This window comes from Thamnophis elegans, chromosome 1, assembly GCF_009769535.1.
Source record: "Thamnophis elegans isolate rThaEle1 chromosome 1, rThaEle1.pri, whole genome shotgun sequence".
Taxonomy (NCBI): domain Eukaryota; kingdom Metazoa; phylum Chordata; class Lepidosauria; order Squamata; family Colubridae; genus Thamnophis; species Thamnophis elegans.
In genome coordinates this window covers 73218023-73290111 of record NC_045541.1, presented here as the reverse complement: position 1 = coordinate 73290111, position 72089 = coordinate 73218023, and the positions used below count along the sequence as shown (strand labels likewise).

The 72089-nt window shown below is 40.8% G+C and overlaps 1 protein-coding gene and 1 long non-coding RNA gene across 2 annotated transcripts in view; both read left to right on the top strand.

Annotated features, from left to right (window-relative positions):
- The window catches only part of LOC116505393 (NACHT, LRR and PYD domains-containing protein 12-like), a 19709-nt gene extending 16844 nt beyond the window's left edge, over nucleotides 1-2865 (top strand). Inside the window, 2 exon segments of the mRNA XM_032212610.1 lie at nucleotides 1212-1232; nucleotides 1235-2865. Coding sequence (XP_032068501.1) covers nucleotides 1212-1232; nucleotides 1235-2865 — 1652 coding nt within the window.
- Nucleotides 2866-42213: 39348 nt separating this feature from the next.
- Nucleotides 42214-59020, top strand: LOC116520293. Its single transcript, XR_004256746.1, has 3 exons — nucleotides 42214-42293; nucleotides 56686-56746; nucleotides 58724-59020. It is a non-coding gene; the product is annotated as an uncharacterized LOC116520293 (long non-coding RNA).
- Nucleotides 59021-72089: the final 13069 nt, after the last annotated feature.

Genomic DNA, 72089 nt, shown 5'->3' with positions numbered 1-72089 from the left:
CACTGTACCTGGCTGGAAAGGGGGGTTGCCTTGCAGCTGCTCGCGATCATGGCCACCTCATGGCTGCTGTGTTGCTGCTGCGACAGTGCAACATAGCCATTCAACCTTGAGGCTCTGCCCGGCTCTTTGGGATCCTGCTCGCAAGAGAGCAGCTGCCCCACAACCCCCCCTCTTCAGCTTGGCACAGCGCCGCTGACCGACCTAGCAGTACCCTGAAAGCACCAAGAAACAGGAGTCCCTTTGCCCCCCCACCTTGTTCCCGCAGCTGGGCCTTTGGGAAACCACTAGGTTGGCGAGGAGTGCTCTGCCTCGCTGGAGGAGGGGATTGTCCAGGGGGCTTATTTTCAGGGGTGGGCTTATATTTTTGCCCACGCAAAAAATGTGGCAAGGCTTTAGTTTCAGGACAGGTCATATTTTCAGGGAAACATGGTATGTATGTATGTATGTATGTATGTATGTATGTATGTATGTATGTATGTATGTCACACAAACATACACACATCCACGAGAGAGAGAGAGGACTTAGGAGAAAGAATTTATGCTGAATGTAATTGTTGCAAATTTGGTATCATCAGTATGCATAGTTGTATAATTCAGAATTTGGGAAATCGAAACCTCATATTTTAATAACAACTGCATCTTCTTAAAGATATGTTGAAAAGGATATGTAGAAATAGACAGTTTGAATTGAAGAACACCATAGAAATTTATTGAAGAACATATTTCATTGTGGAAAATTAATCATCTCGCACATGTGTGTGTGTGTGTGTGTGTGTGTGTGTGTGTGTGTTTTCCCTTTGTGAATAAAAACCAATCCACCCTAAATATGAAGTATGCTGGGAATTACACGCATTCTGAGAATATTTACTATATCCAAGGGGGATAATATTTAAAAATATCCATCTATCAAAATCCAAAGAAAGAACTTTATATAACCTGTTATTATTTGATGCAATCATTTGCAAAATGTTGTGTGGAATAAAGAGTTTAAAAATGATAAATATTTAATGTACTAATTAACAAGTATTTGCCTATTCACATCAATTCTGACAAGCCAACTAGCAAAGTATCTTACAACTTCCTTCAACACATTAATCCAGAGGGTGGATGGGGGTGGCTTCAAGGAGAAAATACACAGACAAAACACTTGATTAAGTGTCATGTGCAAGCCTTATTTTTCACAATTCTAATTTTATTCATTCTTTCTTTAGATTACAGAGACTACATTAAAAAAAATTTGAAACAATGAAAGATCCTAATTCTGTTCCAAATGAATATGTGCTCTTGAATGAGAGATACTCAAAGCTAATGATCCTAGATTATCACCCATCTAAGGAGGAGAGAGAACATGAAATTCTTGCTATGGGATGGAAACATCGTGAAATCATCAGCAAAAGAGTCGAGTCTTCCACCAGCATTGAAGCGTTATTTAACCCTGATAAATATGGATTAATTCCACAAGTTATTGTGTTACAGGGAGCTGCAGGAATTGGAAAAACCATAATGGCCAAAAAAATCATGTTTGATTGGGCTTCTCAACAACTTTACCAGGACAAATTTAATTATGTTTTCTATATTTGCTGTAGAAAGATGAATCTCCATGCAGAGGCAGAGGAGAGTAGCATTGCAGATATAATTTCAGAAGGATGGCTCAAGGGTCACTCATTGAAAAATGTCATTCAAAACATACTGAAGAATGAAGAAAAGCTTCTGTTCATAATTGATGGGTTTGATGAATTAAGGCATTCCTTTGATCAGTCCAAAGATTCCTTTTGCTTTGATCCCTGGGAGAAGAAGCCGGTGAGAATTCTTTTGAGCAGTTTATTTCAAAAAAAGCTTTTTCCTAAATCCTCTCTCATAATCACAACAAGACCAACTGCTTTGGAGAAACTCCATCAATGTTTAGAGCACCCGGGTTATTTTGAGATACTGGGATTTTCTACAGAGGAAAGAGAAGAATATTTCTGCAATTTTTTTGAAAATAAAGACCAAGCAACTCAAGTTCTCAGATTTGTTAAACAAAATGATACGCTTTTCACCATGTGTGTCATTCCCCTTGTGAGCTGGATCATCTGCACAGTGATGAAACAAGAGATGGAGAGAAGCAAAGATCTTCAGAAGACACCATACACCCTCACTGAAATCTATATGCTGTATCTCTCCAGTTTGTTAAAGTATCACCATAAAGAATCCAAACAGGATGTCCAAACCAATGTGAAAGGCTTATGCTCTTTGGCTGCAGAAGGAATCTGCAAACGGCAAATACTATTTATTGAGAAAGAAATCAAAAAGCACATTTTAGATCAGGGAAACTCCCTCCCCCTTTTTCTGAATGAGAGCCTCTTCAAAAGGGACATTGATTGTATTCAAACTTACAGCTTTATTCATTTAAGCTTCCAGGAGTTTTTTGCTGCTCTGTTTTATGTCCTAGAAGAAGAAGATAAGCAGCATTCTAAAATTCGGAATAAAAATTTGCAGACATTATTAGAAACACATACATCTTTTAGGACTGATTTTGCAGTAGGATTTCGCTTCCTCTTTGGTTTTTTAAATGAAGGGGAAAAAATGAGAGAGTTGAAAAAAAAATTTGGATGGACATTTTTTCCTAACAATAAAAAATCCATGTTAGACTGGGTGAAAAATAATCTAGGAAAAGGGGGATATAAATGTGAAGAAGAAATGTTTAGTTATTTATATGAGACACAAGATGATAATTTTATAAAAAGTGCAGTATGTGATATCACTGAAATATTTGTTCGCTGCAAGTCTGAAATGGAATTGATGAACCTCAGCTATTGTATACAACACTGTCAGAATTTAAAGGATCTCAATGTTTACCGTATTAATTTTCCAAAAAATGAGTAAGTATTTTGAAAGTCTGTTGAACATTTCATTCAGTTTATGATCCTGTCACCACTATGCTATAACTTACTGTCTCAAATATAATAATAGACCAGAAAAATGTCACTTGGGAAGAAACAATGGATGGAAACTAATCAAGGAGAGAAGCAACCTGCAATTAAGGAGAAACTTCCTAACAGTGAGAACAATTAGTGGAAAATTTTGCCTTCAGAAATTGTGAGTGCTTCAGCACTGGAGGTTTTTAAGAAGAGACTGAACAAACACTTGTCTGAAATAGTATAGGTCCTCCTGATTGAACAGGGGGCTGGACTAGAAGACCTCCAAGGTCCCTTCTAGCTCTATTCTAATTGAATGAAGAGATAGCTTTGGCTAGGTGAGATGGGAGGATGATTTAAAATGAGCAGTTGTCCTTTTGTGAGGCCAATACCAATCAATCCTGCTCAAACCTAAACAGCCTGATAATGATATCACCAGAAAGTGTTTATTTCAGCTCAAAATCAGAGAGGCAATTGCTATTGAGATCTAGAGGCTGTAGAAATTTTAAATAAACAAATTATTTTAAACTAATTTAAATAAACAAATTGTTTTTAAAAAACTTGATTATTTTATGCAGAGCCCATTCCTGACAGTCTTTAAAGAAATTTGAAGTTCACTGGCCATAGCAAAGCTCAGGGTATTTCTCCCTTTGATTAAAAAGGCTAATTAAACACTCTCAAATGTTCCATTTGAAAGTTTCATTCCATGTAAAACTTTCCCTCTTACATGGCAGATAACATAAAAAAGTGCTTTAGTAATAATTGGAAACTTCTTTAGCTCCTCTCTTAAACAAGGTCATTTTGAAATTGTCATTTTTTTAAAAAAATGATTGACTATATAGTTTTATCTGAGATTTTAGTTCAAACCTTATTTCATTTTCCATTTCAAATAAGAGGAGTAGATTGAGAAAGGAAGGGAATTTCTCCTAGTGGTGTGACTTGAAGACAATTCCTGGGAGAATATTTTCTCTGCTTCAGCACTGAATTGATAAAGGGCTCATTTTCTAGTCTTGTTGAGAAAATTGTTATATTGAATAAACTGCAGGATTAACATTTAAGGCCCCTCTTTTACAACTTTATGGTTTCACAGTTTTTAAAAATTATTTCATTCTTGTGAAGATTGGCTTCAATGTAGGTTTTTTTCCCTCCAATAGAAGGAAACAAGAATAATTTCCACATTGAACTTTGTAGCTGCTTGTTACCCGTTGGAAATGAAGTTGCTGAAGAGCTCTTTTTCCAGGTTTCACTCTTCTGCTTTAGCCACAGGGCTGAGCTCATGTTCTGTTCAGACTGTGCTTAATACAGTGTGCTGTTGCACTTAGAGATTCTTTTCTTTGTATTCAGGATGCTACTTCAAATGTCAATTCCTTCAAGAGATGCTGTATACATACAGGAAGTTCTTGACTTTATGATAGGTTGTTTGGTCTTTGACTTATGATTAAAGTGACCAGATTTTAAAATTGGTTAAGTGGGACACTGTTGACAGGGGGAGGGGCGGTGTGTTCTTGATTAAAAATGTTGCCGCCCGGCACTGCAGCTGAGGTGAAGCTGCCAAAGCTCCCGCTGGCGCCCCCGCCCGTGGCAGCGGTGGTGCCGTCTCCCCCTCCGCTCGGAGCACCTGAGCTGGGAACCGCGTTACTCCTGCCGCCTCCTCCTCCTCCTCCTCTCCCGTGCTTTTGAGAAGCCATGGGGCCTTTTGTTTCCTGCTCCCACCCCCTCCGCCGCCTTCCTACTGGCTCCTGTGGCCTCATGGCTCCTCAAAAGCACGGTTCAGGAGGAGGGGACAGGAGTAATGCGGTGCCCAGCTCAGGTGCTCTGAGTGGAGGGGGAGGCGCGGCTGCCACGAGCGGGGGTGCTGGCAGGAGATTGGCGGCTTCACTTCAGCCGCAGCACCGGGTGGCAAAATTTTTTAATCAATAACAACCCACACCCCCCATTCCATTCCCAGGCAGAAGAAAGAGACTCTGGGGAGGAGAGCTTGGCCAGTCATCAGAAGGCATTTGAGAAGGAGAAAAGCAGGCAAGGAAACTTCTCAAGAAGTTCCAGAAGCAGCTGCTTCTTCTCTGGGCTGGAGGGAGGGGAGGAGAAGGAAGGAAAGAAAGACGGGAGGGAAGGAAAGAGGGGAGGGAGGCGAAAGGGAGGAAGGAGAAAGGGAGGAAGGGAAGAGAAGGGAGGGAGGGAGGAGGAACCTGGCTTTCCTGAGAACGGTCTGCTCCGGGCCGGAGAGGGCAAACCAAAAAGTTTAGATGGGACTACACTGGCATTTCCAAAGCAGCCATCCCCCGATTGCCTTCCCCCAATGCCCCCCAACCCTTTCAAAAGTCACCCCCATTGCCAGCCTCTCCCAACTGCTTCCCCGCCTGCGTCCCCTTGGCTCACCTAGACCAGGTTGCTGACGGCAGCTTGCATGGCATGGCTGCAGGGAGAGTGGTGCCCGAGAGAAGCGGGGAAAAAAAAACTTCTGATGGCTGAGCTGCTCCGCCCAGGACCGAGCCTCCTCCTCGCCATACTGCCTCCACCAGAAAGCCGTCGCTCTCCCTGCAGAAAAATATCGTGCATCGGGGCGCACATACGCAGTAGGGCAGGAAGCCTCGCCCCTCGTCGGGCGCTGCGAGCGAGCCGAGTGGAGAGAGGGAAACCACTGCCCTCTAAAGGCCACATCGGGAATGACAGTTCAGAATAATTAAAACTTTTATTTTAATGGCGTCCTTTTTAAAATTGATGATTCGGTGTCTTTTCTTTATTTTGGAAAATCGGGACTTTTTGAACACGCCGCAGGACACGGGACAAATTATTAAAAATCGTGACTGTCCCACCAAAAGCGGGACATCTAGTCACCTTACTTATGATACATTGTTTAAACTTAAGATATATCCCCAAAAGTTACTTACAATTCAATTCTGAAGTTATGGATGCTGCAACATCCCTGCAGTCATTCGGCCTTACAACTACTGTATTTTTCAGAGTATAAGATGTACCTCCCCGCCCCATAAAAGAGGGTAAAAATTTGGGTATGTCTTATACACTGAATGTAGCCCCATCCACCCACCGGCCCGCACCCTTTGGCCTCTGCCTCCTAGCAATTTACCTCCTTGCAGCAAACAGGGAAAATGGGGCTTGCGGAGGTGGCAATATACTATAGCAATCACTGCAGCATGAAACAGCTGATGATCGGGAGGCCCCTGCTGAAACAGAAAGTGAAACTTGCTGTTTGCTACACCAAGCAAATTCCTAGGAGGCAGATGCAGTTTTTTTCCTTGTGCTAATCAAGCTGTTTGCTGCAAGAAGGTACATCAATAACTATAAATGCCTATAGAATGTTCAAAGACTTTTTTAAAAGACTGCTTTATTGTTCTAGACAACTTAACAAAAAGAAGCTTTTAAAAATAAATGCTCGAACTGAAGAGTCCCAGTCCTATTGTATCTTCATTTAAATAGCAGAGAATAATGTATACTTCCAGAAAGAAACATCAAGTTTAAAAGCATCTGTACAAGTAATGTAACACCACAAACAGTGTATATTGTCTGTACTGTTTGCTGATTGTTGCAAGGAGGCAAATTGCTGGGAGGAAGAGGCAGATTTTCTCCCCTTGTTTTCCTCCCCAAAAGTTTGGTGCGTCTTATACGTCAGAGCGTCTTGTACTCCAGAAAACATGGTAATTGCAGGAATGCTGCAGTGGCACCCCCACCTATCTCCCTATTATCCACATCAGGTCCCACAGATTTGAGGCCTGCTTCCCACCCCACTGGATCCCACACACTTCTCCTCACTTTTCATCAACCATAGCCTCCATAACCTTTTGAAGCGCTCTGAAGCTGCACAACTTGGATTAGGGAAGGAGGGAAAATCATGCTATTCACTAGCCATGTGGCATGATCCCAGCTATAGCCACCATTTTCAGAGTGGCCAATTGAATAGTGGCCAGTCCAGAATGGTGCTCAATTCTGAAAGCAGACCATGTAGGTTAGTAATGGAGCAGCTTGCTCTTCAGTGCCATCTCCAGAGAGCTCCACAGTCTTTACAGCATCTCATAGGTCACATTGGAGAAGAAGAGCAAGCTGGTCCATCCCTAAACTCCATGGCCCACTCTTAGAAGTGAGAACCATTTTGCAGTGGCCAAATTTCATTGAAGTCAGTCTGAAAATGGCACCTGCTTCCAGACGTGAAGCACACAGCCTTGGAACAGAACAGTTTGCTCTTCTTCTCCAATGTGCTCTACGTGTCAGCCCTGGATACATCTTACAGGGCTGCCACAGTGGGAACGGGGGTGTAGTGAAGGGAGTAAATAGTAACAACATTCTTTCATGAGATCAAGGGCGGACTGCTTGCACTTGGAGAGGAATGACCAAAGTTTTGCAGCAGTTGAGATAGGGGGTTGATTGGGCCATGTGATGTCTATGTCACTGAAGTTTTAGTATGGGTGGGGAAAAACACAATATTTCAGATTCAGGTTTTCCCAGATGAGCCAATATGACTTCATCAATAAATTATTACTTTGATGGACTTTGTTTTGGAGTTCTGGATTGTTATGAGGAGTTAGCTGGAATGCTGACACTATGGAGTACTGTGGAGCTATGGAGATCTCCTCAATGTCATCTCCAGAGCTTTTAGAAAGAGATCTACAAATATAAGTGAGCAATTGGTGATGACAGATGGAGTGGAGTATATGGGATTTGGAAGGTTGGGAAGCAGGCCTAAGGTCTATGAGGAGCGTGAGGGGAGGGAATCAGAGCATGGGGTTGCCTCAGGAGTGACTTTACGAGGCCCATGGCAGAACCTGCACTAATCCACCCAGGACCTCCCATCAAGCATCTGGCGCACCCTGTGCTTTGTTTAATGACTACTTTGGGGAGAGCATGGATAGGGGGCTATAAGTAACACAATCACATGGGAACTGCACAGCTGTCATGACTTCGGACTGTAATGGGCAGATTCCAAGCGTTGCTGGTCAAAAGAATACCTGTAACCATTTCATTTAAAAAGTGGTCTTTTTCTACTATTAATTTCTCATGCTTCAATATGAATGAATTTATTTGTGATTACCTTTCAAATGTAATATATTTACAAAGTAAAGTAACTGGAAAAAATGAAGTAAAAATCTGAAGAACAAAAATATCATTCCTTTTTAGGGATTGGTGTTTGGATGAAAGAAATTTGGAAGACTTCTTTGAAGCACTTACGCAACTGAGAAACTTAGAATATCTGAAGTAAGAAAGTGCTAACATTTTATTTTAGATGTTATTGATAATGAAACCACTATATAACATCAGAATTTTGTGTATTAAACTAAATATATTGTTACAGCAGTCTCTCATCAATTTCTCTTGGTCAACAATAGAAGATGCTTAACTAGGAGTTCCCGAAGCCTACCATAGAACTGAGTTATAATTGACACTCAGAGAGAGGAAACACAGTTTGGAAAACTCAAGGAAGGGTGCAGTACTTTCACTGGAATTTCTTAACCAGAGGCAGGAAATAGACTACAACAGAACAGGATAGAATAGAATTCTTTATTGGCCAAGTGTGATTGGACACACAAAGAATTTATCTCTGGTGCATAAACTCTCAGTGTACATACAAATGACAAAGTGATAAGTCATTGATCATAAATCATAAGATACAATGACAATTGATAAATCATAATATACTAATAGGAGAAGGTAGTAGGAAAGATGAAAAGTGAGAAAGATGAGAGGATAAGAAAGATGAGAAGATGAGAAGGATAATAGCAATACAGGTTACTATGTGGATACATATCTTTAGGCATAAGTGCTGTAGGAGTTAATATTTAGCAGAGTGATGGCATGGGGAAAGAAACTATCTTTGTGTCTAGATATTTGGGCAAGCAATGCCCTATAGCAGCATCTTGAGAGGAGAACTTGAAACAGTTTATGTCCAGCATATGAGGGGTCTGTAAATATTTTCTCAGCCTCTTTCTGGTTCGTGCAGTATACAGGTCCTCAGTGGAAGGCAGGTTGGTTGCAACTTTTTTCTCCTGCAGTCCTAAATCTCCGCTGAAATCTGTACCTGTCCAGTTTGGCTGCTGTGCCAAACCAGACAGTTATCGAGGAACAAATGACAGACTTAATTATTCCTCTGTAGAATTGTATCAGCAAATCATTGGGCAATCAGAGCTTTCTAAATTGAAGAACATTTTTCGTTGTGCTTTTTAAATAATGGTTCTAATGTTTCAAGTCCTGGCAGATTATAGAACCCAGAAACTCTAGAATCTACCGTTGATACTGTGTTGACTAAAATTGTAGCAGTTGGTAGAACAGGAGGGCTTCTCTTAAAATCTACTACCATCTCTACAGTTTTGAATGTATACAGTTCAAGATTATTCCAGTTGCACCATAGGGCCAGTTCTTCAACTTTGTATTTGTATTTTTTTTGTATTTATTAATATTTGTATGCCGCCCTTTTCCCTGAGGGGACTCCCCATTTAAGGTGGGTTTCCAGACACACCTTAGTTATCTTTTCCTTAATAGTGTGGTTCGAGCGTTCTGTGTGGCCTCCACTTTGGGGGTGTAGAGAACAGCGGAGCCTCCATTGGGTCCCTAACAATTTTGCTAGCTTTTGGGTTACTTGATGCACAAACTCTGGCCCGTTATCTGATCATATGAATGAGGGAATTCCATATCGGGGCACAATGTCTTTGAGTAGGATTCTAGCTACTTCACGGGCTTGCTTTGTCTTTGTGGGGAAGCATTCAGGCCACCCAGTGTAATTGCACACCATGACAAACATAGCTTTATAAATTCCACACTTGGGCATATCTGTGAAGTCAACAACTAACGAATACATGGGGTAATACCCTTTAGGCTGGCTCCCAGGGGGGAAGTCTAGGTACTTGCCTTGAATTAACTTGGGCACACGTGTTACATCTTTCGCTGGCATGAGTACATAGAGAGTGAAGGCAATTGATGTATGCTATACGTTGAGGCGCCTCGGCTAATGCAGTTTTTCCCATGTGCATTGTTGAATATTGCCAGGCTATATTAGCGGGTACAAAGATTCTTCCGTCCAAAAGTAGATACCATTCTCCCTTCTTTAGTCCTTTCAAGTCTACAGTCGCTTGGAGTTCCTCCGCCCTGGAGTATCTAGGGCTAAGTTCGTTTGGCATTTCTAGCGCTATGTAAATGGATATGTCAGGGCAGCCCTGATCATCCATGGTTGCCACTAGTCTCCCTTCTTTGTCAGCCGCCCTATTCCCTCTGGCTATTTCATCTTGTCACTTCTGGTGGCCTCTCCAATGCATAACAGAGACTTTCTTTGGCATTTTGACAGCAGCTATGAGTCTTTCAATCAGGAACAGCTGCATGAACATGCAAGGTGAGAAAAGCGTATTTAGAGTCAGTCCACATATTTACTCTTTCATCTTTGATCCTTTCTAATGCATAGATTAAAGCCCATAGTTCTGCTTCTTGGGCACTAGTGCCTTTTGGGAGAGGTCCACTCTCAAAGACTTGGTCAAGAGAGACTACTGCAGAGCCAGCATAACGTTCTCCTGCAGTAATGAAGCTTGATCCATCAGTGAACAAGTTATATTCTGCAGATTTCAACAGCACATCCGTTAGGTTTGGTCTGCATGAGAACTGATTCTCAATGGTTCACATATAATTATGCTCAATTTTGGGTCCCGGTATTGACAAAAGGGTGGCAGGGTTTAGGGCATTTGTTTGCTTTAAGGTCACTTGTGGATTTTGAGTCAGGAGTGGCTGATATTTGTAAATTCTAGGGTTTGTTAACCATAAATGTCCCTTCGTTTCTAAAACTCCTTGAAGGTGGCTGGTGTAGATAGTGGTAGGCTGTCCGAAAGTTAATTTATTAGCTTCCTCCATTAGGAGAGCCATGGCAGCTAGAATTTTTAGGCAATATGGCCAGCCTTTTGCAACACAGTCCAGTTGCTTAAATAGATAAGCCACAGGTTGCTGTCAACTTCCCTTTTCCTGCATCTGGACTCCCAGACCAGTGTTGACTTTCAAATCCACAAAGAGATTAAAAGGTTTTTCTAAGTTGGAGAGTCCCTTTACCAGAGCTTGGGATAATTCTGTTTTTAGGGCTTCAAATGTTCCAGCCCCCAAATGAAGGGTTCCTTTTCACCCCCCTTTGTGGAGGTATACAAAGGTTTGGCTAAAAGAGCGAAATTTGGAATCCAAATTCTGCAATATCCTGCTGCACCTATGAATCCCCACAACTCTTTCCTGGTTGTTGGTTCCGCAATTTGGCACACAGCTGCTTTTCGCTTGTGTCCTATTGCTCTTTGTCCCTGACTTACGGAATATCCCAAGCATTTGACTTGGGGCTTTACTAACTGTGCTTTTTTTCTTGAGGCACGATATCCCTTGTCCATTAACAGATTGAGTAATTGGTTGGTATTTTTCCAACAAGTCTCCTTCATCTGTCCTGTCACTAACATATTGTCTACGTATTGGAGTAGCACATCTCCATCCTCAAAACGCTGGAAATTTTCTAGGTCTGAGGCCAAGGCTTCACCAAAAAGGGTAGGTGAATTTTTAAATCCTTGGGGAAGTCTAGTCCAAGCATACTGCCTCTTACGACCTGTTACGGGGTCCTCCCATTCAAATGCAAACAGTTTTTGGCTGTCCTGTGTATTGAGATGGTGAAGAAGGCATCTTTTAAATCTACCACTGAAAACCAATTAGCTGAGGCCGGAATCAGACTCAAAAGAGTATAGAGACTGGGGACAATGCCGTAGATGCTGACCCTGGCAACGTTCACAATTCTCAAAACCTGCCTGGGCCTAAAAGAGCCATTAGGTTTTGATATGGGTAGAATTTGGGTATTCCAGGGGAGACTGTATTGTTCTCAGAATGCCAGCTTCCAAATATTTGACAATGTGGTCCTGAATTGCCTGTGTAACGGAGCGGGGATAACTTTTATGGCTGAGGAGGACCGGCACAGCTAGAGGCTTCACTTGTATAATTATAGGTGCATGATGAGATGCATGGCCTGGTGCGTTATCTTCTGCCCACAGCTGAGGTACTTTAAATTCCTGCCAGATATCAGGGAACTGGTTTTCTTGAACTACCATCACTCATCATATCTCATCTGGGGGGGTGCCTCATTGTTAGGACCATTTTATCTTCCTCAAAGGACAGTTTAGCTCCCATTTTGCATAGGATATCATGACCCAAAAGCGGAACTGGGCATTCGGGCATGCACAGGAACTGGTGTTCTATGTCTCTTCCATTCAGGGAACATTTTAAAGGCTTCAACACAGGGAGGCTGTTTATCAGACCATTGGATGTTGAGTACTTTATTGGAAACAGGAGCCAAGGGTTTTGTAATTACTGATCTAGACGCCGCTGTGTCTACCAAAAAGGTTACATTATTACCCCCTATCTTCATTCTGACCAAGGGTTCAGTGGGAGCATGACTAAATCCTGGTCCTCTTCAGTCTTCAGATCTTTCGTCTATCTCAGCCAACTTATGGCTTCCGCCTCGCTTTGGAGCAGTCTTCGACCTCTGCCCGGGAATCCACAGGGCTTCATTCCTCTTCCACTTGTCCCTCCTGGGGGATCGTAAATCTTGACCTTTCGATTCAATCGACCAAGTTCCATTCTTCTATTTTGTCCTCTTCCCTGCCCACCTATCCCAGCTTCTAGCCTTTTGGGACACTCTAACATCCAGTAACCTTCTTTCTTGCACCAGTTACATCAACATCTGCTCTAGATTTGGGATTTATTTCACAATGCAACTGCCAGCAATTCTGTTTTGCGTTGCATTCTATCGTCCTTCTTTTTCTCTTCTACTTTTTCTCTGTTCACAAAGACTTTGCGAGCGATTTCCATTAATTGGCTTATATTCATCCCTTAGGCTCCTTCTTGCCTCTGGAATTTTTGTTTAATGTCCAGGGCACTTTGGGAACTGAAAGCCATCACTAGCATATGGGCATTTTTGGGATCCAGGGGGTTGATTGGGGTGTAGGTTTTATACACATCGACCAGCCTTTGGAAGTGGGTTTGGATATATTTACTGGAGGTTTTGTGGCTTGTTCTAAGCCTTGAAGAATTAGTGCCTGATAGTCCCGGATGGAGGCCATGTCTTTATAGGAATCCCATTGTGGGTCTTGTTGTGGAAAATGTAAATTTAGCACAGCTTGAAGGCTTCCTCCATCTGCGGGTTTTAAGATTTTTCCAATGGCAATACTCAACCTTTCACTTTCTTCTCCATTAAGAAGTGTAGTCATTAATTGTTCCAAATCCTGCTATATTGGATTATGGGTTCTGATAATGACACTAAACAAGTCAATGACTTCCTGAGGCTTAGCGGACAACGGTCCGTAATGTTGTTTCCAATTCAACAGGTCTGTGGTGGTAAACGGGATGTATTGAAACAAAGGCTGGATCTCTACTTGTCCCTGTCCATCTATAATCCTTTGATCCATTTGGCATAGTGGGGCTAGGAGCTGACTTCTGGTTCAGGCAGCAATGGGAGAATTTCATTGGGTTAAAGGAGAAGGGGGTCCTCTAGATGGGCTTTCCAATTTTTGTATTCTCCCTGGTCACTTTGTCCTACTGCCCCTTGGTTAATTCCATCACTGGCATTTGAAAGCTGCCTTGGGTGATAGAGAGGGGCATATGGAGGGGGACCTTCTTCTTCATAGGGCGCAGTTTGGAGGAGAGGCTTTTTCTCAGGGTGATTCTTTTTGATCTTGCTTTGCCATTTCCTTTTATTCAGGCCACACAATCTTTACTGCTTCCTTTTTACATTTACGAAGCCAGTCAGGATTTTGTTGCACTGCTATCTGCCACTGGTCAATATAATGATATTGATCTGAGTGACCAGTTTTAGCATCAGTTATGATCTGATGTACCGCCTGCAGGCGTCTTCTTTCTCAGCTGGCGTAATTTTTATTAACTTGTTCTGATCCTGGTCAGATTCTTGGATCAATGGTGTCCTCCGGATACACAAGAGAGGTTGTCAGCCCTCTTCCGGAGAAAGCTCTCTGTTGGCGCCTGAAGACAGGCGAGATGGCCTCGATGGGGCACCGGTCGGTCCATTCCATTCTCAACGAAATATCGCTCTAAGTCCTGCCGCAGTCGCCAGAATTGTTGTAGAAAATGATAGGCTTAGAATTCTCAGGATACAGGAAAAGTTTATTTGGCAGCCAGGTTCAGAAAGCTAACACATAGCTACCATTGGAAATTCTGAACAACCTTCATTATCAAAGCACACGTTCTTATACATTCTAAAAAGCGGTGCAACACGGAAATACTTAACTCATTTCTTATTGGTTATTTGGGGGGGAAAGCCTTATAAGTAGATGGGGGGTCTTACTTCTCCTTTTGTTCTTGGGACACAGGTATGGACTACATGTCTTTAGCGAACTTTAATTGAACCTTGTGGTTTGGACTTTTGACATAGGGACATTGGCTGGAATATCTTGTGGTTAGATGCTGATGACATTTCCCTGTCCCTTTAAGCAAGCTTCTAACTGTCCCTTTTATGCCACGTCTTCATTCTTATATTTTAATTCATATTTTATTCTACTTTACTATAGCCTTCCCCACCCTGAGATGCCTCATGTGCATTTAACGAGTTTCAGCATCAGTAATTGTTTTTCATTCTTTGATAAGTATTTGGTAATCCCTCCTGTCCTTCTTTATGTATGCTCAGTGAAATAAAGTTGTCTTACTGTTAATAATTTTCCCCCTTCAAACTGGAGTTTATTTTCAGAACAACTTCACATAAGCTATCTGAGACACACACATACACACACAAACATACTTGTAGAGATAGAGTAGTGGAAATTTTGCTGGAAATAGAACATTGAATTTACCTTCAACAATTATAGTAAGAGAGATTTCATGTAAGATGTTTTGTCACTAGCAGGATATTATTCCAATCATGACTTACAATATCAGTAACATTTTTCCACTGAAATGCTGAAAATGCAATAAAAAGATTCACTCCCTCTTCCATATGTGCTGGCAATATTTCATGCTCAAGAATACTGGTACCTAATCCATTGTAGTCTGGAACAAATTTTGAAAGTTTCAATCCCATTTCACTCTGAGATATTTTTTTATTAAGTGTTAATAAACCACACATTTAAAAAAATACTAAGTACTATAATTATGTTAAAACCTATAATATTTTTATATTTTTATTTATTGAAAATGATGTTTGATCCCTTCTGATGAAAAATTGGTAGTCAAATTGTGGGAATGCACTTCACAGTTTAGATTACTTTCTTATTTTAAAAGGAAATTAGATTTAGAATTCCATTGTATTTGGAATACATTTTAGATTACAACTGCACACATGAAATGTGCCAAATCCAATATTTGCATTCTAGGACTTATTTTTTACTTTGACTTATAATTATAAATTATTTATAGGATACTTATAACGTAGTGTCTATATCTAACCATAGGGACACGGTGGATCAGTGGCTAAGACGTTGAGTTTGTTGATCAGAAAGGTTGGCAGTTCGGTGGTTCAAATCCCTAGCACCGCGTAATAGAATGAACTTCTGTTACTTGTCCCAGCATCTGCCAACCTAGCAGTTCAAAAGCATGTAAAAATGCAAATAGAAAAATAGGAACCACCTTTGATGGGAAGGTAACAGCGTTCTGTGTGCCTTCTGCATTTAGCCATGCCGCCATATGGCCACAGAGACATCTTCAGAGAGCGCTGGCTCTTCAGCTTTGAAACGGAGATGAGCACCGCCCCCTAGAGTCGGAAACGACTAGCACATATGTGTGATGGGAATTTTTACCTTTATCTATATCTAACGATATGATTTGTTGATTACATGACTGTACTTATTGCTTTTGTTTTGTTTTTAATTATTATTGTCTATTTTTACATGTGATACTACTAACTATTCCAATTCTTCTGAGTAATTGCTGTTTTTTCAGTTTGAAAGGATTGTCTCTCAAAGAGTCCTGCGGCAGGCATCTTTCTGAAGTCTTCAACAACAATCAGAGATTGAAAGAGTTACATTTGTATCCGGAGCACATAGATGCCAGAACAGCAAAATTACTGTGTGACGGGCTCCAAGATCCACACTGCAAAATAGAAAGAATACAGTGAGTGATCAGTATTACTTTTAAGTTTGGTATGTGTTAATTTCTCTTGAATTCTGGAAAAGTATCCGTGGAAAGTGTTAGATCGGGTAATGGAGAGGCACACAAAGGCTTCAGCAACAACAGCTCTTTATTGCAAGTAAGGTAAACATCCGGCTGAGGAAGGGTTGGACAGCAGCCCCTTTTAATGGGAACTGTCAGACCCTTTGACCAATGGGATTAAACCTCTGTTCCCGCCAGAACAGATGACCTTGGTGGAAACCACTGTCAGTGGGGGGGAATATCTAAAAGAAAGATAATTACAATTGTGATATTTAATCATTTTATCTTCTGTTCCTTCTGTTTTCTAAGATAAAATTCTGTCTTTGATTATAATCAAAATGGTATGATATAGTTGGTTTGGGGGGATGTGAGATATTTTCTTAGCTTTTAACTGCTGAGAATCTGATAGAGGGACTACATTTGAGGGAAGAGGTCATTTCCTATGGATGAGCTCAGAAGTTTATAAATGTTCATTAAGCAATTTGCAGATAAATCAGCAATTTTACTGATTAAAAAATCTGCAGCTGAACCTTGCAGATTTATAGGTCTATAAATGGTCATTTTTGGGGAATTCTCATATAGCTTAATTTTTTTACACTGACAAGATTTTATCTGAAATTTGCAGCAATCTTTTTGTTATTTGGGTGGATTGTGTTATTTTGCTATCGCTTCTTGACTTTCCTTTCAATTGTTTAATAGCTTCCTTTAATACAGTAAAATTATCTGAAAATTTCTTCTGCTTAGGATTTTGGGAATCTGCTTTAATATAAATATTGACACACAAGGTAATTGCAAATTAATTAAAGATCATACAGGTAGTCCATGAATTACAAATATAATGGAATCTGCTAATTACATTTGTAACCAGAGGATTGGTAGGAGTGAATCATATAACTTGACTGCGATTACTCCCTCCTTTCGCCCATGCATTCGCTAATCAAATGAGTCATTAAGTGTACATAAGATATCTAAGGGTGGGGAAGGCCAGGAGGGTGCTAGTGATGGAACAGGTTACCTTCTTCAGATTACCCAAGGCTTCCCCCAAGCCACTAAGATACCTCATTCTTCCTCCCCTGGAGTCCCCACAATTGCTCCTCCTCAGGCTGCCCTGCTGGTCACTTACCTTATGAAGATCTCTCTCCTCTCCAGCCTCTCTGTTTCTTTGCCTGCTCCTGCAACGTGAGCTGTTCAGCTTCTCTGACTTACCAAGGCTGCCTGCCACTTCTGGAGCAGCAGGCAGCTTCAGTGAGTCTCCTCCACTTGGCGCGGAAAAGCATTTGCACAGCGAAGGGAGGTTTTGGCAGCAAAATCTTATTGCTTTAAGCCTTGGCACGCAAACACATTTTGCACACAGACTGGAAGCTTCTGGGTGCCCTGATCTCATGGGACTTCACGCACCCATTCTCTGCAAAAGCAAATATGTGCCTGAAGTTGGACGAGATTATGACCCCCTGAAGCTTCCAAGTCTGTGAATTATTTCCCTAGAGATGACACGGAAGACACTTGTCTCTGTAGGTTGGATGAAAATCCTCCGTGCCAAGTCCTCCTGGTAGACAGAAATGATGTATGATTTTTCCTGCTGGGTTCTGCATGGACTTTCTAGGGAAGCTGGTGGGAAAAAATGGAATTGGCAATAACAAGATTATAAGACATTGGACAACCTTTTATAAGTGTTGCCAACTGCCCAGATCACAATAACATGACTAAGGAGGTGCTTCAATAGCCATAACTGAAGGCATGAGTCATAAGTTGGTCATTTAGCAACATCATTACATTCAACAATCAGAAGACAAGAATGGCTATCCCTGTAATTGTGTAGTTGGTGGTGCTGAATAAATCAAATAGACTGTCAGGCCTGCATTTATATTCCTTTTAGAATTTTTGCCTGTCACACTTTCTCTTATTTCATTATGTTGTTTCTTTAAGTATAGTCGATGGGAGGGGGAATAGAAGGAGTAGGATTGTGGAATGTATTGTTTTTCATTCTTTACTAGAAGCCAAGGTCATCCTTTGTCTCCGCACTTTCACACCTGACTAGAAGCAGTTGGGCGTAGACGCCAGTGTGGGAGAAGATTGGACCATGTGATGGATTGTGGGTGTGGGGACAAGATCATGAACTTTTAACTGGGTGGGATTCTGATGTGACTTCCAGAGTTGGAATCCCACAGCATGATGCCAACATGCCTGTCTTATTAAATTGGAACTTTAAGCATAGTTTTGCCTTCGACTCTGATTTAATTCTGCATGGTATTTGGAAGGCTGACATAATTCCAACTCTCCCTTCAAAATAAATCACCAGCACCCCTCCCTCATGGGGGGGGGGCTGATGAGGCTTGCTGTTTCTCCAATGCTGAGCCACACCGGTCAGAGTAAAATATCAGTGAACAATTAGGAGAAAGCCTTTTGAGATAAGAAGCTGAGATGAGATGTCTCTCTACAAATCTTCAAAGGTGAAGCAGTTTCACTTTTAAAATTTATTGCCACTGGCAAGAAGCCCAGCCTGTGGGGGATGGAAAGTAAAGGAATGAAGAGGCTTAATCTCAACGCGTCTAGGAGATGGCCAGAAGATCTGATGAATGGAGATCCCGGACTATTTCGGACAACTAAATGAGAGTGCATGCTCCCCCTCCTTTCTCCCAGCCAAAGCTTGGAAAAAACCCTGGAGTGGAGATTTTGACTCCTTCCAAATGGGGATATTTGAAATGAGCCATTGCCCTGCAACTGAGTTGAAGACAGAATCCCTAGCAAGATGGGATTTTCAACCCAGCCAGCAAGAAGGGATTTGGCAAGCATCTTCCACTTACGAGCCACCAGAAATTGGTCTGCAGCTAGTGGATGAAACACCACTAAATTGGGCTTTCCAAGAGCCCAGAACCTGCAGCAGAGGCAAAAACCCCAGGTGTCCAACAAGAACCCAAAAACCTGTTGGGGGTGTTTTGTCAAGAAAACCACAGCATGATAGTAATGGAAGCCTGGATAAGTTGATGATAGCTATGAAATTGGCGCTCCCAACAGACAAGTCTGGACTACTACAACAAGTGGCCAGCCCTAACAGACCGTGGGAAAGGTTGCAATGGATTCATCGTGCACTCCCAGACAGCAGTGGAAACAGAGTAATCTGGACAGTTATGGACTTGGTTTCTAAGCAGGCGCACTTCATCGCTTGCTCAGAGTTACCATCCGCAAAGAAATTAGCGAAAATGTTTGTGAAACACATTTATTGCCTGTATGGATTGCCCAAGAGGATCATTTCAGACCGCAGAGTCCAGTTCACAGCCACGTTCTGGAGCCAGGTCCTGAGATCCATTGGGTACACACAAGTACTGAGCTCAGAGGTTCATCCCAGCATGAACTGCGCAGCAGAGAGAGCCAATGCGGAGTGGAACAATACATCCAGTGTTTTGTGGACTATCAGCAAGGCAATTGGTCATACTTGCTACCCTTCGCTGAAGTGGCATACAACAATGTGGTTCACTGCAGCACTGGATTTACTCCTTTCCAGATTACCGGTGGCATGGAATTTGTTCCCATGCCTGAGCTGCCTAGAGAACCTCCCTCCTCCAGTTCTTTGAATGAATGGATGGACATACTAAAGAAAGGTTGGGAGCAGGGGTGGGTTTCTCGGCGCACGCATGCATACTAGCGTCTGCGCGATGCTCCAGCTGCTCTGGAGGATCGCGCAGGCGCTGTATGCGTTCTGCGCATGCGTGGAAAGCGCAGAATTCGTAAAAACCGGGTAAGGAGCGGGCGCGGGTGTGCGGGCGCGCGCGGGCGCGGGGGGGGGGGCTTCGCCGTTCCCGGAAGTTACTTACTTCCGGGTTCGGCGACCAACCGGATCGCAGGGATCGGTGCGAACCGGTCGAAACCCACCCCTGGTTGGGAGAATATGAAGAAGGCTCTAGCAGATGCAGCAGAAGCCTACCAGAAGCAAGCTGAGAAACACCGCTTGCTCCAGAACCCCATTTAATGTGGGGGACAAAGTTTTTTGTCTACCAAATACTTAAGATTAGGAATGCCTAGCAAGGAATTTGGTCCAAAATTTCTAGGTCCATTCCCAATAGTGAAGATAGTTAACCCATTTACAGTTCAGCTCAGTCTACCCAGAAGTCTAGGAAAATTTGGCCCGGAATTTCATTGTAGCTTGTTGAAACCAATAAATGAGCCTAGCATAAGAGCATCCACCCATCTCTCCTCCTTTAGAGATAGAAGAGGAACCACCATCTATAGTGATAGAAGGGGAAACACAATCTGAGGTGGAAAAGATTGTAGACTCTAGGTTGAATAGGGGTCGCTTGCAGTATTTAGTGCAATGGAAGGGTTACCCTTTGTTGTCTGAATCCACTTGGGTGAAAAGTTGGAACTTAAAAGTGGAAAAGTTAGTAGAACAATTCCACGAGAAGTTTCCAGATAAGCCAAAGGGTCCCCTAGAGGGGGAAGTAAGTGGTTAATTTCTTTTATGTTAACTTTTATGTTATTCTCTTTTCAGGAAACGTTTTTCTTCTGAGGAGAGGCCGCCTGTCAGGCCTGCATTTATATCCCTTTTAGAATTTTGGCCTGCCACACTTTCTCTTATTTTATTATGCTGTTTCTTTAAGTATAGTCAATGGGTGGGGGGAATAGAAGGAGTAGGATTGTGGAATGTATTGTTTTTCATTTTTACTAGAAGCCAAGGTCATCCTTTGTCTCTGCACTTTCACACCTGACCGGAAACAGTTGGGCGTAGATGCCAGCGTGGAAAAAGAAGATTGGACCATGTGATGGATTGTGGGTGTGGGGACAAGATCATGAACTTTTAACTGGGTGGGATTCTGATGTAACTTCCAGAGTTGCAACATGCCTGTCTTATTAAATTGGAACTTTAAGCATAGTTTTGTCTTCGACTCTGATTTAATTCTGCATGGTATTTGGAACGCTGACACTGACATTTTAAAATACTCATATTTATTTACTGTTTCTCAGTGGACATCATCACCCATATTGTGCTAGATTTATTATTGTTTCTTTCCTACCTAAATATTTAACTGAACAACAAACAGGTGTGCCAATATAAGATATTATTTTTCTGTTCTCTTTACCCACGGTACAATATTCCACCTAAAAAAATCATTTTACAAAATATAATCTGTGAATAATATTTCAATCAAAATTGTAATAAGTGAATATGTGAATTTCTTACAAAACTACAATATGTCAACATTGATTCCTTTCAGTTTGATGACCAGAAATATTCCAAATTGAGTAATATTTTGAAAATATATCCAAGGAAAAGCAGTTCAGTTGCCATACATAAATTCCCTTGAATTCCGATAAAAATTCAATCCATAATTATTTTTCCAGAAATAATTGTGATTATTTTGAACTGCAGACTTGGTAGAGAGTTCCTGACTGAATCTTGCAGCAGGCATGTTGCAGAAGTACTCAGCAAAAACCAGAGATTGAGAGAATTACACTTGAATATGAGGAAATCAGATGACAAAGCAATGGAAATATTGTGCGATGGGCTCAAACATCCACAATGCACAATAGAGACATTAGAGTAAGTGACTATTTACTTTCAATTTGATCAGCATAAGTGTCTTTTGGCTGTTAATATTTTAGAAATATATACCTAGAGAGTCAATTTAGTTGCCATACACAGTCCTATTCTCTTCAGTTCCTATAAAATACATTGCACATTTAATATTCAAGAAACTGTAATTTTTCATATTTGTTTCTGGTGGGGTTGGAACAGGGGACAGGTGGTAGGGCAGTGGCTATGGGAAAACTCTCTGAATGTCCTAGAGTGGCCCAACCCATGCCCTGACTTGAACCCTAATGTGCCTCTCTGAAGGGGCTTGAAAATGGCTGTCCTTTGGCGGTCGTCATCCAACCTGACTGAGCATGAGAGGATTTGCAAGAAAGAATGACAGAACATCCCCCAATCCAGGTGTGCAAAGTTTGTTTCATGATACCCAAAAAGACTTGAGGCTGCAATTGCTGCCAAAGATGCTTCAACAAAGTACTGAATGAAGAGTCTGGTTACTTATACCAATGGGATATTTCAGTTTTTTCTTTTTAGTAAATTTACAGACATTTGTAAAATGTTGTTTCTCTTTGTCTTTATCCGATATTAAGTGTAGATTAATGAGGAAACAAATGATTTTCAACTATTATAGAATCAAGCTGCAGCATAACAAAACTGACAAAAGTGAAGGTGGTCTGAGTAATTTCTGAATGGGTCTCGGACCTTCAGGCTCCCATCCTTGGCCATGCCTCCTTTGCCTCCAGCCACCCACCTCAGCCCATTCATAGCCAGCTTTCTTCCTCTGCTGGCCCTTTCCTGGTGATTCTCCCTGAGATTAATTTCAGGCACAGGCAACCAGAACAGCTCTGGAAATTAGATAAAAAGGTTTCTTTGTGGTTGATTCAATAGTTCACAAGAATCTCACCTAACTGCCAAGCTTCCCTGGGGAGTGCCTGATATAGCGTAAGACGTGTTTGATCTCTCCTACCATCCTTCATTAGACTCTAAAGTGAGAATATTTCTTAACTCCCTCTTTAAGGGCCTCCTTCCTTTCACCTGTAAAATCTATCACAGTTGTTGTTAACCAAAAATCGTTCTTTGGTAAGAAAATGGGATTACCTCCAACTCCCTTCTCCTATTTCCCTTCCACCTCTGTTCTTTTTGCTGTCCTGCACCCTGCCTTGTAGGTTGGCAAGCAGACCCAGAACTGCACAGTGTGCCCAGGAAGATTCAGCAAGTGCCAGCAAGCATTTGTTCCCACGGCTACTTTCTTTCCCAATTTCCTGCCCAATTCCTTTCCCAATCAAATTTTTCCCATTTTGCACCAAAGACCTCATTGTGTTTCTACTTTTTTAAGACCCAACTTCTTAGCAAACATTTCCTACATATGGCTAAAGCTGCACCATCTTCAGAAAGGCTTATGAAGAGAGTGGAGTTTTAGGTTCTTAGCAATGGGGAGGTTAATGGGGGATAAAACCAACAAAGGTGCCACTTTGCTCTGGGGACTGGCTAAAAAACTCCCTGCTGAAATCCAGGAGGGATTTTAAACCATGGAGGATTTTCAGTCCCAGAATACAGAGAAAACTTCTCCTCTGGGGCTAAAAGTTTTTCGAGGCTTGGATTTTACCAGAGAATTTTTTCAGTCACCTGCCAGAATCAGGGGAATTCCCTCTTGTCCAAACAGGATTGGGGACAGGAATCATTTTCAGTGAGCCCCTAGAGATGACAAGGAAGCCACTAGTCTCTGTAGGCTGGATGAAAAACCTCCATGCCAAGTTCTCGTAGTAGACAAAAAAATGTGTGTGAATCTTCCTGCTGGGTTCTGCATGGACTTTCAGGGGAAGCTGGTGGGAAAAAATGGAATTGGCAATAACAAGATTCTAACACATTGGACAACTTTTTTGTTCAAATGTTGCCAAGTGCCCAGATTACAATCACATGACTAAGGAGGTGCTTCAATGGCTATAACTGAAGGCATGAATCATAAGTCTGTTCATTTAGCATCATCATAACATTCAACAATCAGAAGACAAGAATGACCATCCTTGTAATTCTGTGTAGTTGTTGGTGCTGAATAAATCAAAAAGACATTTTCAAATAAACACGTTTATTTACTGTTTCTCAGTGGACATCATCACCCATATTGTGTCAGATTTATTATTGTTTCTTTCCTACCTAAATATTTAACTGAACAAAAAACATTTGTGGCCATGTAAGATGGTATTTTTACCTTTCTCTTTACCCACGATACAATATTCCACCTAAAGAATTTCATTTTAGAAAATATACCGTATATTCCACCTTATAAGGTGACTGGGCATATAAGATGACCCCCTACTTTCAGGTGCCCACGAGCCAGCTGAAGGCCTCTGCGCTTCCCGGCTTTCCTAGTTTGAGCTCAGAGCCTTCCTCCTCCAGACTAAGCCATCCGAGTGCTCATCCATCCACGTGCCCAGGCGAGGAGCACCTAGGTTTTAAATTGAAAGGCTGGTGTCTGCGCTGGTGGCAGTGTGGTGTTTTTGCTTGGTGGCATTCCTTTTTGGTTTGGTTTGTTTTTTTGCTTTATCCGGTATATAAGAAGACCCCCGATTTTTGAAATAATTTTTTTGGGTTAAAAAGTCATCTTATACGCCAGAAAATACAGTGATCTGTGAATAATCTTTCAATCAAAATTGTAATAAGTGAATATGTGAATTTCTTACAAAACAACAATATGTCAATATTTATTCCTTTCAGTTTGATGAACAGAAATATTTCAATTTAAGTAATATTTTGTAAATATATCCAAGGAAAAGCAGTTCAGTTGCCATAAATACATTCCCTTGAACTCCTATAAAAATTCATTCCATAATTATTTTTAAGAAATAATTGTGATTATTTTGGACTGCAGACTTGATGGAGAGATCCTGACTGAATCTTGCAGCAGGCATGTTGCAGAAGTATTCAGGAAAAACCAGAGATTGAGAAAGTTATGGTTGTACCTCTGTTACCCAGATGAGAAAACAATGGAATTATTGTGCGATGGGCTCAAACATCCACAATGCACAATAGAGACATTAAGGTAGGTGACTATTTACTTTCAGTTTGATCTGCATAAGTGTCTTTTGGCTGTTAATATTTTAGAAATATATCTAGAGAATCAATTTAGTTGCCATACACGGTCCTATTCTCTTCAGTTCCTATAAAATACATTGCATACTTGATATTCAAGAAATTGTAATTTTGAATGGGTCTAAGACTTTCAGGCTCCCACTCTTTTCCTCCAGCCATCCACGTCAGCCCATTCACAGCCAGCTTTCTTCCTGTTGCCCTTTCCCAGTGATTCTTCCTGGCCAATTGGCTTCTGGGCCTCCAACCCTTGCTCTTTGGCTCAGCCCATTTGCTGAAACACCATTTATCCCAGGTGTTTCGCTCCATTGTACAAAAACCTGCCAGCCAATTAGGTGGCAAGTGGCAATAATGGGGCTGGGAAAGGTGGCCAAACGCCTCCTGCATTCAGCTCCTAGTGGGGCTGGGAGGGGGAAGGAGGCAAATGCTGCCTGTGCATTGCTCCTTGTGGGCTAGGGGGAAGCAGTGAATCAACAGTAAACAGGGCTGATGGTGGTGGGGGTGGTGGGTTACAATAATGTGTTGCACAATCAGAGGGCAGCTGAACTGCCTGTTCAGGGTTAAGCCAGAGTCCAGACGCAGAGGAAATGGCAGTGAGAGGTCAAATCGGAAAGCCCCCGCCCACTGCTGCCTGCCCATTTCCCACAGTGGCTTCTCATTTTCACCACTACCACCACCACCATTACCACTAAACCTGGACTCCGGCCTGATGCTGGACAGGCAGTTTGGCTGCTCACCCACTGTGCATCCCTCCCCATAACAACAGGAGTAGTGTGCAGGCAGCATTTGCCTGATTTCCCCTACCAGCATCAGCACCAGCACCAGACACACAGGCAGCATTTGCCTGCTGCCCCCAATACCCAGGATTAATGGCAGGCAGCATTTGCCTGCTTTTCCATCCCACCACTAGCACGAGCTGCATGTAGGTAGGGTTTGCCTCCCTTCCCCCCTTGCTCTTTCCTGTAACCTGTCAACAATTGCATCCCCCTCTGAGTAGGGTAACCAGACGTCCCGCATTTGGCGGGACAGGCACGCTTTCTCTTAATTTTTCCCACTTTCCAGGCCGTTCCCAAAAGATCCCGCTTAATTTTGGTGCCTTCTTCGATGGCTCACTCCCCCGCCCATCCGCTGTGCTCACATGGGCGGGGTAGCTTAGTGAGTGACCGGGTGGATGGTGGTGGGATCGCCACCCGGGAGCCGCCAGAAGCCTTCCTGCCCACCACCGGCTGCACTGCAGCTGACTCGCCCCGCGCGGGGAGGCTTTGGGTGTACTGGCGGGAAGAGCCGCAAGCGGATGGTGGTGGGATCGCCGCTCGGGAGCCGCCAGAAGCCGCTCCCGGCCACGGGCCCCTGCCCTGCCATGTCCAGCGTGTCTTCAACAGCAAGCGGGTTGCCCGCCCGGCTTGCTGCTGCTGCCCCTCCATAGCCTGGTTATCCCAAGCGGAGCCCGCCTAGCTGCGTTGCACACATGCATGTAAAGGTTGCGCACATGTATGTAAAGGTTGGGCCCTTTTTACTCCATCCGGTGTGAGCCTGGTTGCTAAATCCCCCACCCTCTCTTATCAAAGAGGATCCTGGGCACTACATTCAATAGGGAAATGAGGAAGGGAGCTGCCGGCACGAGGGAAAGACAAGCAGCAAGGAAAAAAGAAAAGCGCTTTTTTCCCTCATGGTGGCTGCTCTGTTGCCCTTTTCTCCATTTCAGCACCACACCATGGAGCCTGCCCCACACACCATCGCCCAGGCCCTCGCTTCCCCGAAGCATTTCTTTGCTTACCTGATTTCCAGCTCCATCACATTTCTTGCTGTCATGTGCATGAAAACAAAGTTTGTTTGTGTGTCTAAAAAAAAACCTTAAATCAATCAATTCCAACTTCTGGGGGGGGGGGAGAATCTTGCAAAGTTGGAATTGATTGATTGAAGGTTTTTTTTTAGACACACAAACTTGTTTCTCTGCCCAAAATGGCACGAAATGTGATAAAAAATGAGACGGAGGGGAAATCAGGTAGGCAAAGAAATGCTTGGGGGAAGCAAGGGCACTGAAATGCAGAAAGGGGCAACAGAGCATGAGGGGGAAAAGCCGCTTTCCTTCTTTCCTTGCTGCTTGTCTTTCCCTCGTGCCAGCAGCCCCCTTCCTCATTTCCCTATGGAGTGCAGCACCCAGGCAGGATCCTTTTTGGTAGCATGGGGGAGGGGTGGTTGAGAGCAGCCAGCATGAGGAAAGCCTCATTTAGCTATCTTTCCTTTGTCATGTTAAGAAATATTAGTTGGAAAAAATTCAAACAGAATAAATTCTTTAGAGTGTTTGGTTTCTATTTCAAATCCAAAACCAAGTTTAGAGTTTATCTTTGAGTGGGTTTGTCATTTCTTTTCTTTCTCCTTTCTGTCCAAAATTGTTTTGAATAACTTTTGGGGTTTGTGTGTGGTGTTTCAACCCTCCATTTTTCATTCATTCATTCATTCATTCATTCATTCATTCATTTTTGAAAAAATCCCGATCTGACCATCAATATTATTTATGTTCTCAAGATTTCTTTGCCTTTTCCAGATTTGATTTATGGCTGTGGGTTAGATAAATTTTCTTGCCAGTCTTTCATCTCTTCCGCACGCTCCTGCTCCTTTTGCTTTGACAAGAAGTCAGCATCTTGTCAGCCATATTGCAGACTGCCGCCCCGACTCCGATTCATAAGGCAAATCTCTGACCTGCTAGGGACTTGTTGCCTCCCTCTGGGTCTGATGAGATGCTACCCCCTTCACCCCCCTGTGGGGGGTACTGATCCAAAAGGATCTCGGAATTGGTTTGTCAGACAGGGTTCTTGTGAGGCTCTTGGGAGCCCATACACCCCACGTCTGTCCAGCTGAAGAACTTCCTGTTGACTCCCTATTCTATTCTATTCTATTCTATTCTATTCTATTCTATTCTTCTGTAACAGCAAGGAATTCACTCATTGTGTGACCCTTTAAAAACAACACTTTTAAGGTCCATGAAGAAAGGTCTGGATATTTTTATGTTTTGTGTTCCCTTTCTCTGGCACACAAACATGCACCTATGTCTCATTTTTGTTCAGAAAGTCAGGGAAAAGGAGGACTACATCCTCCTATATTTCTTCACATTCACATGTGAGGTAGGTTGGGCTGAAAGTCACCAAGTGAGGTGCCGTGATTTTAGATAGCTTAGGAATTGGATCTCTCTGGTATCAATCAAATGCATTAGCCACTGTACCTCAGTCTTTGCCCATCCTGTTTCCTTTTTCAACTGCTTCCTACTCTAAAGCTAACTATAAGCCAGCACATCTTCAGCCAACAGAGTTTAGGTGAACCAGATTTTCCCTAGCCCAGTGGCTCTCAACCTGTGGGTTGGGACCTTTTCACAGGGGTTGCCTAAGACCATCGGAAAACACATATTTTCAATGGTTTTAGGAACTGAGACACCAATTTTATGGTTGGGAGTCACCACCACATGAGAAACTGTATTAAAGGGTCGTGGCATTGTGGAGATTGAGAACCACTGCCCTAGCCCTTCAGATGTCATGGGATCCTGTTTCTCTTCTCTGTATGGTATCTCCTTCCTGTAGCTTCCTATACTTCAATAAAGAAGCCAGCAGGGATTCTAAACTTTTTTCAGGTGAGAACAACAATGTAAAACATTGTGCTAAAGTTAAATTTAATTTAATTTAAATATCATCAGCAAATTATGCCACATGGAAAAAGAGAGGGACGTCATAGTCAAGACATGGCCCAAATGTTGGGATATGGCAAGGAGGAAAAGGGAAGAAGAAACTGAATTGATGGAGTCCTTCTGTAATTATTACATTGGACATTTAATGCCAGGTCCCAAGCAAATCTGAAATTTATTCAAATTGACTTCATGGATCCTCAAATAAGGAATGCTGTGGATGTCTTTTCTTGATGCTTGGGGGGTATGAGGACTTGGATTGAGAGCAACAGGATTTGATGAGTTCTGGTAAGATGGAGTGGATCTGAGTAGGCGGCTGCTCTTTTATTTGGGGTTTTACCCTCTTTGGTCTTGAAGAGGGTAGCATTGTCATAGAGACACCCGGTGCATGATCTGAGGGTCTTCTTGGACTCCCAATTCCTGCTCAAGGAACAGGTAGTAACCAAGCTGTGGCTACGAGAACTTTTGCTCAGCTTCAGGTTGTATGGTAGTTATACCCCTTCCTTAAGGTGACCAGATTTTCAGATTGGAAAAGAGGGACACCCTTGACCGGGGGGGGGGGGGGGCTTGATTAAAAAAACTTTTTTTGTCAAAAGGTCACCCCAGGACACTGAAACCAGAATAAATACGAATCTGTTGCCAAACAAAATTTTGATCACGTGACCATGAGGATGCTGCAACGGTCGCTAAGTGTGAAAAATGGTCGCAACGGTCGCTAAGTGTGAAAAATGGTCATCAGTCACTTTTTTCAATGCCATTGTAACTTTGGTCACTAAATGTTTTCCCCCTCCTCGAGACTCCTCACTTCTTCCTTCATTCCTCTTGCTTATCTACCTTCACCTTATCTGTCTTCTGCTCTTTCCCTCTCTTCCTTCCTTCCTCCCTCCTTCCATCCTCTTCTTTCCTCACTCACTCCCTTCCTCCTTTTTTCTCTTCCTTCCTCCTTCCATTCTTTATACGATATAAAATTCAATGAGGGTGAAACACACCAAATCTGGCAAAGCTGCTTGCACCAACCTGGCCTGCCCATAGAATAGCAGCCACTTTGAGACACATAAACCTGGTCTGAACATATTGCATCACAAATATTTGCAAAGATCACATTTGCAAAAAGGAACATTCTTGTAGTAAATACATTTTATAAACAATTTAAAAGTAAAAATCCCCCCAAAATAATAAAAAGGTATTCTATAAATAAAAGAAATCCTTAAAACCATTGTTAAGTATTACACCAGCAATAATTTATACTGTCACCATTTCAAACTATCATCAGAAATACGAATCTGTTGCCAAACATCAACATTTTGATCGCGTAACCATGAGGATGCCACAACGGTCGCTAAGTGTGAAAATGGTCGCTAAGTGTGAAAAATGGTCATCAGTCACTTTTTTCAATGCCATTGTAATTTTGGTCACTAACAGCCATGTTCCTGACTTAACAACCACCATGATTCACTTAACGTGGCAATAAAAGGTCGCAAAATGAGGCAAAAATCATTTAACAAACGTCTCCCTTAGCAACAGAAATTGGGGGATCAATCCTGGTCGTAAGTCGAGGATTACCGGTAGCCAATTGCAAAAGGCAACTTTACTTGGAACAGGTGAGATTGTGCCCGGATCCCTTTCATGCCAACATATCCATCTTCTGCTCTTTCCCTCTCTTCCTTCCTTTCTCCTTCCATCATCTCCTTTCCTCACTCACTCCCTTCTTCCTTTTTTCTCTTCCTTCCTCCTTCCATTCTTTCAGCTTCATTTCTTTTGCCTATCTACCTTCTCTGTCTTTCTGCTCTTCCATTTCTCCTTCCTCTTTGCTTTTGTTCCTTTCTCCTTCCCTCCTTTCCTATTTCTTGCTTCTTCCTTCCTTCTGCCTATCTACCTTCACCTTCTCTGTCTTTCTGCTCTTTCCCTGTCTTCCCCTTTCCTCCCTCCTTCCCTTCTTTCCTTTCTAGTTCCATCCTTTCTTCTTTCCTCTCTCCCTCTTTTTTCCCTTCCTTCCCCCTTCCTCTTGCCTATCAACTTCATCCTCTTTGTCTTTCTGCTCTTTCCCTCTCTTCCCCTTTTCTTCCTACCTCCTTCCTTCTCCCTCCCTTCTTCTTTTTCTTCCTTTCTTCTTCCATCTTCCTCCTTCTCCTTCCATTCTTTCTCCTTCCATCCATCTTTTCTCCTTCCATCTTCTCCCCCCCTCCCTTCTTCTTTTCCTACCCCCTCCCTCCTTCCTTCCTCTCCTTCCCTTTCTCACACACAGGAAGGGGAGGGGGGCTATCTAGTCGCTTTCACAGCATAATTTCTTTATCTAACTTTTAAAAACAGTGTGCAAATCAAACGAGATTTTCGTAACCTGCGAAGCACCAAGTTATATTATGTTGTTACAAATTCGCAGCTACTCCATTCTTTCTGATAGGGAACTACATTTCCCAAGATGCCTCAGGTCCTCAAAGCGCTGAACGCAGCTTTGCAATTGACTCCAGCGAGGCCCGGTAGCCGGATGCTGGGGTGGTTGTCAGGGCGATGCGGAGCGGACGCGCCGTTTGTTACTGCTTCCAGCAATCAAGACGGACAAGGGAAGCGACTGAAACGGACGCTGGCCGCAGGAGAGCGAGGCTGCTGCCAGCCGTTTCACCTTGCGCAGCGAATTTGACTGGGTCCCGGGGCTTCTGCCACCCGGCAGAAGCCCCGGGACCCAGTCAAATTCGCTGCGCAAAGTGAAACGGCCGGCAGCAGCCTCGCTCTCCTGCTGCGGTTTCTGTTTCAGTAGGGAAGAAAACTTCCTTTCGCTTCCCGAATTTGACTGGGTCCCGGGGCTTCTGCCGGGCGGCGGGACCCCTGCACGACGTTCTGTGCGGGCGGCAGCCGCTGCGCCCATGCTCTCGGAGGCGGCGATCCCATTCACGAAGAGGCAGCTCCTCGTGGGCGCAGCGCCTGCCGCCCGCACAGAGTGAATTCAATTGGGATCGCCTGCGGCCGCGAGGACTCCTGCACGAAAGGAGTATTCCTCGCGGCCGCAGGTGATCCCAATTCACTCAGCCAGGGCGGGCAATTTCTGCACGAACGGACTACTCCTCGCGGCCGCAGGAGGACAGGGAGGAGGAGGGGGCAGCCGCCCGCACGCGGTTCAGGGGCTTCTGCGGGCGGCGGGAGCCCCTGCACCGCATGGAACTTCTCTGCCGCGGGCGGCTGCAGCTGCCCCCACCCTCTCCTCCTGCCGCGGCGAGCGGAAAATTTGATTAGAATTAGATTACTCACCAGTCAGCGCAGCTGCAACCTCTTCGTCTTTGTAGAAAGGAAATGGAAACTCGCGCAAGCGTGCTGAAAATTTCCCATCCCAGCCAGCTCACTGATTGGCTGGAGTCCAGGCCAATCCAATCATGTGAGCGGGAGGCTGGGCTGGCTTAAATTTGTAGGTAGTAGGGTAAAAGGCTAGAAGCACGCTTTTTTTGGCGCTCGCAGCTCCCGCCCATCAGCTGCTAGCTTGCTGGGCTGGCTCATCTGGTAGGATAGAGAACAGAACGATGAGCCAGCCCAGCAAGCTAGCAGCTGATGGGCGGGAGCTGCGAGCGCCAAAAAAAGCGTGCCTTTTAAAAGGCGGGCGGGACGCGGGAAAATGCGTTGGAAGGCGGGTGTGTCCCGCCAAAAGCGGGACGTCTGGTCACCTTACCCTTCCTGTATCGAGAAGGTCTCCTTTCATTCACTCTAAGACTGCCAAACTGTTCATGCTGCTGCATTCTGGACTAGTTGCAGCTTCCGGACACTCTTCAAGGGTAGCTCCAGGACTTCCGGGGAGGATCTTAGCCGTCGGCAGCGGCTTAATTGAGCCGCTCCCAGACTTCGGTTCGTTATCTAATTAAACACCCTTTAGATAACTCAAACTTCAGCTAAGAAGATTGTAGTGAGCGTCTCAGCTGGTAAGAACTTTTCCTTGCAGTTGTGGCTTTTTTTTTCTGCTGCAAACGAGGGGGGGGGTTGTTGTTTTTTAAGCTGAGTCATCTCCGGCCAGATCTCTCTGCTGTACTAACGGCACAAGGCCAAGACCCCCCCTTAGGACAAATTAATGAAATTATTTTTTTTCTTATGAAATTAATACAAGCAGAGCTCATATTTGAGAACTTTACGTCTGTTTTTTTTAGAAACTCAAGCTTCAGTGTCAAATTTTTTTTTTTAAAGATGGCGATTCTCCAGCCTTTGTATTTGCAATGATGATACATTCCGGCAGCTTTTCTAATCAGCTTTTCTAATTATTCCCTTTGAAGAGACTTCCTTATCTAATTAAAAGTTTTCAAAGGTCCTTTGTTGACCCAGAGACATTCCGAACAGGGCTTTTCTCTGTTTTTTGTTTTGTTGAACTGTTTTGGCGTAATGCCAGCTCTTTGAAATCCTCCGTAAATTTTTGGCAAAAAAGGGAGAATTTTTTTCCCTCTTCTTGGCATAGTGATTTGTTAAGTGCTTGAACAAAGATATTATGACTTCCAAGTCGAATCCAGCGAAATTACCTCCTAAATCTGCTTCTCCCATACCTGGCACAAAGTCACAGCCCCACCTTCTATGCCCCTAGTGGAGATGTAGTAACAAAAGAATTTTTGTTGGAAATGTTTAGAGAATCAAGGGAACAGAATTTGGAAGCTCTTAGAGAGTTCAGAGAAGAAATAAGGAAAGATAAGCATGAGATAAAGCCTCATATGATAATTTGATACCAAGATTACCAAAATAAATGATGATATGTTGGGAATCGTAAACGTACTTACAGAATCATTTTCTGGAATGAAGAGAACTTAGAAAACTCTCAATGAAGCCAAAATTAATTTGACATCTAAAACCGAAGAGGTTGAACGAAAAGTTGAAAATGCCTGAAAAACAAATGATATTGATACAGTATAACCAGATGGAAACTTGCATTAAGAGTTTAGGGGGCCTGCGTGAAGAGAGACAGGAGAACTTAAAGCAGATGTTTTCTGAGGCCTTGACTGTCTGGTGGGAAGACCGGGATCCAATCTTGATTGGCAGATTGATAAAATTTTCGCGTCAACTCCTGGGCGGCAAAACAAAAGCAACTCCCGCGAGACGTGGTAATATATTTTGTTACAAGAGAATCCAGAAATAAGATATTACAAGAGTGCTATACTACCAAGCTTCAAATTGGCGGACAGGATTTGATGGTTTTGAAAGAGATACCACCTCAAATGCTAAGAGCCAGAAGAGATTATGCTTTTTTGGTGGAAGAGCTCAGAAAGCGCCAGATACAGTACAGATGGGATGGCCCCGTTTGGCATCATAGTTACATTTGATAAGCAAAGATATCGTCTCAACTCTGTATGGAAAGCTCGAGATTTCTATCATAAGATTCTGAAAGTGGGGCACCCTGAACCATCGGGATATGGAGAAAAACCACAAGCAGGACAAGAGAAACAGCAAACTACACAATCACCAGACAAAACGTATCATCTCCCCCTCCCAGTAGGGCAAGGGGTTAAGGAACAAAGATCTAACCATATGACCACCAGACAAACAGAAAAAACAAGCCATAACGCACCAATCTTTACAATTTTCGGCCATTGACCAAGGAGCTACAGCAACAAGCTCAGAAGCTGTGGGAGGAGCTAGACCCAAGGTGAGACAGGCCATGCGGGAGGCTCTAAAAAAGCTTCAGGCAACTAAAAACGACAACTAAGATTCTGACATGGATGTTAATGGACTGAACTCTCCACAGAAGAGAAAGAAAATATTTCATTATCTTAAACAATCTAAGAATGATATAATTGTTTGCAGGAAACTCATATCAAAATAACTGATCAAAATATCTGTCCAATCCCAAACTTGGTCAACACTTTGTGACCTCTGCTACGGAAAAAACAAAATGGTATAGTAGTATACTTAAGGAAAGACATTAAAGCTGAGTTAATCGAAGCAGATCCCTTTGGAAGATATATCGCATTAGATTTAATCCTAGAAGGGAAAAAGACACTGCTTTTGGGAATCTACGCTCCTAATCAACAACAAGATGGATTTTATAGAAATCTCCATGCTAAATTAGTACAGTGGGACTTTAAGTCGTGCATACTATTGGGTGATTGGAATGGCGTGATTGACACCAAAAGAGATAAGAAGACATCTCGTCCGAATACTAAATTCCGAGCCAAACTACCCAAATCCTTTTTATGACATGATAGACGACTTCGAACTGCGAGATGTTTGGCGTGAAAGGCATGCAGAAGAATATGACTTTACCTTCTTCTCCAACAGACATCAATCTTTTTCAAGGATTGACTTTATATTAATTACTAATGATTTACTTTCTAGGGTGAAGAAGACAAAGATTACGGCCAGAGCCCTTTCGGATCATAACCAGTTTGGATGGAGCTGGGAAGGGTAGTTCAGGCTACAAGGTCCTGGAGGCTGAATGAAAATTTATTCAGATATGAAAAGTATGTTAATGATTGTAAAAAATTGTTATCTGAATACTTTGTTTTTAACATGAATAAGGGTACACCTATGGAATATGTATGGGATGCAAGCAAAGCCTATATGAGAGGAGTATTGATAAATATAAATAAAATACATAGACATAAACAGGGCAAAAACGTAAAGAATTGGAAGAGGAAATTAAAGGGAAAGAGCAGGAATTAATATTGAACCCAGGTGATACAAAGACTAAAGAAGCAATTTCCATACTAAAATCTCAATTTGATATGCTGATTTCTGGACCAGGTAGCCACCAGTTTATATAAGCTAAACATAATACTTTCTGTAATGCAAATAACCCGGTAGATGGTTGGCTTATCAGATCAGGAAAAAAGGAAAATTCGAAATGTATCCAAATTGGGTTACAGAGGGAAGGAAGTGTTTCAGCAGGAAGAGATCCAAAAGGGATTTCGAGAATTTTTTACAGAGTTGTATAAAGGGACAAAATTAGGGACTTAGATATAAATAAATACTTAGATAAAGAGAAAATTCCCCTAGTTAGCGAAGAACATAGGTATAGGTTGAACCAACCAATAACCTCTGGGGAAATCCTGCAGGTAATCAAACAATTAAAGCTAGGGAAAGCACCAGGTACAGATGGCTTAACAGCCGTTTATTATAAAAACTTACAGTTAGAAATGGTTAGAGAACCTCTTAGAGAATTATTTAATAAAATTCAATCGGAAGGTAAAGTGCCCCCCTCATGGAAGACAGCGTTTATTATCGTTGATACCCAAAGAAGACCAAGATCTTACTCAGCCGAAAATTATAGACCTATTCACTACTTAATGTAGATTATAAAATTTTTTACCCAAAATATTAGCAAATAGGTTAATGGTGGTTATTCAACAACTGATACATATGACCAAACAGGTTTTATACAGGGTAGGACAGATGAAGAGCAAGGTCAGGTTAATTACTAATGCATTAGAATACTGGGAAAGATAATCAAATCCCTGCCGCATTCATATTTTTGGACGCTGAGAAAGCCTTTGATCGAGTTAATTGGCAATTCTTGTTGAAGATATTGCAAAAATGCAGATAGAGATGGCTTTTTAAGGTCAATTGGTTCAATATATCAGCAGCAAAAGCCCAAATATAGTTAATGGAAGTTTAACAGATTCCTTTCAAATAGAAAAAGGTACAAGACAGGGTTGTCCTTTGTCCCCACTATTGTTTATTATACTTGGAAGTATTGCTGAACAAGATAACGGGCTTTGGATGCTTTAAAAGGGATTAAGATCAGACAGCAAGAATACAGAGTCCGCGCTTTGCGGACGGACTTGGTTATAATATTGAAACACCGCAGGAATCCAGCAAGGTTTTAAATGATACGATTAATCAATATGGTCCAGTCTCTGGAGTTTAAATTAATTTAGGAAAAACCAAAATATTAGCAATGGAATATGAATACCAAACAGAAGGAGATTGGGAGTGATGTTAGGATGTGAGGTTGTTAAAAAAGTCAAATATCTTGGAGTTAAGATTTTAACTTCAAATGGGAAATTAACAAGCATAATTATGAACCACTCTGGCATAGTATACAAATGGAGATGAAAGGTGGGAGAAACTGCATTTATCTTTGTTGGGAAGGATAGCGGCAGTGAAAATGAATATTACCAAAAATTTTATTTTTGTTTCAATGTTACCAATACTTAAAAGAGATGCGAACCTTCTAGAATGGCAGAAGGGTATCAACAAATTTGTATGGGCAGGAGCAGGAAAGAAAGCCGAGGGTTAAGACTGAAAATAATGCAAGTGTACGTGAAAGAGGAGGATTGAATTGAAATTACCAAATGTAAAAATTATATTATGAGTTGCAGTGGCTTTATCTGCAATAGTGGATTGGATCCATTTAACCAATGACACAGAATACTGATATTGAGGGACATGATTGGTATATGGTTGGCATGCTACTTGTATTCAACAAAAAACTGGATAAGAATTTCAAAAATCATATTTTAAGAATGCCTTATTGCGGGTTTGGAAAAAATATCAACATAAACTAAATGACAAGTTGCCCATGTGGGCAATTCCTAGACATGCAATTGAAAATATAATATAGAACAAAAACACGATGATAGAACCACTTATAGACAACTTATTAATACAGAAAGAGGGGTGCTGCAATTAAAGTCTTTAGAGGTACTTAAAAAAGAGAAGGTAGTTCAAACGTGGTTCAGTATGGCCAATTACAGGCCAGGTGGAAAATAGACCAAAAAATAGGTTTTGTAATAGCTGAGGATAACTTGTTTTAAACAAATAAGAGATCAAAGTTTAATGCACATAAAGAGGTATATATAATGTATTAGTACAGATGGACTCAGAAACCGAAATGGTTAAAGATTGTATGATAAAATGGGCTCAGAATATTGAAGAACCTATAATGCTGGACACATGGGAAAAAATATGGGTAAGAAATGTAAAATTTACACAAGCACAAAATTTGAGAGAAAATTTTTATAAGATGTTTATAGACGGCACTTAGATCCCAAAAAGCTTGCTTCTATGTATTCAAATGTTCAGCCTAAATGTTGGAGATGTGGTTCTTTCGATGCTACATATTTTCATATATGGTGGACATGTCGTAATGTTAGGCATTTTGGATAAAAATTGGTGGATCCTGCAAAATATCTTCAAAAAAGGATAAAATTCACTCCCAAACTGTTTTACTAGTATATGTACTGACTTCGTAGCAGTAGAGATTAATTTGGTTCTGTACTTAATAACGGCAGCAAGACTCTTGGTGGCGCAATACTGGAAGAAGAAAGACCTGCCTACAATTCAAGAATGGACTTTAAAGGTTACAAACTTAGCCGAAATGGCAAAAATTTCAGCATATCTTAAAGAACATTCAAATGAGAAGTATAAACGAGACTGGAAAAATGGATTGATTATATACAAAGCAAATATGGGACTAGGAAATTCCAGATAGCTTATGCTTAAAATTAGTAATAACGTAAATGTTAAAAATTTGGGTAACAGCAAGAAGCTGAGTTCAATGTAGAGATATTTTAGACTGTGATTGTCAAAAAGTTATACCATGTATGGGCTCTGGGAAGTCGGGGGAGGGAAGGGGGCGGGGATCTAGGGGGAGGGGGGGAGGGGGGAATATAATATGTGTTAAATTCTAAAGCATGATTGCACTTGTATACTGTGGTTTTTATTAATGTTAGTGTTAAAACAGAACAAACTGAATATATCGGAAAGTAAGAGATACCGAAGGGAGGAGCTGAATGAAAGAAGAAGGAGAGCAGAGAGAGTGAGAGAGAGGAGGAGGAGAAGGAGGGAGGGAATGGATTAAGAGAGGGAGTGATAGGGTTAGGGTTAGACAGAGGGGGAGGGGAAGTAGGTGTAGGGGTATGAGAGAAGGAAGAATGAAATTGGAGGGGGATGAAGAGGGTGTATGGTGGGCTAAGGTGGTATATTGGGTTTGTATTGTAGGGGCATTCTCTATAAAAGCGAGGGCTGTGTTTATTACTCAATGTTATATGTCTCGGTTGCACAGTAAACATGTGATTGTATAGAATGAAATGGAAATAAAAAAGATTTGTACTAAAAAAAAAAACAAAAAAAAAACATAAAAAAAAAAAAAGGGTAGCTCCATGTGAGGTCCACTGCAGTAGTCTGCCTGAGAGTTGACCAGGGTATGAGAGACTGAAAGGAAACAGAAACCAAAGTTATAGACATAAATCATAAAAATAGCAGCTGAGAATCCTCACAGCCTCCCCTAGGCTATATAAAACATAAGAAGGAGCACCCATCTATTAGGGGCACCAGAATGGCAAAGCCAAATTTTCCATGCCTCGTGAAAGGCCAGCAGAATTGCGGTTAAGCCTGATCTTGAGGGTGATGGGGCTCCAGAGGTAAGTGGGCTACGTACTTAGAGGATGGTGTTGTGTTTTTTTTAACTATAGAGAATTTTAATTTAAATTCACATTAAGTTTAATATTTTACCCCTGGCCTTTTGAACTATAGCTTTCTTGTTAATGATAGTTTATTTACACATTCCGTGTGTATTCTTTTTATCTGATTATGTAACAGAAACTATTAGGAACTGTTTTCAGGTTCTTACTGAGAAACATTGAGATCTTTAAAACTTTGTTTTAAGAGAAATAAAAGCCATAATTCTTAAACTATTGTGACAAACTTATGTATGAATTAATACCTTCAGATCATTGTCAAAAATTGTCATATTAATAACATCCTTTCTGTCCTTGAGTCCTTCTGGCCTGTTAGGCATTTTCTGAATATTGATCGTATACTCTTTTGGAGTGACAGCAAATCTATATCCCAAATAACCCAATGACAAATCAGTGGAACAGTTGAAGGTTGTTCATTGACGCAATCTATGCTCCATTTTCAAAAGCAGCATAATAATGCTCACAGACATCAGGGATGGATTGCAAGGAGCATCTGAGGTGTTTCTTTTCACTGCCCTTTGGGCCACTTTGCCTAACCTTTGACCTTTCCTTTGGGGTAAAAGGAGAAAAAAGGAAAACTCTTTTCAGGTTCAGGTTTCCTCCAGTATAATTCAAGTGGTGCTAAGGAATGGCAGTGCGAGCAGGAATAGGCAACAGCCAGCAAAGTTTGGAAGTTCTCATAAAATACACAAAATGGTATTCGAGTAAAAAAAATCTTGCTCCCTCTCTCAAAGTAATCAATACAGCAGAAAGCACAGTTTTACAAAAATCATTGTTGGCTAAATCAAAAATCTATAAAGTGTTCATTTAAGAGAACAAGCTGCACATATTTGACAGAAAGCTGGTTGTTTTGAAGCCATTGTTCTGACTGCCAGTCATTCAAAAGATAACTAAACAAGTGTTTAAAAACTAGTCTAAGAGTTCTTCCAAAGGGGGAGAACAACTCTGCCCCTCAGAAGCTCACAGGATGCCTAACCAACCGTTTGCAGAGCACCAGTCAGGCAATGCTCAGGGAAAGGCCTCTGCAGAAACTAGGGTTTTCCTGTCCTGCAGTCCAAAGGCCACTAGGGGGCGGATGGTACCCAGGCAATCTCCAGAGGCCAGTCAAAACCTGGGCAGCAGCATCCCCAAGTTCATCCATGAGATACAGCAGAACTTCCCTATGACAAGGTTTGTTTCAGGGGCAGAAGAAAAATATTACTATGAAGCTACAAAAGATGAATGTAGGCTTGTAAGGGCAGTGGGCTGGGGATGAAACATGCCATGAAAGTATGGCCTTTAGAAATGGTTAAGAGTCATTTTGGGGATGTGAAGAGGATTTCAAAGCGTCAAACATGAGTGACTTTTGGGGCATCCACAGCAAGCTGAGATTTTATCAAAATGTTGAAATGTGTCTCATGTCTCTTAAGTACTTGCAGGTGACAATATGATGCATATTTTGTCATTTTCTTCCTTTACCACCATCTCTCTCCTTTCAATGGCCATGTTTTTTAAATCTTAAGAAGTACGGATTACAGAAGAATGTTTCACAACTGTTTATTGCAGACTAACTTGAACAAGCAGATGTAACTAGAACAGTACAGAACGAGAACCAACAGCCACTGACAGCTATTTATATTGACAGCTGTCAGGCAGGGAACCAATCAGACAACAGCAATTCTCCCACCGGCTGGCAGCCGCGCCAAAGCCCTGGCCCAAGGAGTGCAACACATGTTGCACGACAGAAACGGGGTGGGGGTGGGCCTGTAATGCCTTGTTCACAGTGGTCTTATAGTCCGCGCAGATCCTAATGGATCCATTGGATTTGAGGGGGATCAAATAGGCGTTTCCCACCGGGAGTAATCTACGGCTCCAAAATGCCTTGCGCTATAAACTTGTCTAGCTCCGCGTCGACCTTTTCACGAAGCGCGAAAGGCACTCCCCTGGCCTTAAGGCGGATAGGCCTTAAGGGTTTCGGTGTAACAGCCTAAAGCTGGATCAAATACATCGGCAAATTCAGCTAGCAAGGAGTCAAGGTCAGAGACTAGGCGCAGGGAGCGGATCCACTTCAGAAAGGAAGCCATAGCAATCATGGCCGACAGCCGACAGCCGAGCAGACTGTTGGTGAGGTCAGATCCTGTGAGAAGGACTTTGTTCAGAGAGAGGCCTTAGAATTGTGCACTTAAAACAAAACTTACAGTTTGTAGATACTTCTGACTTTCCATAATCTGTCCCATGTGTGGTGTAAAAAGATGATGAATTGGCTCCCATGTGGGAAGAGGTACAAGTGTTGCTTCTCTGGTTCACAATGGCATTTAAAATGACTGGTTCGTTCTGTGCACAGGAGAAACCCAGTGGCCGATCAGAAACACAGATATGATCACATCAGATTTGATCACATGTCATGGAACTACATTTCCCATAAGGCAATCTCTGCCTACATTTCCCAGGAGGTAGTTTCTTAAAGGAGACAGCTCTTAATTCCTACATTATCTATATATTGCTGGCATATTCTTGATTTTTCCCATTGGATATCCATTTGAGACAATGTGATTGATAGTTCTCTGCCCCTGATTGCTTGCATGTGATTAATATTAAAAAGCCATTATTATATTTCTTTTTCTAAAACAATAAAATTAATTAGTGTATACCTAATGAGATTGATCCATTATGGTATGGGGGGGGGTAATTCTTATTCTAATTATATGTCTTGTCCTTTAGGATCAAGAGGTGACAGTATAGAATTAATTTCATTTTGTCAAATTCTTATCCAACATAATATTTAATTCCAGAATATTTCAGACAATAGTAACTAATCAATTATTCCAATTTGTAAAAATCAGTTCAGAACAAATTTGAAATTAAACCACTTACAGCATTATAAAGTATATGTTGACTATTATAGTGTCCATTTTAATGTCACTATTCCGTTTCTTTATTTCAAATATGATAATTGACATAGAGATCACTCTCATGCTACTATTTTCTTTCATCCTATTTTCACCTTCCGGATTTCTTTTTAAAAAGTCTCTCTTATATCAACTATTTCTGGAAGTCTTCCAGATAAAACTTTCTTAACTCAAAATTGGCCTTTAGATCAGTCCACCAAAGACTCCCCTACTAACTGCAGCATTACAGTTCGTCCATTATTGACCCCCAGTCACATCTTGGACAGGTGACGAATCCTGAAAGTGAGCTTCTCGGCTGCTGATTGGGCAGGGAGAAGAGCTATATAAATTAAAGAGGGGGAAGGGTGTGCTTAGATTCTGAGATGAAATGAAAATATGAAAAAGCTGTTTGCGTAGTCATTTGAGAGGCGGGGAGACTAATATGAAGATGAATCTGAGAAACATTGGGATACCAAGGATAAAAAGTACACAAACTCACCAATTAAATTTTAGTGATAGCAAATCTTCCCAAGAGATTGGAAATCAAACCTTTTGATCAGAGAAAACAACCTGGAATAAGTGAAAACAAATCATCCTTGAAATTATCTAGGATGAATCGGATTATAATCAAATTATAATATCATTGTTAGGGATTTTTGCTGGAAGGTTAACATATGTTTTAATTATAGGTTGAATGGAGAATACATTATACAGAATGGAAAATGGAATGAAACATTTATACTGGAATCTCCAGCTAGAACCCAGGTAAGAGTGGAAGAGTCTGGCAAGCTCAGAGTCCTCGCAGAACACAAAGAGGCACAGAACTGACTGCTTTCAGAATCCCTGAAGCCCTAATGTGCTGATTCGAGGGTATGGTTAGACTAGGAATTGAAAACTGCTCAAGTTAGTTTAGGAGTTAAATACTGTTCCTTTAAGAGATTGCCTTCTGGGAAATGTAATCTTTATGTCATGTGGTCGCATCTGCCTTGCTGATTGGCCACTGGATTATAGCTCTGATAGACAGCTTTTTTAAAAAAATGTATTGAACACAAATTAAAACATTGGACACAGTGTAACGTCCTCTACAAGTCATAGCCATACATATAAACTTATGCATTATAACCACCATGCTTATTACATTTGGTCTATTTACAAATATAAAAATATTGTAATTTCAACCATGTTGCGTTGTTTTATCTTATACATTTTCATTGTTATAGTTTCATACATAATTCTAATCTCCATTCTGTAAATCTTAGTCGTTGCTTATTTTGGTCTTTCCTTTTTTGTTCCAACCATTGATAAAATTTGTCCCAGATCTTATAACATTCTGATTCGTCTTTTCCTTCAACTCCCACTTCAATTTGTCCATTTCAGCACAAGTCAGAATTTTCCTAATTACCTCTTCTTTTGGAATTTCCCTGTTTTTCCAGATTTGGGCAAAGACCATTCTTGCTGCCGTAATAATATGTATTGTTAGGTAAATTACCCTCTTGTTATTTATTGTTTATGATTCCCAAAAGAATAGTTCTGGTGTAAATTCTTTTGTTTTTTGGCACGACCAAGACATTTGGTAGTATGTGCCTGATTTGTGATCACATTTCCCACAATTTGGTGCTAAATTTCTAAACATTTTGGCTATCTCATGGGTGGGAGATGCCACCTATAAAACATTTTATATAAGTTTTCTTTATACAGTATTGACAATGTTTTTTCCTATTCCTTTCTCATAGTTCTTGCCATTTATCCAGGTGTATATTATAGCCAAAGTTTATCACCCATGCTACCATTGTCTCCTTAACCTGTTTTTCTTCCATCTTATATTCTAGTAAAAATTGTAATCTTCTTTATCAATTCATCATTTGTCCCAAAAGGATCTTATCTATTGCCATTAGCTCCCTGCTAATGCCCCATTCTTTCATATCTTTCAAGTAACGTGATTGGATTTGAAGATAGGACCACCATTCCAATTCTATCCCTTGCTCTTTTAGCTCTTGCCTCAATCTTAATTCCCTTCTTTGTCATTATAGCTTTATAGGTGACCTGTTTTCTCTGGTTGATAAAATTTGGGAGCACTACTGCTTCTAATGTCGATAGCCCAATTGGAACCTTGCTGTAAATATTCCTCTTGAATTTATTCCATGTTTCTAATAACGCCTGTCTTATAAAGTGTCTCTGAAAATATGGATGTGCTACATGCTTCCCATACCACAGGAAGGCGTGCCATCCTAAATGTAAATCGTCGCTATCTAGTGTTAGCAGTTTATTATTTTTTAAATTTATCCATTCTTTTACCCAGGTAAATGTTGTTGCTGGTAGTATAATTCCCACTCTGGTACACCAAATTCTCCTCTTTTTATTACATCTTGTAGAAGTTTAAATTTAATCTGTATTCTGATGTCATTTAATCAATATTCCAAAGTACTTTTTATCTAATTTTATAGGAATATTTTGGAACAAAAATAATCATATTGGTAGAATATTCATTTTGATCACTGCTATTTTTTCCATGAAGGAGAGTCTCAAATTTTTCTACTCTCCAAATCCTCCTTTATATAATTTGTTAACTTAACATAGTTTTCCTCTTTGATTGATGTACATCTTGCCGTTATATAGATTCCTAAGTATTTCTGGATATTATTCTCTTGGCCAATTCATCTTTCTGCTTCTCTGTCATATTTTTAACTATCATTCGGTTTTATCTTTATTAATGTTCAATCCGGCTACCTTCCCATAGTCTTCTAGTACCTCCATCAGCCTCAGACCTTATTTTAGTGGTTCTTCAAGAATAAAAACTAAGTCGTCTGAAAATGCTTGCAGTTTATAGACTTCTTTCCTAATTTCCAGACCTTTAATTTGAGTTTCTTTCCGTATTACCCTTGTTAACACTTCTAGAGACAATATAATAGCAATGGGGATAGAGGACACCCTTGCCTCATACCTTTCTGTATTTTAAACTTTTTTGTTGCCTCTCCATTACTTTAGCATCTTGGTCAGAGTATATCACCTGAAAAATATTTAAAAATGTATTGCCAAATTTGATATATTTCAATTGTTGTAGCATAAATTCCCAATTAACGTTGTCAAAAGCTTTCTGCGCATCTAAAAATAACAATGCCACCTGTGTTCCACTATGTATCTTGTAATATTCTAAGACATCTAATATTATTCTTATATTATTTTTCATTTGTCGTTTTGGTAGAAAACCATTTGGTCAGTGTGTATAAACTCATTTAGGATTTTTTTAAACATTCGGCTATTATTAATGTGAATACTTTGTAGTCTGTTTAGCAAGGATATGGGCCCATAGTTCTTAATTAGCATCCTGTCCGAATTCTCTTTTGTATCAGCACAATGTTTGCCTCCACCCATGGTGGTGGTATCTTCACTTCTTCCAACACTGCATTATATACTTCAAGTAGGGTTTCTCCTAGACGGTCTTGCAGTTCTTTATACATTTCTATTGTTAAGTCCATCAGGACCTGGTGTCTTATTGTGTTTTTGTTTTTGGATCGCGTCTGTTAGGTCCTTCATCCTTATTTCTTCATTTAGCATATTTTTTTTTCAAATAATCTTTATTAGTTATACATTTTTTAAAAAAATAAGACATACAAATACAAATACAACTTTAAACATACAATCCCCCCCCCCCGCAGTGACAGTCATTCACAGCCCAACTTTTTTTTTTCTTCCTCATTGTTTAGTCTCTAATCAGCATCTTCTCATTACGAAGTTCAGGGATCTGTTACAATCCATGTCCACTTTTAGTTCCCATTGTTAACAACTGTTATTTAACTTTCCCCGTTGAGGTCCCTGCTGTTCTCCTTGTCGCCCACATATACTAAGCTCCAGCTAAGATAATGTTCCATTTCTCCTTTGTCCCTCAGCCAACCCGTCATTCTGTCCATTTCTGCACATTCATAATCTTTTTAATTATGGCATCTTCCGATGGTATGGTAGTAGATTTCCAAAATTGCGCATAGGTTATTCTTGCGGCCACATTATATGTAGGCTCAAATGCCATATAGATTTACTCATGTTTTCTGGTTTTATGCTTAGTAAAAAAGTCTCGGGTTTCCATTCCATGCTTGCCCGGTAACCTCTTTAGCCTGTTTTGAATCCTTCTCCAGTATTTCGTGGCCTCAGTACAGGACCACCAAATATGGTAGAATGTGCCATCCACATTTCCAACACAGTGGAGATAACCCAGGAAACATTTTGGCTAACCTCATTGGGAGAAAGTGCCACCTAAATCATCTTGTATATGTTTTCTTTAAATGCTGTAGATATTGTAACTTTAATAGTCTTACTCCATAGGTCCCACTATTTGCCCATTTCAATTCATAGCCAAAATTTCTCTCCCATGCTATTAGAAGGCTTTTATCCATCTCTTCTTAGCCTCTTGACAGGTCAAAAATTGATAAATCTTCGACAACATTTTCTTATCTCGCCAAACAAAATCTTATCTAACCCGAGGGTTTGGGTATATCCCAAACCGTACCTTATCGCTTTTAACCTATTTCTAATCTGTAAATATTCCCACCATTCCAGATTCCTGCCCTGCTGCTCTAATTCCATCTTTGTTTTCATGCCATCTTCTGTCATAATGTCTTTATATATTATGTTTCTTGTCCAATTAAATACACTGGGATGCGTTAAGGCCTCCAACGGTGCCAACCAGCATGGAACCCTAGATAGTACTTTTTCCTCATCTTTTCCCAGACCCCCATCAAAACTCTTCCGAATATAATGTCCCATGAAGTACCTATGGGGGGTATCTCTTTCTTGCCAGAGGGAGGCATGCCATTCCTGGGGGAGGTCATGTCCCTCTATAGCCAATAGGCGCCTTCTACTCAATGTCACCCAATCCTTCACCCATGTCATAATTGCTGCATTATAATATGCTTCCCAGTTGGGTACTGCGAAGCCCCTCAGTTCTTACGTTTTTGCAACATTTGGGCTTTAATTCATGCTTTCTTGCTTGCTATATAAATCGAGCCACTATTGTCTCCAAGGATTTAAAAAAAAATTTGTCCAATTTAGTCGGTGCTGTTTGAAACAAAAACAAAAATTTCGGTAGTACATGTGTCTTAATTGTCACTATCCTGCCCATCAGACAGTTCTTTACCACTCCAGGTAGTCATATCCTTAGATACCTGTTGTAATAATTTCATATAATTATCTATCTTGATAGAGGAACATCTCTCTGTAAGCCAAATTCCCAAGTATTGTACTTTCTGGGCCATGTTAATCCCTAACAGGCTTTGTACTTTCCTTTTCTGGTTCAAAGTCATATTCTTAATTAACAGTTTTGTCTTCTCTTATTTATACGTAACTCCGCTATCATACCATACTCCTCTTTACGTAAAAGCTGTATCCCAGAAGCCATAGGATCCTCCAAAATAAAAACAAGGTCGTCGGCAAAAGCCTGGACCTTAATTCCTGAGCTTTAGCTCGTAACCCTTTAATTTGTATATCACTCCTCACTATTCTAAGAAGGGGTTCTAATGTAAGGATAAACAGTAGGGGCATAACAGGCATCCTTGTCTTGTGCCTTTACCAATCTCAATATCACCCGCCTCTTCTCCATTTACCAATACTGTTGCAGTTTGTTGTATAAATTGCCCGAACTGCGTTTAAGAAGTTTTCTCCAAACTTCATATTTTCTGATTGTGACAACATAAATTTCCAATTTACCCGATCAAAAGCCTTTTGTGCGTCGAGAAACATAAAGGCCACTTGTTTGTCTGGCCGGGCTTCATAATATTCTAAGGCATCCAAAATAATTCTAACATTATCTTTCAAATGCCTTGACAGCAGGAAGCCATTCTGATCGGGATGTATAAATTGCTAAGGAAGAATTTAAGCCTATCTGCCAGTATAGCTGCAAAGATTTTGTAATCTACATTCAAAAGTGAAATGGGCCTATAGTTTTTAATTTGGGTACGATCAGCTTCAGCTTTAGGCAAAAGGGTTATATAGGCCTCAGCCCACGATTTCGGTGCGATAGAATCCGTCAAGACAGCATTAAATATTACTATCAACTCTTGTCCTAAGATTTCCAAAAACGTTTATAGATTTCAACTGGCAAACCATCCAATTCATTTAGCATATTCTTGATTTCTTCTGGGAATTTTGACAATTCCGCTTTCTCAAGACATTGTATTATTTCCCCTTCTACCTGGCATCGGTTTCTTTATATAGTTTCTCATAAAACCTCTGGGCTATCTTTTCTTCTCCTTATTTTGGTAACATATATTCCCCTCTCTTGTAATTTGTTAATCATCTTCTCTGTTCTTTTTTCAATTGGTATGCTAGCCATCTCCTGGCTTGTTAGTTTCTCAAAAATATTTGGGTATCTTTTTTATCTGTTGTGCCAGGTCCTTCTTTTCAAGTATATTCAATTTATGTCTAATTAAGTCCATTTGTTGTTTATATTTCTTTCTTGCAGCTTATCTTGTAGTTTCTCCTCCAGTCTTTTGTATTTTTTTCAAAGAGCTCTCTTTTGTTTTTTTAATTTATTTTCTTTTGCCATATAAGACATAGCAACTCCCCTCATGTATGCCTTTGCCGTATCCCAAATTTTGTAGAGATGTATTTTTTTGTTTTCTTTAAAGAAGAGGTGCAATTATTAATTTAAATTCCTGTCCTTTAAAATCGATCTTTTCAGTGTCCATCTTGTCATCCTCTTTTCCCTATGAAACTTATTTTCATGGGGTTGTGATCCGACCAGAGATTTGTGTCAATTTCAACTTCCTTCACCTCTGATTGCAATTCTGTTGAAGTCCAGACCATATCGATTCTGGATCATGATTGATGTCTGTTTGAGTAATATGTATATTGGCCTGGTTTCTCTCTCTCCAAATATCTTTATTTTCAATTCCTCCACCATTTTGAAGAAGGTTTTGGGTAACGTTCTTCTCTTCCTTTTTCTTTTGTGTTTTATAATCTATTTTTTATCAATTATTACATGTAATCTCCAGGATACAAATGTTATCATGCGATATATCACAAATAATGTGTAATTTCCTGTAAAATTGTTCTTGTCCTCCATTCGGAGCATAAATCTCTACTAATAACATTTTCTTCTGGTTTATTTCTATCTCAACCATCAATTCCTTCCTTCATCATCCTTGTAAATGTGTTTGACTGAAATTGCCTCTTTAATATAGGACTACTCCACTTTTTGTTGTTGTGCTAATGAGGTGTACAATCTGTAGTTTGGGATATTCTAACAGTTGTTTTTGTTTTTTTATATGGACTTCTTGTGTTGCTATTATGTCCAAATTTAACTTCTTTAATTTGTTAAATATTTTCCTTCTTTTGATGGGTGAGTTTAGTCTGTTGATGTTAAGTGATAGGATTTTATCTCCTCTACCATTTCTCTATCGGTACCTTGGTCTTGTGCTTCTTGTTGTTCTAACTTCTTTGGTTTCCTGGAGTCTCCTCTCATAGTTCTCCAGCTTTTCTTTGCTTTCCTCTCTCTTTAATTTGTAATGCACTCTTTTCTTTTTCCACTAGTCTGAGACTCTTCCTTCCTAATCTTCCTTTCTTCTCTTCATTACTGATATATTGACTGTAGAATTCCTCGCCTTGTCCACGGTGTCTATTCTGGCTTTTATCCTGTCACGTGACCATAATGCCTTCCGGTATCAGCCACCTGAAGTTGATGTTATATTTGGTTAGTTTGAAAGTCAAGAATTGATAAGGTCTTTGCATTTCTCTGACCCTTCTTGGTATTTGCTTCAGGACTATTAGTTGCTTTCCTCTATATTCTATCTGTTCGTCTCTCATTCTGTGTAGTATTTCATCTCAGATTGATTTTCTCCTTGCATAATTTGTCTGTACTACAGGTCTCATCTATTTCCCTCAGCATCTCTTCCTTCTCAATTCCAAGTGCTTTGCTAATGGATCTCCCATGATTTCTGGGAGAAAAGACCATGAGGTCTTCTCCTCTTTCCTCTCTTACATTTTGGAAGCATAGATAATGCACCAATTTTTTGAATTCTAAGAAAATGACTGTATTTTTGAGCTCCCTATTGACCGGTATTAATTTTTTGCTAATTCATCTATTCTTTTTTCTTCTTTCTTCATCCTCACTTACATTTCTTGTAATTTTTGCTCATTTTTTGTGATTTGTTGTTGAAAGGATTCAAATTTCTCATCCATTGTCTGCATTTTCTCCTTAGTTCTCCTGTATCATTTCTTACTTCTCCAATCTCTTTTCTCAGTTCCTCATGATTTTGTTTCATCGACTCTTGCATACCTTATAACATGGCCTGTAGAACTTTAAATGAATTGACCTCCCTCTGAACATTTCCTCCATAGATCATTGGCTTGAAGGGCTGGGGCTGCCCCTGTTAGTTGAGTACCTTGTTTTCTCCCTGTCCCTATCTTCTTAAATTCGTAACACTCATCATTTTTAACAACTCACAAAATCAGCTTTTATAAGTTCTCCCACTTTTTCTTCCCACCAATATAAACCTCCACCTCTCCAGCTATTGTAAGCTCTTAATATTCTATTTTGTTATCCTATATAGGCAATTATAAAACATAAACAATTATCTCTTATATGAGACTATGGTGGGTATATTGGAATATATCAGGGTTAAGTATCACAATTTTAAGTCAATATTGGAAACAACCATAAACTTGTATCAATCACACTCTTTCTATTTCACTAATTACTACCACCATATCATTGATAATCTTAATATTCTTAATAGTGATGATATTTACTGCTAATATTAATAATTATAACTTAATACTTGGTACTTAGTAAACATATTATGTACATAGAATCATTCAGTAATCATTCCAACTTCTCACAATGTTATTGCCAACAGGTTCAGCTAAAGTCTGTTATGGTAGTAAGTCTCTCTGGCTTAGATGTTCTCTTTTTGTCAATTAATAGTCAATTAATAGTCAATAGCAATTCAAACTCCAAAGTAGTCCCTTTTCCAGCTTCCCCTTTCATATATCTCAGCGGTAGTTCTCTCTTTGGCCAGTAGGTGTTGTCCTATCTCCTATTTCTGTTCTGAAAGAAGCACTGTCACAGTTTCAGAAAGAAGCCATTAATCACCAAACTTTCACATTGTTGAGCTCTCCTGTTGGTGTGCTCCAATCCAGTGATGTGCGGTCAGCTTTAGGCTGGTGAGGTACTTTTTAGACTTGTGGACTTCAACTCCCAGAATTCCACAGCGAGGCATGCTCAGTTCCGATTTAAAGCGACAGCTTTTTCCCCCTTGCAAAATAGGTTTTCCCATTTTTTCTTCTCCCTCCCCCTCCTTCTCCCTCTTTCCCTCCCCCCCCTCTCAAACAGACACGCACACAGAGAACTTCGATCCCTCTCATTCACTCACTCTCAAACACAAACACAGAACTTGGATTGGATATATTTTCCAAAGGCTTGAAAGCAGCTCTCTGCCATACCCCTCCTTCCCCTGCTGCCTTTTGATCAAACTTTTTGAATTCCTCCCCCCTCCCCACACACGCACCTTTTCCAGCTGTTTCAGGGACGATTTCAACTCTGCTTCTCCTGCCCTGCCCTGCCCTGCCCTCCCCTCATGAAAGGCCAGAGCTCTGTCAGACTGAGCTAGTTGCTCCAGACAACTCTAAAAGCCTCTAAAAATGCCCCTACAGGAGGCGAGAGAATATGTGCCTCATTGGCATAAGGAATTCTTCGCATTTTAACCTTGGTATCTCTTAAAAGGCGAAAAATTCCTTATGCACAGGAAGCCCCTAGTTCTCTGGCCTCTTCCTATGGTTAACACAGAGCACTGTTCCAAGTCACTGTAAATCTTGTAGCAACTACCTTGGCTTTAATATTTTAAAAAAATTCTTTAAAATTCCTTTTCCTCATGACTGGTGAAACCACCCTCCCCTGCCTCAAGTGACTGCACGTCCCTGCTCCAATCTTCTCCAATCTTACATTAAATCAGATAATATCCATTTGCCTATCAAATTGGTAAAAGAAGAAGAAAGAAGAAAGAAGAAAAAGAAGAAAGAAGAAGAAGAAGAAGAAGAAGAAGAAGAAGAAGAAGAAAGAAGAAGAAGAAAAAGAAGAGAAATCCCTCCCCCAGAGTGTTCTTGTTGTTCAAGCCAATCCGTCTTATCCTCCTTGTTCTCTTATCTTTACACCACCACTGCTGTTCTATCCTTGAGCAGGTGAAGTTGCCTCCACCCTCCTCTCAGTTATGATTATTTTTTCCACTAGGGAAACTCCACCAAAGGACCTCTTTAACTTCAATGATTGGAACTAATTAAGGTCAGAAACAGTCCACCGTTGTTCTGCTATTTCTCACTTACTTTGTCCACCTGTCAGCCCTCATGTCGGCATTACTGGTCATCTTCCCTGACTGATCTCTAGGAGTTTTCTCTTGCTTCAAGCTCCGAGTCTCCACTCTGCCGTCCGTACACAATCAGCAGAACATCCACTTTTCAGGTGTCCTCCAAAACCTGCTTTCAGCTACGAAAGCCCACCAGACCGCCAGAAATTGGCTGTGTGCTGCGGAGCTGCCCATTCACACATCCACCGGTTTGACAGCTGGTCCCACACCCACGGTCTACATCTTTGTTCAGGTCTGCAAGCTCCATGGCCAATATGGAGCCACAAAGTTCCAAACGTGGCACTGTGTGACCTTGTTGTGGCTAGTTTTGTGTTTCTCATGATGAAACCAACGTGAATGTCGTTCTCCCCAAGTAGACCCTGATGTGTCCTCTGGCTGCTATTGCCTTTGTTGACGCATCTGAGAAGTCATGCAGTTCTTTCTTCAGTGCGTCGGTGGGTGAGATGGGAACGTACATGTGCTGCACATGAACACTTTGGAGATGACTCTTTGATAGTTCTCTGTCCCCTGATTACTTTGCATGTGATTAATATTAAAAAGCCATTATTATAATATTTTCTCATTCTTTTCCTAAAACAATAAATTAATTAGTGTATACCTAATGGCATTGATTCATTATGGTATGGGGGAGGATTCTTACTCTAATTATGTCCTGTCCTATAGGGTTAAGAGTTGACACTATAAATTAATTTCATTTTGTCAAATTCTTCCTGATTCTTCCTGTTTCACCTTCCTGATTTCTTTTAAAAAGTTTCTCTATTATTTCAACTATTTCTGAAAGTCTTCAAGATAAAATTTGTCTAACACAAAATTGGCCTTTAGATCAGTCCATCAAAGACCCCACTACTCACTGCAGCACTTACAGTTTATCCATTATTGACCCCCAGTTAATCTTGGACAGGTGATGAAATCATGAAAGTGAGCTTCTCAGGTACTGATTGGGCAGGAATTCAAGCTTATAAATTAAAGAAGGGGAAGGGCATGCTTAGATTCTAAGATGAAATGAAAATATGAAAAAGCTGTTTACCTAGTTTGAAAGGGGGCGAAGATGAAGATGAATTTGAGTTACAATGGAAATCAATCTTTTTGATTAGACAAAACAACCTGGAATGAGAAAACAAATCACCCTTGAAATTATGGCAGAAAAATGAAAAATATGAAACAAAAATAATTCACACAGATCAAAATAAATTCTTACCACATAGACAAATTAGAAACAACACCAGAATAGTACTAAATGCATTAGAATACTATGAAATACATATGGAGAAACAAGCAGTGTTAATTTTTAGACACACAAAAAGCTTTTGACAATTTGAATTGGGACTTTTTTTTATTAAGTATGAAACATGAATTTTGGTTTAAATTTTGAGAAAATGATATCGGCAATCTATTCAAGGCAAACCGCCAGCATGAGTAAACGGAAACTCACAGATAGATTCAAATAACCAAAGGAGTAAGACAGAGATGCCCTGTCACCTTTAATTTGTATCCTTTCAATAGAATTACTATTAGAACGAATAAGACAAAAAAATGAAATAAAAGGAATTAAAATAAAGAAGAGGAATATAGTTAAAAATATTACTGCAAATCAGAAGAATGAATTAGAGAAGGAAATTGTACTATAAATTGTGAAACAATTAAATACCTAGGGATCTTTGACAGCAAGGTGTTCAATGATAAAGGAGGATAATTATAAAAAATTGATGGAAAAAAAACAAAACAAGATCTGGAACATTGGAGGAAAGTTAAATTAACATTGGTGGGGAAAATTACCGCCATCAAAATGACATACTCCCAAAATGGCTATACCTATTTCAAATGATTCCCATAAAACTAGATTAAAAGTTTTTCAACAAATTAAATAAAATATTCATTAACTTTGTATGGGAAAGGAAAAAATCCAGAATAAGTCTTAAATCACTACAGGATAGCCAAACTAGAGATAGTTTCGGACTTTGATTGGGAGTTATACTATCACGCAGCCGCCTTGCTATGGATCAAAGAATGGGTACTCCTTACCAACAAAAGGATACTTATTCTAGAAGGACATGATTTAAAACAGAGTGGCATGAATATTTATGGGAGAGAAAAAACACAAAACATTCACATTTCCAAAATCATACAATTAAGGACCATTATTACAAGTCTGGAGGAAAATCAGGTTAAAGCACTATATTAAATACCAGATGGCTATCGACTATGGAAGCAATGATATACCCAAACACATTAGACCAACCAAGATGACAAGTTAATACCAACTGCTAGTTAATCAAGGTAATCTGAAAATGAATCAAGAACTGAAAGAACAGGGAATTTTCATTGATTGGTGGCCATACTTACAATAGCAGACAAGATGCTAACTCTATATTATGCCCAAAATTTCTTCCCCAGCTAATCATTGTCTCCTTTACCGTCTCTTCCTCCATTTTATATTTTAAAAGAAAATTATATAATCTAGTGATCATTTTTCCTCCCGTTCCTAGTAATACTTTATCTAATTCCATTTGCTTCTCATGTATTCCATATTGTCCCTGATCTTTTTCAAATCTTGTTTAATTTGTAAATAGGGCCACCATTCCATATTTGTTCCTTGTGTTTTCAGATCTTGTACTGATTTTAGTTCTCCTTTTTCATCTAAGAGCTCTGCATATCTTACCATTTTACTGAGATCTATAGTATTTGGATATGTCATTGCCTCCATCGTTGATAACCAGCTGTCCAGCCTAGTTGGAGATTGTTGCCTTCTAGCATAAGGATACTTTTATTTTTCAGTCCTTTAGTCATGTTAGGTTTGCCGTCTGATAATAAAGCTCCCAATCTGGGAGGCCAAAACCCCCTTTGTTTCTACTATCTTGTAGAAGTTGGTATTTGTATTTATATGTCTTGTAATAATATTAGTCCAGTTTCTAGGGTTCCTCTATGATAAATGCTAGATCGTCTGCAAAGGCCTGAACTTGTATTCCTGTGTTCTAATTTTCAATCCCTTTATGTCCTTGTTTTGCCTAATTTGTAACATCAATGTCTCTATTGAGAGGATGAATAACAGGAGAGATAGAGAGCATCCCTGTCTTACCCCTTTGGTTATGCTGAAATCTTCTGTTGCTTCCCTGTTAAGTATTATTTTTGCCCTCTGAGTCAAATATATTGCTGATCATCCCGATAAATTCTCTCCGAAGTTCATTACTGCTAATTGATTTATAAGAAATCCCAATTCAGGTTATCAAATGCTTTTTGTGCATCAATAAATATCAATGCTGCTTGTTTTCCTGAGTGTATCTCGTAGTATTCTAATATGTCCATTATCGTTCGTATATGGTTTTTTATGTGTCTGTTTGGTAGAAATCCATTTTGGTCTGGGTGTATGATTCTGTTTAATATATTTTAATTCATTCCACCATAAATATTCTATAATCAGCATTTAGCCAGGCAAGATGGCCTATAATTTGGATCTTTTGTTTTTCCGTGTTGTCTTTGGAATTAGTGTACTTAGTGCCTCCATCAGGATTTTGGTGTCTAAACTCGTTCTCGTACTTCATTATACGTTTCTAATAATATGTTCTCTAATGATTTTGCAAGTCTTTATAAAATTCTGCTGGAATTCCTTCTGGGCCTGGAGTTTTGTTATTTTTTTTGATTTGGATTGCCCTTTTTAATTCTAGCATATTATTCTCTCATTTACATGTTTCTTTTGTTGTTTCCAGTAAGGGTGAAGATTCCCCTCTCTCAAGATAGCTTTTAATATCTTCCTCTTCTATTTCCTCTCGGCAGTACAGTGCTTGAAAGTCTCTTACTGCATACTTTTTTTCTTCCTTTTCGTGGTGTATACACCCCTTCTTCATCCTCTAGTTGCTCTATTAATTTCTTTTCTTTCTCTTTTTTTAGTTTATAGGCTAGCCATTTCCCAGAGGAGGAGAATTATAACCGAAATGTACGCCTACTTATTAAACTTTGGAAGGGGAGAGGATATAGTTAAGGAAAACATGATCGCTTGGGCAAGAAATTTTGGCTACAGCATTCAATTAGGGGATTTGGGAACAGTTGTGGACAAAAATTACAATTAACAATATCAGCCTCATACAAAGAAAATTTATATAAAATGTTTTACCATTGACATCTATCACCCGGCAAGATTGGCAAAAGGTTACCCAATTTGAGCCCCAGATGCTGGAATGTAAACCAGACATGGTTTCATGCTTCCACATGTGGTGGACATGTCCGGAAGTGAATGAAATGGAGTAAAATACGAACCCTGGTTGCAAGAAATAACAGTCCTCAAATTCAGTTTAAACAAGAGGTGTTTTTGTTAAGGATAATTAGAGGAACGTTAAATCAATTATATTATAATCCCTATACTGACAGCAGTGAGAATAACATATGCTCAAAATTGGAAATAGACAGAATACCTTCCAAAAACATAATTAAAAAAAATAATGGACTGCGGGGAAATGGTCAAATTAACTTTTAAACTGCAAGATAAGAAGATAAAAATACCATACAGTACGGGATAAATGGTATTATCGATTAGAGAATGAAAGTGTGTGTGTGTGTGTGTGTACATAAATATGTAACATTATGACATATGTATAAGAACTATAAATGTAAAAGGAAATAGCAAATGTAAATGAATGGAAAGTATGTATGACGATAAACAAAATGGGATATACCGATATCTTAGGAATGGAAGAATGTGGTTTTTTATGTTTTGTTTTGTAAAAAGCTCAATAAAAATTATATATATTATAATCAATTTATAATATCATTGTTAGGGATTTTTGTTGGGAGGTTAACATATTTTTTTATTACAGGTTGAATGGATAAGAATAAATGGAACAAAACAGTCATGGTGCACTTTACTGTAGAACCCAGGTAAGAGTGAAGAGACTGGCAAGCTCAGAGTCCTCGCAGAACACAAAGAGGCACAGAACTGACTGCTTTCAGAATCCCTGAAGCCCTAATATGCCAATTTGAGGGTATAGTTAGAGTAGGAATTGAAAACTGCTCAAGTTAGTTTAGGAGTTAAATACTGTTCCTTTAAGATTGCCTTTCGGGTAATGTAGTATTGCCTTTCTGGAAATGTAGTCTTTATGTCATGTGGTCACATCTGCCTTGCTGATTGGCCACTGGATTGCACCTCTGATAGACTGCTTTTTTTAAAAAAAAAACTATTGAACACAAATTAAAACATTGGACACAGTGTAACCGTCCTGGCAAAGTCTTTGCCATGCATACTAAGTATAAAGTTATGCATTATGATCACCATGCCTTATTTACGTTTGGTCTATTCAGTATTTACAAATATAAAAAATATTGGGATTCCATCCACGTTGCTCTGTTTTGATCTTATACATTTTCACTGTTATAGTTTCATACATAATTCTAATCTCCATTCTGTAAATCTTACCATGTTTCCCCTAAAATATGACATGATAATAAGGCCATGCCACATTTTTCTCGTGGGCAAAAATATATTTCCTCCCTGCAAATAAGCCCCCTGGACAACCCACTTCCTCCAGCCAGGCAGAATGCCGCTCACCAACCTAGCGGTATCCCCAAAGATGCCAAGCCGCGGGAACCTGGGAGAGAGGAGATTGCATTGCTTGTGCCTTCGGGATACCGCAAGATTGGTGAGTGGAACTGTGCCCATCTGGAGAGGGTGATTGCCAGGTGGCTGCTCTCTTGCGAGTGGACTCCCAAAGAGCCGAGCATAACCTCAGGGGCAAATGGCTGTGCTGCGCTGTCACAGCAGCGCAAAACAGCAGCCATGAAGTGACCACACTTAGGGATATCGCCAAGCCGCATGAGCGCCTGTTCACCAATGCCCGGCTCCTGCAGCTTGGTGCCTTTGAAATGCCAGTGAATGTCACTCTGCACAGCTGGAGAGAGGGGTTGCGCGAGTGGCTGTTCCGCTCTCGCTCACGCGCCTCCCAGCTTCACAATGCTCTGGCCCAGCTCTCCCTGCAGGGGCCACTCTGGGCGTACGCTCTATGGTAGTGGGCTGGCTGCCGGCAGAGTGTACTCCCAGAGTGTACAATCATAGAGCGTACGACCAGAGTGATCACTGCCGGAAGCCTCGATTTGGAAGCCGCCGAAAAAGCCATGCTGGGATGGTGATGGGTGGCAGGCGGCAGCAGCGGAGTTGCCCGGCTCTGCAGGGAGACCTGGGCCACGGCATCATGAGACTGGGAGGCGTGGGAGTGGAACAGCTGCTCACGCAACTCCCCTCCCCAGCTGTGCAGAGCACCATTCACTGGCATTTCAAAGGCACCAAGCTGTGGGAGCCAGGGGTGGCGAACAGGCACTCACGCAGCTTGGCAACACCCCTAAGTCAGTGAATGGTGCTTGTGCTTGGCTGGGAAAGGGGGTTTGGCAGGTGGCTGCTTGTGAGCATGATCGCTTCATGGCTGCTGTGCTGTGCTGCTGTGACAGCGCAACATAGCTGTTCGCCCCTGAGGCTGTGCCCGCTCTTTGGGAGCCCACTCACAAGAGAACAGCTGCCCGGCAACCCCAAAACAATAAGCCCTCCCCTGATAATAAGGCCCAAGCCATATTTGGTGGCCAAAAGAAAATAAGACCCCATCTTATTTTTGGGAAAACATGGTAGTCATTTCAGTTATCTCTATCAGCCACCCTTGAATTTTCCACCAATATGCTTTTGTTTTTTGGCATGACCACCATATATGGTAGTACATGCCAAAATTCATGATCACATTTCCCACAATTTGGCACTAAATTTCTAAACATTTTGGCTATTCTCACTGGTTGGAGATGCTACCTATAAAAATTTTTATATAATTTTTCTTTATACTGTATTGACAATGTTATTTTCCTATTCCTTTCCTATAGTTCTTACCATTTATCTAGAACCCAGGTAAGAGTGAAAGAGTCTGGCAAGCTCATAATCCTCGCAGAACACAAAGAGGCACAGAACTGACTGCTTTCACAATCCCTGAAGCCCTAATGTGCTGATTAGATGGTATAGTTAGACTAGGAATTAAAAACTGTTCAACTCAGTTTAGGAGTTAAATACTGTTCAAGTTAGTTTAGGAGTTAAATCCTTTTAGAGATTGCCTTTCAGAAATTGTGGAATAGAATCATTAAAGAAAGGATGCAAAAGGAGGGACAAAATGAAATGTGAATGACAAAAATGAAAACATTTTAAAAATTATTTTAAATAATTAAATTGAATTGTTGAATTGTTCCATGGCACATTGGCTGCAGTGAATTGACCATGGCATTGTCCATGGCGAGTTGTCCCATCCCGATCTGGTTGTTTCCAAGAGAATGCATCCTATCCAGTGAAATTCTCTTATCAGCTCAGGGTTCTTTGCATCTGACAATGGCTGAGCCTCTGGATGCTCTTCCTTCATGCTTGCTTGTTTTGATTGAACTATTTTTGTTTCCATTCTAAATAGGATAAAGAAGTGTTTGAATTTAATATGCAGGCTACATATTAACTTACGACCGCAATTGAGCCCAAAAGGTCTGTTAGTAAGTTACATGTTTGTTAAGTGAGTTTTGCCCCTTTTTACACCCTTTCTTGCCACAGTTGTTAATGAATCACTGCAGTTGTTAAGTTAGGAACATGATTGTGAAGAGATTCTGGTTTCCCCATTGACTTTGCTTGTCAGAAGATCACAAAAGGTGATAACACGACTCTAGGACACTGCAGCCGTCATAAATATGAGTCAGTTGCCAAGCATCTGGATTTTGATCACATGACCATCCCCATGGTGGGGATGCTATAACGGTCTTTAAGTGTGAATAATGGTCATAAGTCACTTTTTCAGTACTGTTGTAACTTTGAATTGTAAGTAAATGAAGTGTTGTAAATCAAGAACTCCCTGTATCTCAAGTGAAAGTCTGAAGATCTTTCAGGCACTATACTGGTAGTCTTCAACTTACAACCATTCACTTAGTGACCATTTGAAGTTACAATGACAATGAAAATAGTGACTTGTGACCACTTTTCACACTTACAACCGTCGTAGCATCCCCATGGTCACATGATGGAAATGTGGATGCTTTGCAACTGGCATGTATTTAAGACGGCTGCAGTGTCCTGGGGTCATGTGATCCCCTTTTGCGATCTTCTGACAAGCCAAGTCAACGCGGAAGACAGATTCACTTAGCAACCATGTTACAACAACAGTGATTCCCTTAACAGCGGTGGCAAGAAAGGTCCTAAAACATGGCAAATGGATTTAGCATCTGTCTGGCTTACCAATGGAAATTTTAGGCTTCAGGCGGTTGTAAGTCAAGGACAACCTGTCATTTGAACTGAGGACTTTTCTCTCTGGAGCTGTAAAATGCCAAGCTACAAGAAGGTGCTGCAGAATGGGCCTGGAGTTGTGTTGGGCCTTCCAGGGCATCTCCTTCCTGAACTACTCTGTGCTCTGCTTAACAACTGCATGGGGGAGAGAAGGGATGTGGGTTAAGTGAGCTGCTTGCTTAACGACCGTCACCATTTGCAACCATAATGGGCAACTTCGTGTGATCCTTCATGATAATAAGTTGAGGCAGATCTCTGTCATAGGTGATTTTGACTGTATCGCAATTGTTTCATTTTGTTGTAATTGTTGGTCTGCTTCAATCATTATAAAATGTACTGATCACCAGAATGGAACATATTTAGCTTAAAGTTAAACTCAACATGTGTATGATTTTGCATAAAGTTTTCATAAGTTTTCTTGTTGCTGGTTTGTCTTTTACCTCAATAAAGTTTAAACTTTTTAAAAGTGCAATTCAGTATATGAGGCTTCTTTTGTGGAACAGTGGAGCTCTCACCAATATTCCTTGGTTAAGCTATAGTAGTTCAGGGAACGTTCAAACTTACAATGGCGCTGAATGAGGGGTATTTACAAAGGCTCCTTGTAATTGCAGCCGTTGTAACATTCCTGGAGATACATGATCATGATTCAGATGCTCAATTCACAATTATGACATTGTAGCATCCCATGGTCACATGACCACCCTTGGTAACCCTCACTACTGCTCTTCCAGAAAACAAGTCAATGGGAAAGCCAGCTGGAGGTCGCAAGTGCTGATTTTTTTAGACATTTTTTTTTAGACATTTTTATTAAGATTTTAAGATTTTTTTATTAAGATTTATATCACATGACCAGGAGATGCTGCAAATACATAGTATTCACTTAATAATGGTAACTGGGATTGCCAAAGCTGCCATATTGCAATGCAGTCCCATGGCATCATGTCTTACTTTGCATTGCTTACTGACAGAGTTTTCCATCCCAATTCATGTTGTAAAGTGAGGATTACATACATTAAACACTGGTGATATGTCTTGATATCCAAAATAAGCTCATATTTGAGTAATAAATGTAGCTGAAAATTGAATTCAACAAATAAACCAGGTATAGACTACAATGCTATTCATAGATTACTGTTTGTAGGACATTCAAAATGATCCCATATAATGCTCTCACTTGCTCTTTCTGGCTTAAGAAATATATTTCTTCTCTTATCACATACTCGCTCCCCAGACACAGACATACACAGTGAGGCGCCCATTGACTTGCGTGATGTCGAGTTGGCGATGGCCAACTTGACATCACCACCAAGCCACAACTACCCAGCCAGTCATTAGGGCAGAGAACCGGTTGTTAAATTATTGGAATCCCATCACTGGGTGGACTTTAATCTAAATCCTTGCTGGCAGATTGTAGGATCAGTTGGATGGAAAACAGAAGGCCTGTTCAAGAAATTTAAAGACGATCTGGATTTCACAGGCTTAGAACTGGCAGATTCAATGACTGAACTGGACTTCCTTAAAGAAGATGGACTTACCATACCCAATTGGTAAATAGCTATACTGTCTGAGGAATTCTTGGGGTTGAAGCTCACACGTTTTAAAATTGCCAAGGTTGGAGATTCCTGCAAAAGTCTTCCTCCAGGCTTTAAAACAGAAGAGGACTGCTGGCAGCTCATAATGGGAGCAGGCTGGGATACCCTCTTGTGTAGCCACAGTCCCACATGTTCCAAGGCCATGAAAATCCAGCTGCTCTGTAAGTTTCTGTTGAATGGTCTTCCTTCTTGAAGCCACATAGTTGGGGGGAATAGTTGCCTGTGGTTATTCCTTCAAGGAAGTCAAGAATTGGAAACCAAATCATGAATACTGAAATTACTTTTATTGGAGGGATATGATAATCTTGCAATTCTGGATGTGCTTCTTCTCTTCCCATGCTTTTATCTTGATTTGATTTGATTTATTGCATTTCTATGCCACCCTATTCCCAGAGGGACTCGGGGTGGCTCACAAACCAAAGTAAGGGGGGGGATACAACAGGAGGAAAACAACAAAACAAACAACTAGAACAATTTAAAAACAATCAACAACCACACAATTCGAGCGGGGACGGGAACTTGTCAGCCCATCTTATAGAGAACTAGGAAAGATTCAGTCAGAGAACCCTCAAATTACTTTTCTGCTATGGATGGTTTTTTCTCTGACTATTGCTTTGCCTGTCACTCTTCCTCAAGCTTACTCTCACAGCCCATTATACCTACGGGCCTCATTTAGCAACCACAAAACTTATTTGCATGTTTGTAGGTGCACACAGCAGATATAATAACTTGGACAAATAAAGTTGCAGGGGAGGCAAAGGTGATCGCGTTGCTTGGTGACTTTGGGATACCACTAGGCAGCGCTGTGCCCAGCTGAAGAGGGGTATTGCTGGGCGGCTGCTCTCTTGCGAGTGGGCTCCCAAAGAGCCAGGCACAGCCTCATGGGCCACGGTTGCTGCATTTCCGTAATTTAGCTGCATAAGCATAAGAAACCGAAACAAGCAGATTATTTCTAGCGTATGCGTGAGCTCTTGTGGTTAAAACTTTCAGTGAGCCTGACTTTGGACCTGCAAACATTTCCTATCTTTTTCTTATAATTCTAAACCTTATTGCATTTCTTAGAACTGGTCCCTAAAAATGTATTGTACCTGCAAAAAACAACATTTAGCTATTATTGCCTTTCTTACAATTCTTCCTTTTTTTTCCTTTATACTATAATTGCTTTTTTTGCACTTTCCTAGCATGGCTGTATATGATCCTTCTAACCTTGATAACCTTAGGCTGCATTTTGTGTCCCCGATCAAGGCTTCCCCCCTCCCATTCCTCTTCTGCTGCTGCTGCTATATCTCCAAGAAGAAGCATAACCTCATTAGAGGGAGGAGGTTTCAGGGGCATTTTCTTGAAGAATGAGTGTTTCTACAAGCCCGCTAACACCGTGATGATGAACCTATGGCATGCATGCCACAGGTGGCATGTGTGCCATTTCTTAGGGCACATGAGGCATTGCCCTGTCAGCTCTAGCGTGAATGCACGCACCGGCCAGATGACTTCAGCCTTCATTTTCGGCCATTTTTCACCTTCCGGAGGGCAAAAAACAACCCAACGCGCAAACTAGAAGTTCAGGAATGGATTTCCAGTTTGCGTGTTAGGCCATTTTTCACCCTCTGGAGGCTTCAGGAGCCTTCCTTGAAGCCTCCGGAGGGAGAAAAATGGCCCTACAGGCAACTCGGAAGTTCACCATTTTCGCCCTCCCCAGGCTCCTAGAAAGCCTTGGGAGCCTGGGGAGGGCGAAAAATGGGTCCATCACGCACAAAAAGTGGGGATTGCATGCACATGTGCGGGGGTTGTGCACATAGAATAATGGGTGTGGGCATGCCCACGCATGACCTCCCTGTGCTCCCCCCGCTTTTGGCATGGGATGGCCATCACTGCCCTAACACAAGGGATGGTGCAACATATGAAAGCTGTTAATACCAACAGCCAAAATCACTCAGCCGATCCTCATGGTGAAAGCAGGATTTGAATTCATGGTTCAATTGGTTTTCCATATAGGTTTCCCTTCCCTGCCTTGGTGCCAAAGCAAAGGAAAACAAATTGAGCACACATATTACAACTAATCACTACTTTTGTAGTAGCAAGGAGTCCTAAAGACACATATTTAAAACTTCATGGGATTGTTCATTTGACTAGAATGCCTTCAAATGCATTATTAAAGATAAATCCAAACAAAAGTGCAAATGAGAATCACTGAAGCATGACAGACAAACAAAAACAGAATATCAGAGTTGGATGGGACCTCCGAGGTCCTGTATTCCAACCCCCCACTGAAGCAGAAAATTCTTATTTCAGACAAATTTGTCCAATTTCCTCTTTAAAACATCCATTAATGAAGCACCCACAGCTTCTGGAGACAATCATCCCATTGATTAATTATTGTCACATTCAGGAAATTTTCCTTAGTTCTAAGTGATTTTCCTGATTTTCTTTTCTTTTTCTTGTAAACACTTGTTATTGCCCTTCCATTTACTTCACAATAAAAAAATTGCAACTTTAAACACACAGGCATTCATAGTAGTGATGAAAGAAATGTCCTTCTGGGTTCAGCTCCAAGTGGGGAAAAAGACACTGGAGACATGGAGGCTGCTTGGAAAGATGGTTTATTGTTGGACAGGGCCACATGGCTTGAGCCCTGAACAGAAAAGGTGATCACATGCTTCAATGTTGGTGGAGAAGAAGGATTGAAGGAGGGGCTTGCTAGGCTTTTTATAACCTGTTTAGTCCCACCTCTCTGTTTCCTGTTCCTGTGTAAGAAATGTATTCTGATTGGTTGTCAGACTCCCATGGGGCCATGCAGGGGCTACTCTCTAGGCTGTGTTTTGAATCCAGGTATGGATGAGTTCTCAGATGCCATGTGGTCAGTTGAGTAAAGTTCCAATATTATCATGCTTTCCTGTAGCTGGAAAGCTGCTGGTGAAGTCTTTATTATGTAAAGTGGACTAGTTTGGCCTGTTAATGGCCCATTAACAGTGGGGATGGGCAGGAAGCTACAGGCAACTATTCTGTCTTTCAAAACATGTCTCTTTCTCCTCACATCCAGAGAAATATTCTGCCTTTTTAATATTTCCTAGGATATTTCATTTTTCTGGGAGAGGGCTGGATAACTTCCCACAGTAATTAACATCAGCACGTTGACACATTTGTCTTTCAGCAGTCCTTCCACCACAGGTTTTAAAGCCATTCTTCCTCCCAACATAATGCTAAACTGTTTCTGGTGAATTGCTTCATCGGGGTTCTTTTTCCTTAAACCTCCTTGCTCAAATCCAAAATATTTACAATTGTCCCTTTCATTCCCCATAACAACAACTTGCAATTTACTAATTAAGTTCCTACCAGCCAAATTGCAGGTCCCTTCTACCAATACAAAGTTGCACCATACTCCAAGTCATTTTGCTACAGGCTGGACCATAGTAGGTTTAAACATCAGTGCTTCTACTACATGTCTCCCAATTCCCTGTGCCTTCATCTTCCCTTCCCCAATTTGCATTCCTGAAGGGATATAGTTCAGGGTAGATCTGATGGTTCTGGAATCCAGTAGGAATACCACTCCCTCCTCCAGGGGTTCAACTTTATGGCTTATCAGGGGTTCTTGAAAAGCTGGACCAGAAAACAAATGCACCTCCTGACACTCATCAATTCAGCTACTTCTTCCCCCTCTTTCCTCGTGGGGCACTCATTTTTCCAGTGTCCTCTTTCTTTACAGATGGCACTTTGATCCCGTCATAATTGAGCCATCATTTTGACTTTTTTTGTCTCTCTCCTCTTCTCGTTTGCAGTATCCTTTTTGAACTTCTCTGAGGAGATCCTCCATAGTTTTGATCTCCCTCCCATCCATTTTTTATTGTTTATGCAGGGCACCAGGTTCATCTGGTGCCCTGGATTGTCAGGGTCCATTGTACGTGTACACACACACACACACACACACACACACACACACACACACACACACAGACACGTTGACTCTTTAACCAGTCTAACCACTTGGTTGATGTTTATTCTATTAGTTTAGGCATCCCCCACCCCCACTTAAACTGCTTGATTTCAATGCCCCACATTGCCTTCTCTCATAGTCACCTGTCTAAAGGGTGCCATAAAGACACGTCCCCTTTTCTGTTGTCTTGAGACTGATGAAAGAAATGTCCTTCTGGGTTGGGCTCCAAGTGGGGAAAAAGACACTGGAGACATGGAGGCTGCTTGGAAAGATGGTTTATTGGTGGACAGGACCACATGGCTTGAGCCCGAACAGAAAAGGTGATCACATGCTTCAGTGTTGGTGGAGAAAAAGTGAAGGGAGGACTGAGATGCTGAGTCCCTGGTTTTATGCCCTCTCTGGCCTTTGATCTTGTATTCTGATTGGTTGTCAGACTCCCATGGGGCCATGCAGGGGCAAATCTCTAGGCTGTGGTTTGAATCCAGGTTTGGTTGAGTTCTCAGATGCCATGTGGTGAGTTGGGTAAAGGGCCAATATTATCATACCTCAATCCCATCACCCAGGAGCTGAAGGGAAGAACTCTTTATTATGTAAAGGGACTGGCTTGGCCTTCTTATTGGCCCATTGACAAAGTGGGTGGAGGCAGGAAGCTACAGGCAACTATTCTCAATTTAAAACATGTTTCTTCCTTTTCACATCCAGGGAAATATAATATTCTGCCTTTTCAATATTTCCTAGGATATTTCATTTTTCTGGGAGAGGGCTGGGTGTTAACTTTCCACAAGACAACAGAAGACAATAACTTTCTGCCATGTTTTTTTTTAATTTTTTTCTCCAAGTCCTGATTATTTCTGACTAATTCCTTGGTTTCTTTTGGTAGGTCCTCCGGTGCAGATGGTTTAATCTGGGATCCTATAGGTACAATGCCATCTTCCTCCTGTTTTGGGCCAGGATAGGGAGGAAGATTGTCTAAGAGTTCCCACATGGACATCTGCATCAGGTTACTTTCTGGTGCCATCCAAATAGCTGCATAATGTGATTCCTCTGTTCCTGCCTTAATCTCATCTATATAAATGTGCAAGTCCTATACTATAGCCAAATCATTGGTACTGATGGGAGACCATATAAAACCTCTGAATTTATACTTAGGCAAGACACATACACTGTAATGTATCATCCTTCCTTGGTCCAAATGCCTTGTTTGAGGTGTTGACTTCAAACATTCTCCCTAAGAAAGTCCATTCCAGAATGTAAATATTGTTTTTCTTATTCTTCTTGGTTGGCACACTGGCTGGGGAGGCATCCCTCCCCTTCAAACTCTTATTGCCCATTGATACACTCCCCCCCCTGGTATTCAGTTACCCCCCTGATATATTACCAATATTTAATCATTTCCTTCTTATCCTTATACCTTGCACAGGAATTACCTTCCCTATATTTTAGCATCCTCCCCAACAGACTATTGGGAGGTAAGCTTCCCAGGATGTTTGACTCCACATCCCCTTTATTTTCTCTAGGTCTAAAATTCCTATTCCCCTTTCAGATTCACCTGAGACTCTTTCCCCAGTCCCACTGCACCCAACGGTCCAACCTTAGTTCCCTCCTTTTAAGAATTTCCCTAAATTACAGCCCTCCCCACCCCTTATCTAGTCCCCCCCCCCCTTTTGATATCTCAGTAAATTACCTTTGCCATTTAAGGTGGATTTTCTATTAGTAAGGCATGCATTTTGCTTAACCCACATTTCCTGTTTCTTTCAACTTAGCTGCATAAGCATGAGCAATGGAAACAAACAATTCATTTCTAGACTATGTGGGAGCTCTTGTGGTTAAAACTGTCAGCTAGCCTGATTTTGGACCTGCAAACATTTTCTATCTTTTTCTTATAATTCTAAACTCTATTGCATTACTTAGTACTGGTTCTTAAAATGTATGATAGCTGCAAAAACAACTATTTATTTAGCTATTATTGCTTTTCTTAGAAAGGGAAACTAAATTCATACTTTTTCTAAAATAAAGATCAAACTTTGCTATGTTGGAAGAAATATCCTTCTGGGTTCAGTTCCAACTGGAAACATGGAGGCTGCTTGGAAAGATGGTTTAATGGTGGACAGGATCACATGGCTTGAGTTCCTGAGTAGAAAAGAGGGATTACATGCTTCCAGATGTTGGGTGAAGAAGAAAAGAGAGAGTGAGATGCTGAAATGCCCTGGTTTTATGCCCTTTCTGGCCTTTGAACCTGAGCTTGTATTCTCATTGGTTGTCAGACTCCCCTGGTGCCATGCAGGAGCAACCGTGTAGGCTGTCTTGAATCCAGTTTGGTTGAGCATTTCTTCTTCCCAGGTGGCCTGTGGTGAGATGGGTAAAGGGCTAATACTATCATGCCTTAATCCCATCACCCTTGAGCTGAAGGGGGAGATCTTTATTATGTAGAATAGACTGGCTCAGGCAATTTAATGGCCCATTGACAAAGGTGGAAGCTATTAAGAGTGAGTCTGTTTCCTTCCTAAAAATATGTTTCTCAATTTCTTATCCAGGGAAATATAATATTCTGCCTTTTCAATATTTCCCAGGATATTTCATTTTTCTAGGAGAAGAATGGGTTCTAACTTCCTACAGCTATAAATATGAATAAGGTCTGGGACGCTATCCATCCTCTTCATAACCTGTTTTCTTTTTTTCTTTTCTTTTTTCCGTTTTAAAACTGTTTTATTTCATTTTCATTTTATACAATCACTTATATACTGTGCATAAAAAAAATATCAATAAATCTTCCACCATGGAAAACCATCATAACACTTCGATCCCCAATACACCCTTTCTTCTCCCCCTCCAACTTTCATTTCTCCCCTCCAACATTCCCCTCTTCTACTTCCCTTCCCCCTCAGACATCTCCCCTTCCCTCCATCTCACCCTCCTTACATTCCCCTTTCACTCCCTCTTTACTTCTCCCTCTTCTTTCCCTCTACTCCTCACTTTGGTGTATCTCTACAATTCATTAATCTATTCAGTTTATATTTTGCACTAAAATTAAGAAAAATAAAAAAGAGAAAATAAAAGAGAAAAAGAAAAAAAAAGAAAAGAGAGCAACAGTATACAAGTGCATTCTTATTGTTCTGAAAATTGAGACTGTATTTCCACCCTCCCCCCTCCCCCCGGTAGACCCCCCTCCCTAACCCCCTTTCGACTTCCCAGGTCCCATACCCGGCATAATTCTTTATCAAGCACAGTCTGAAGTATATTAAAACCAAATAACTTTAAAGTTAAAAGATGAAAGATAAAGGAAAAACAAAAAAAGAGAAATAGTAAAAAAAAAACAAAAAAAAAAACAAGACACACACACAAAAAAAGGAAAAACAGGAAAAATCAACAAACTCTCTACATTAACTCAGCTTCCCATCATCTTTAAATCTTAAACAATGTACCTCATTCCTAATTTCAGTTATTTTATTACTTGCAGGATTTCAAACTATATTGGAACCAAGTAAGTTAATCAAATGGAATTCTCCAACTAAGGGCCTTATCACTTTATCTATATATCCAAACCTTTAATTTATCTCTTTTTTATCCAAATATCCAAACCTTTCTGTAAAGCCATTTAAAGACTCAAGTGCTTCTTTCATTTTTCATTTCCAACACCTCCCATCCTGCCTTTACCCACGTCCACATATAAATTTTATACCTTCCATCCTGCCTTTACCCGTGTCCACATATATATTTTATCCTCATCCATTACTCCTCTCATATTTACTCCACCTTCCTGGAGACTCTCCAAATAATCTTTCTTGACCTTATATTCAAATAACAATTTATACAAAAATCAGCTTACATTCTGACTCAAAGTAATCTACTTGAACTTTCACTACCCTTCCATCTACCCCGCGCCTCCCGACTCCATTCATCTCAAACCACAATTCAAGAAAATCACGATCTCCGCTCTCCTCGCCCCGAAGGATAATTCATGCGCAGTTTAAATTAGAGTTCAAACGAGTCTTATATAGGTCCCATACAATATATGTCCAAAATCAGCACCGCTTCTTTCAGTCTCAATATCTCATCATCGATATACAGCTTTGCCATTTTATACCAGACAGGAATCATGAAATTTTATTCAAACTAAAAATTTAAAAAGTATTTTAAAGGCATAGCTGGATCTTTATTCTTTACTCTTCTGCCCTTCCGGAAGAGGAAAGCAACACCCTCCGCCTTGTAGCCACGTGTCCCGCTGCTTGTCTTCTCCTTCTCCTTGTCTTTCTCCAAGTCCGGATGATTCAGGAAGTCCCGCCTTCAGGATCCTGTAATAAAAATCTCGGGCTTCACAAACAGAATTAAGACGATGTTTTTGGTTCTCAAATGTGACTGTAATACCAGATGGCACTTCCCATTTATACTGTATCTGAGAATTTCTGAGTTCTTCAGTTAAGAAAGTGTAGTCTCTCCTTGCTCTTAATATTTGAGATGGTATTTCTTTAAAAACAATCAAGTCCTGTCCATCAATTCTCAGCCTATTATTGTAGAGCTTCTGTATTATCGCATTTCTGGATTCCCTTGTGGTAAAATATATAATTATGTCCCTCGGAAGTTGTCGCTGTTTTGCTACACACGAGTTCTGGTGATAAATTTTTTGAATCTGCCAATCAAAGTTAAGTCCCGGACTTCCCACAGAACGACTGAGAGCCTCAAAAAAGGTCTGTTTCAAATTCTCCTGTTCCTTTTCACGCAATCCTCTAACTCTTATTGCAAACGCAGTCTTATTATAATTTATCATGACAAGTTGTTTTTGAGCATTTTCAATTTCCTGTTGTAACATTTGAATTTTAGATGTCAAATTAGAGTTAGTTTCTTCCAAAAGTTCCAATTTATCCTCCATTCCAGCAATATAGTCTGTCATAACTGTCATAATTCCGATCATATCCTCCTTTGTTTGAGCAATTTTGGCTTCAAATTTATCATATAAGTCCGATATAAGTTGATTGATTTCCTGTCTGAAATTTTTAAGGGTTTCAAAAAGAAATTCTTGCGTTAACAAGTCTCCAGTAGAGGGCGTAGGAGGCAAGGGCAGCGACTTTATAGCAATTTCTTGAGATGTGTTGTTAAGGAAGCGCTTGGACTGCTTCGATTTGGGAGCCATTATAAAAAAAAAAAAACGAACAAACAAACAAGCCAAGAGACAAAGTCTCTGCTCCCCTCAGTTTTAGATGGGATACTATTTGTAAACTTTTAACAGTTAATAAGGAGAAGTCTTCAGGAGAGTAGGGCTGATTGAGTACGTCACATATCAAATGCAGAAGCTATAAAATCGCCATCTTGTAACGCAGCTAGACAAAGAAGCCTTTTACAAAATTGAAGCTGGTATTTTGAATAGTAATAAAAATGATTTCTCAGGAATGGTCCCCGCTCGAATTGATTTTAAATAGCTTAGCTTTGTCCTGAGGGGGGGGGGCAACCTGCCTAGGGCTGCAAAAAAAAAAAGCAGCTGAGAAGAACTGGCTGGAGTAAAAGCTCAGCTATTGTTGAACCTCTTCTCCGTTCACAGCGGGGAAAAAAAGCTGTGAATTACAAAGAGATCCTAACGACTGAACTTCTCCCTGCCCCTTTCTGCCAGAAAGGGGAGATATCTATAGATCTTATAAGATATACAAACCAGAACTCTGAGGGGAGCCCCGTTGAGCTCCCGACGGCGACAGGATCCTCCTCCGGAAGCCCATAACCTGTTTTCTTGTTACCTTCTGGGAGGAGGCTTCATGGTAGCCAAAGCGGAACATCTGGATTCAGTTTTTTCTATATGGCACTAATCTTGTGAACTCTCAAGCTTCCTCTTTCTGCTATGTATTCACAATAGAGGAATGGTTAATAAAGATGGCGGAAGTGGTGACGGTGGCCAATTTTTCTCGTGAGAAAAGTCACTGAAGAAATTCACTATAAATGGAAGCCCTTTCTGACCTTTTCACAGGAGAAGGAGAGAAAAAAGAATATTGTTTTTATTCCTCTTTATTGGGGCAAATGGATGCTTTATTGTAATCTTTAACCAGGGACCTCAAACTCAATTTCATTGAGGGCCGCATAAGCATAATGGTTGCCCTCAAAGGGGCCAGTCACGGGGTTGCCAGGCATGGCTGTGTGGTTTGTGACTGGCTCGATGCTGCTCACTGGGTGTGGCTGATTTGGAATGGAACAAGTTGCAGTGGCTGACTCGATGTGGGGACAATTCACTGGCCCACAAGCTCCTCGCTTCTCCAAACTGCTGGCAGCCAAGGGTGTGCCCTTCCGTGTGTGTGTGTGGGTGTGGGTGTGGGTGTGCGCGTGTGCATGCTTGCGAATACACACACACACACACACACACACACACACACACACACACACACTGCATTCAAGGTTTGGGGACTTTTATCCACAGGGGAAGGAGAGGACCTTTTCCCCAAG